Here is a 65,000-nt window from a genome sequence, read left to right on the forward strand (position 1 = left end):
GGTTAACAGAGAGTAAATATTATTTAAGATGGAGGACATGTATGTGAATGAAGCTAAGGAGATGATCAATGGATTCATCGACATGGCATTCCGTAGATTGGAAACAAGTATGTCAGACCGTGAAAAGTCATTTGAGTCATTGAAACAGCTCCACCACTCTCGAGAAAACACTCTACAGAAAGAGGACAGCTACTCATTGGAAAATATACAGTGGTTGAATATTGCAGAATTCTCAATAGAACGGGGGAAAGAAAAAATTGACGAATTTATAAAGGTAAGATGTTAATAGATGTTATTAGATGACTTAATATAAGATATTTCATAAGTTGTCATAACAGATAATTTGATTAATTCTTTTTCAATATTATCTCTTCAGTGTTTCAAGCGCAGTCAATGCCACAGTGCTTGTCAGATGATAAATAAAGGATTATCACTATTTATAAAAGGAGATAAGCAGCGATATCTATAGGGCATAGAAATCAGAAGTTTTCCAATATCTTTTCTATAAGGGCATGGACCTAAATAACCTTTAAGTCCATGTATAAGGGAGACTGCTTACCACCCAACTGGGCCATTCGTTTTTCAACTATTTCATTGTACCCCTATCGTTTTAAGATTCAATGCCCCCGAATAATGCCGACCCTTATTATATTTTCTATTTTAATAATTTAGTCTTATTTTTTCTGGGGGAGGAGCAAGGAAGGAAGGGTGCTGAAGTCTAATTTGGTTCGTTCAAGGACATAGCTTTTACTTTTTTCCTACCAAATTCATTCCTTTCTTCAGACATGGCAGTATGAGAACTCGTGGCTGTACTGTGTCGATTTCCTCAGCGAAGAAGACACCGATTTCGACAAGCGTTACATGTATAGAGTCAAGTGGAGCATTCCTACTCGCCGAAAGCCCATCCCTAGAGCTACAGCTTCCGTCTATTTCACTTATGTAGTCTCCAAAATCAGACCTGCTGTAAGTGTCAGACAGGTTTGATAACATCTATTTGACTCTTTTTTACTACTCACATATTTATACCCGTTTTAAGGGAATGGGTGGGGGGGGGGGGTGATTTGAAAGCAACAGAAAATAATATAATTTTGTTAAAATAAAGTAATGAAACGTTGTTTCATGTTCATATGATAGTTTCAAGTATGACCACTTTAAACTCTTGATTCAGAAATGTTCTTTTCGGGGCATTCCATCATCATTTTCTGTATATCTCAGAATTTGTCATGATGCATGTGGCATTAAACCATTTAAGACGATTTTTAAAAGGGTATGTAAATGTAAGTGAAATGAAAGACAAGGATCACAGAAGTCTGTATTGTACTAGAAATCTGTAGAAAAGGCCAGAAGGCAAGATCGCTGTGGAACTACAGTATGTTGAATTGTTTTGCTCTGTTTTTTTTTTACTATTTTCTTCTCATTCTCACTTTTTCACTATTTTTCACATTCATATAACAGAGCTATCCTGTTGAAGTATTCTACGTCTTTGAGACAAACCGACTCATTCACAAGTAAGTTAGTTTGTTAGTTATGAAAATCTGAAAAAGTGTGTATGAAACAGTGAGTACCAGACAAAGCAGAAAGAAAACAAAAATGCAAGAAAAAATATAAGAGTTGAAATATTGATTATAATAATAATAATGATAAGAGTGCATGCCCAGGTTTCAAAGAGCTTTACATTATATCATTACCATAAAGCTTACATAAAACTTCACACACACTTACACTTACACACACACACACACACACAAACACAAATATGCTCATGCGCATTTGTTTACACAAATACGGCCACAGAGAGAGAGAGAGAGAGAGAGAGAGAGAGAGAGAGAGAGAGAGAGAGAGAGAGAGGGAGAGAGAGAAAGAGAGAGAGATGCACACAAATAGGAGATTAAGATGAACAACAGATAATTACATTAACCCAGTTAATAGCGAATAACTATTCATAACCGGTCCGTACCAAAGAGGACAGTTTTGAGGCATTCCATGAATGTATCAAATCTGTCAGATAATCTTTCAGAATCAGGGAGGGAATTCCAGGTAGAAGGACCACACTTGAAGAAGTCTATGTCACTTCCGGATTTGGATTTTGAACCGGGTGTGTGTTTGTGGGGGGGGGGGGGGGCAGAAATAAGGTTAGTATCAGTGAGTAATCTCTGTGGATTTTGGAGTGTAATTAAATCTTGGGCATAAATGATAACGGAATCGTCGACACCTGCTTTGTAACTCAAAACTCTTTTACTCAATCCTCATTTAGTGTTAGTATAATTAGCATCTTTGTGGCGCTATCCAAATCAGTAGATCCTTAATCTTTCAGCATTGCTCTGCACTCATTGCACACTGTTTAATTGGGCATCAAGAAGACAAACAAAATAATACAATAGGAGAAACGAGATAAAATACAAGGCGAAACAACAGATTTTAAACCGTTAGTTAAAGATAGGAATTGTTTAATTTAAAAAATGTTTCTCAATTCAAAATTCATGTACGCACCATGTTGTTGATATGTTTCTCTTTTGACAACGATGAGTCACCGATATTGTAAACGCCATTTACCTGTCCTCGTGTACATGTTATAAGATGTGAACTCCAAATTCCATTTCTGTAGCGTACAAACGGGCTGTAAAAATTATTTCTTACCCTTTGCATAGTATAGCCTTGTCTCTTGCAAAATACATACCATTAAATGTTACTAGGGCCAGCTACCCAGTCACCTATGGATTTCCAATGGGTTTGGATGATTTTATGCCTGCTTAAACAACCTAAATATGTCCCGTTAAAACATCTAATGTATGGAATTTGCACCCTGCATCTGTTCATTTCTCAAGCAGTGCTGTGATTTTCAAGAAATGTCTGAGGTCATTTTTTTTTCTTCTCAAAGTACTTCTAGTCTTTCTAGTTTAATATTACTATTTCATTGCATTTGTTTTTCTTGTACCTGTTTGGGGATTGTACTTTTTGGAAAGTGTGTAAGCGATGTAAAGCGCTTAGAACATAATGATGCTTAGAGTGATGTCTACGTTTGCATATCGACGTAGAGGTTTCGTCAGGAGGCGCTTTATTATTATTATTATTATTATTATTATTATTATTATTATTATTATTATTATTATTATTATTATTATTATTATTATTATTACTATTATTATTATTATTATTATTATATTATTATTATTATTACTATTACTACTACTACTACTACTACTACTACTACTACTACTACTACTACTACTACTACTACTACTACTACTACTACATACTACTACTACTACTACTACTACTACTACTACTACTACTATCATCATCATCATCATCATCATCGTCATCATCATGCATCATCATAACCATTATTATTATTATTATTATTATTATTATTATTATTATTATTATTATTATTATTATTATTGTTGTTGTTATTATTATTAATTGTACATTTGTAACATATTTCAGGCCTGGACAGTCACGCTTTAGAGAGAAATGGCTGAAGGACATTATTGAGAACAAAGTAAAGCTCATCAACAGAGTGTCTTTTTAGGGTCTAACTTGCCTGTTTCCGGTCCACAATAATTTACATATCACTTCTTATGGCTACTTGGTCTCCCTAAATAAATTTAAAGAATAACTTCCATAGTGGGCAGGGAGGTACATACTGTGTCTTCTATCCCCCTATATCTGTTTTCCAAATTGCTTTCTGTCTTTGTCTTGGAATGAGATTACTTGGTTTTGTCCTGGCCCTGGCCAGATAACCTAGTGGGAGGGAAACAGTCTAATGTATAGTTAGAGTTTTGGGAGATGATATTGTTTGTCTTGTAAATCATCTCTCTGTTATTCACTGTTTTATGTTTTGTTTACATATATTATATAGTTTGTAAACATTTGAGTGTATTCATCTTAGTGGGGACCTGTGTTGTGTCTGGATGAGACTTTTAGGTGACCTCAAACTAAGTACTTTGATAGTATGCTCTTAGAATCTACATCTGTTTCCTGTTTGAACCAATTCTCCTTTGTCTTACCTTTTATTGGGTGTACTTTAATTGTAATTCTAGCACTTTTTTACTATCCCATCTTCTTCCTTTTTTACTGGCGCTGATATGACCTTAATGTGTTGCAAGCACCGTAAAACCATAAAAAACATAAACAAACATTAAAAAACAATTATTTTTGGCTCCTTTATTTTATTTTTAGCTAATTTTATTTATGTCATAAGAATTGAGTGCAGTTTCTACTAAACTAAGGGATTGAATTTGACATCACAATCAGAATAAATGTGATACGAGACCTGCCCTTTCCGATTTTATTATATATCTTCATATTCCATCAAGATGAAAGAATATGCAGGGGGATTTATAAACGTTTACCAAAGTTCTGTTTTGATTATCTATTTTTTTTTTTTTATAGAAAGAAACGCGGTTTTTCTCTATTTGATATCTTAGTTTATATTTTACTTAAACAAAAGTATTGTATTCCATTTATTGTGCTGTACTTTTTAAGTATACATTGTCAGATATCGCTTGGTATTAAGATTTTGTTTTTGATTACTACGTATGTGAAAATTAAACTGATGTGTGCTATGATGTGTGACAAGTTGCAAAGTTCTCCCTTGATTTCTTCATATTCAGATTAACTACTTCTGTAATCCCACCTCCAATTGTTTTGGTCATGTTAAGAAGATGTACATAATACACAATTGTGCATGTATAATGAATAAAATCAGTGAATTGAATACGACAACCCTATCTTATGATATCTAAAACATTTGGATTTTACACTCCAGCACGGTTTCCTCGAACACACGGTTTCCTCGAACTCATTCGAATGACCCGAATTTTTCCCTTATTATTCTTTGTTATCATTATTCCATTCCTTCCTCGAACTAATTTTTACACCGAACACAGTTTCCTCGGACTAATTTCCCCCCCCCCCCCCCCCTTCCCCCCGCCCCCCACCTACCCCTCTCCATCAAGTTGTTTTGGCAAGGCACGGTTTCCTCGAACTTTTTTGCATGTCCCGAGGAGTTCAAGGAAGCCGTGCTAGAGTGTATTATTATTTCAATACCCCCCCTCTCTCTCTCTCTCTCTCTCTCTCTCTCTCTCTCTCTCTCTCTCTCTCTCTCTCTCTCTCTCTCTCTTGTCGCTTTATATTTATTTAAAATCTCATCCGTCCGGGTTATTGAGATGCGGCATTGGTTTTTTAGCACAATCCCTCAAGTGACCACTAAATCATCAGGTTGACTTTCATTTTTCATGATAATGCCCAATCTTTCTATGAATAGCACATAACGATTTGGACATTAAATAACATCTGAACCGGAGATTAGAAAGTAGGTATCTTGACGATATACGCTCAGGAACATGGGCATTCCTCGTTTTTATTATTTTTATTTTATTTTTATTTTTTTTTCAAAGATGAAATTTGCATTGGGAGGTCCCTCCAGAGTGAAGCAGCGTTATCATAAAATAAATTGTACAGCGGCTTGATCATAATGTAATCTGTGGATAATGGTCATAACAATGAAACATTTATTCATCCCCAACGAGAAATTTGTCTTTAAGGCCTATTCCATGAGATACTGGAATAACCCAGGCGTCTGCCGCAGTGTAGCGTCGCAAAATAAGCGAGGGCGATGTGACTTGCTCACAGCGCAGCCGATATTCGAACTCGGTACCTTTCCGGTACGAGACAAGAACCATACCGCTGAGCCACTACTACTACTACTACTACTACTACTACTACTACTACTACTACTACTACTACTACTACTACTACTTCTGCTGCTGCTGTGTCTACTACTACTACTACTACTACTACTACTACTACTACTACTACTACTACTACTACTACTACGACTACTACTACTACTACTACTACTACTACTACTACTACTACTACTACTACTACTACTACTACTACTACTACTACTACTACTACTACGAGGACGACGACGACAACAACTACTACTATAGTAAGCTCCGCGGGAGCCTAGAGCATCTCCAGAGGACAACAGCATATCTGGTGGATAGTAGAATTACCATCTGAGCGAAGAAGAAGAAGAAGAAGAGGAAGATGATGATGATGATGATAGTAGTAGTAGTAGTAGTAGTAGTAGTAGTAGTAGTAGTAGTAGTAGATTTGTGCGGCTATATGGTCTAGTGTATGACACACACATTCGGATCGGAATGTCCCGGTTCGAGTTTGGAGCATCGTACATTTGAGTAATTGGAAAAGGCTCTTTACTCACATTCTCTCATCGTGCTTAGGTGTGAAATGAGTACATGGTCGTTAACAGCGTTGTCTGTCAGAAAACGTTGTAATATCGCCTTACAGGCATCATGTCTAGTCCTACAAGATGCGAAAAATAATCCAAAGGCATTCTTCTCCTACGCCAAGAGTAAGATGAAAGTGCAAGAAGTCCTAGCCGACTTCAAGGACAGTGATGGTAAACTTGTGTCAGCCGACAAAGATAAGGCAAACCTCCTCAATACATTTTTCTGTAGTGTATTCACAAACGAGAGAGTGGGGGATATTCCTGATTGTGAAAAACCTGAAGTTGACTCTTCTCTTAGTGACACAATATTCACTTGTAAAGATGTGTGGAATAAGCTTAAAAACTTAGGCTCAACGAAATCCTCTGGCCCTGATGGGATACACCCATGTGTACTAAAAGAACAGACAGAACAGCTAGCAGAACCTTTAGCAGAGTTGTTAAACAAGTCACTTAGTGAAGGGAAGCTGCCCAGCATCTGGAAGGATGCAAATGTAACTCCACTTTAAAGGGCGAGAAGAGCAAAGCAAGTAACTATCGTCTGTTGTCATATACATGTGTGATTTGCAAAATAATGGAATCCTTGATTAGGGAAAAATTAGTCAAACACTTAATGGAACAAAAGTTGCTGTCTGAGTATCAACACGGTTTTATATCAAAACGCTCATGTACCACTAATTTGTTAGCTGCTCTCGACTCTTGGACTAGGTATTTGGACATCGGGATACCTGTTGATACTGTGTACCTTGATTTCGCCAAAGCATTTGACAGTGTTCCACATCAACGCCTTATTAAGAAACTTGGATCATATGGCATCAGTTCATGTTTGCTGACTTGGATCTCAGATTTCCTGATTGGGAGAAGACAGCGTGTTAGGGTGAACCTTGATTTCGCCAAAGCATTTGACAGTGTTCCACATCAACGCCTTATTAAGAAACTTGGATCATATGGCATAAGTTCATGTTTGCTGGCTTGGATCCTGATTGGGAGAAGACAGCGTGTTAGGTTGAACGGTAGTTTTTCGGACTGGGCACCAGTAACGAGTGGTGTTCCTCAGGGAAGCTGCCTTGGTCCAGTTTTGTTTGTAATATTTATTAACGATCTTCCAGACGTTGTGGACTCTTTGTGCCAAATGTGTGCAGATGACACGAAGGTGTTCTCTAGAGTAGATAAGGAAGAATTCATAACTCAGCTCCAAAGTGATCTTGACAGCTTGGTACAGTGGGCTGATACATGGCAGTTTAGGTTTAATGCAGACACGTGCCATGTCTTGCACTTGGTATATAGAAACCCATCAGTAAATAATGAGAAAACACGACTCTAGCGAGACTGTCATACTTCAGCCTACTGAAGAGGAAAAAGATTTAGATGTGTTAGTAGATCAGGAACTGAAGTTCTCTAAGCACACAGAAACCCAAGTAAATAAAGCAAACAGAATCGTTGGCCTCATTAGGAGGTCGTTCACTCATCTTGATAGAGATAACATGAGACAATTGTTCACTGCACTTGTACGACCCCACTTGGAATTTGGCAATGTAGCATGGGCACCATGACTGCAGAAAGACAAAGACCTAATAGAAAGTGTTCTAAGACGCGCAACCGGGGTTATTCCTGGATTCAAAGATCTAGAATACACAGAAAGACTGAAAAAGATACGAATACCGAGCATGCAGTATATGAGAGACAGAGGAGACCTTATCGAAGTGTTCAAGGACACGCATAGTCTATACTCTGTAAGCATGAGCCTTCTCAAACTTGATTCCACCAGCACCACCAGACGACACAGTTTCAAACTCTCCAAGGAAATGTGTTCTCTAAACCTTAGGCAGAACTTTTTCTCAGTTCGGGTAGTCGACAAATGGAACCGCCTGCCTCCAACAGTCGTCGACGCCCCTTCATTGCAGGCATTCAAGTGCTATCTTGATGCTCATCGTGAATCAGAAAAATACTGTTTGTAAAGTTAAATTCAGACACCTCCTTCCTTTATATCAAAACGCTCATGTACCACTAATAATTTGTTAGCTGCTCTCGACTCTTGGACTAGGTATTTGGACATCGGGATACCTGTTGATACTGTGTACCTTGATTTCGCCAAAGCATTTGACAGTGTTCCACATCAACGCCTTATTAAGAAACTTGGATCATATGACATCAGTTCATGTTTGCTGGCTTGGATCTCAGATTTCCTGATTGGGAGAAGACAGCGTGTTAGGGTGAACCTTGATTTCCAGTTTTGAGAGACGTGAATTAAATACGTTCACGAATGCACAAGAGCAGATAAAAGGCTTAAAAGCCTACATAAATCTGGACTTATATCATATCATATCATACATGTTAGTGTTGCTGTTGGCAGGGACCCCTTATAAAGCGCTTTGAGCACCTTTAGTGGATATTGCTCTATATAAAAGCTCAAGTTTTTCCGTTTTTAGTAGTAGTAGTAGTAGTAGTAGTAGTAGTAGTAGTAGTAGTAGTAGTAGTAGTAGTGACAGAATATAACCACATTTTCATGTCATGCAGTACAAGTCACATGTAAAACGTACTAATGTGTGGCATAATCTGTGGATTGTAATTAATTTAGATTCATTGATTTTTTTTTTTTTTAAAGAAAAAAGTCACGACTTAGGTTTTGCGAATTTTTGTTTAACAAAACCGATGAGTTTATAAGAGGGGTGGGGGTTAAAATTAAAACGAATCTAATGATTTTTTAACATCAATAATAATAAATTTTCCAAAAATTTTCTAGTGCGTTTGCAAAATTTTCACTGGCATAACATGGTTGCCAATTTGGCAGATTTTCTGCCAAATGTCCTTTTTTTGGCCGAATTTGAAGCCGTCTGGCAGAGAAAAATCGGTTTGGCAGTTTGGCAGATATTTGGCAGATTTTATTTTTCGAGGCCTAGGGATGAATATATAGGTCTACTCCACGTTTTCCATGACAATTTTTATGTATTAGTGATTTTTTTAAACTTGGGAAATGAAAAAAAAAAATTATGACATCGGCCTTGAGAATTTTTTGTTTAACAAAACAGATGAGTTTTCAGTACGGTTTGGCAGATTTTTGTGGTATTTGGCAGATTTTTTAAATCCAGTTGGCAGAATGCCTGAAATTAATCTGGCAACCCTGTGGCACCATTGGTTGGGGAAAACGAAAGTACGGGGCAGAACTGAGGACCGAGGATGTTTACGACATACCTAACTATCTCGATAGATAGAGATACAAAGTAGAAAGAAAAAAAAGGTCAAAATCATCCACGACGCAACTAGATAGTAGATAATTGACTTACTTATGTATGCTCGTTTAATGAATGCACGAGTTCAGTAAGTAAAAGCTCATCATAAAATTCTAATTGGAAAGTATAATTATAATTTGACTGCAGACCTAGGCTAGAGAGACGAGCCTTCTTCTGGCTTCTGGCTGGGAACCAAGTTCTTGAAAAGACCCAATTCGCCTTGAATAATATCTTAGAAATATTGATGAAATTATTTATATTTATTAATTTAAGTTCTAGCCACACGTCTAGTTGCATTCTCATTCATCACTAATAATATTTATTAACTAGAAATAATTAATAGATGGCTGTCAGTATTATTCTATTATTATCCCCAGACACCCCTGTCTGGGGATAATGACAATTCGTTATCCCCAGACACATATTTGAAACTCCGCTCTTTTAAACAATTATCCACATTCCAGAATATGGAATATTTCCGAATGCACAGAGAAATAAGGAAAGTTAATAAAATATCTATAAAAACATAAAATTAACCAACATTAAATCAGTTGTTACAATATGCGTTGACTTCGAAGTGGGTGTCATGGCCGAATGGTTTAGTCGTCTGCCCTGGAAGTTTTACCAGAATTTACGTTGCGGGTTCAAATCCTGGTTCCGCCACTTTTTAAAAAAAAAATTCTGTCTTCTTTTTATAGAACGTTGCAAGGGATACCTAAATGTCCCATCCATCCTCCCCCCACTTCTTTTTTTTAAAATCTCTCTCTCTCTCTCTCCCTCTCTCTCTCTCTCTCTCTCTCTCTCTCTCTCTCTCTCTCTGTCTCTCTCTCTCTCTCTCTCTCTCTTGGTTCCTTTCTAGTTTCTAGCAAATTGTCATATTCGTCCCCACTTCGATCTCAAAAAGTGTCTAAAAAGAGTAAATAATTAAAAAGCAAACAAACAAAAATATTCAGAGAGCGACCAAATGGTCATATAGAGGAGAAAAAAACAAACAATATAATTTTTTCAAAAATAAAAACAATTTTAAGAAATTCATGCTCAGAAACGGAACAAAAGGCCAAACAAAAAGGAGAAAAGAATAGACTCGCACAAAAAAAAAGGGGTTGGGGGGGGGGGGGGGATGGATGGGACATTTATCCCTTGCAACGTTCTGTAAAAAAGGACGGAATTAAAAAAAAAAACAGTGGCGGAACCAGGATTCGAACCCACACCGTCGATTCAGGTAAAACTTCCAGGGCAGACGACTAAACCATTCGGCCATGACACCCACTTCGAAGTCAACGCATATTGTAGTAACAACTGATTTAATGTTGGTTAATTTTATGTTTTTATATATATTTTATTAACTTTCCTTATTTCTATGTGCATTCGGAAACATTCCATATTTTGGAATGTGGATGATTGTTTAAAAGAGCGGAGTTTCAAATATGTGTCTGGGGATAACGAATTTTCATTATCCCCAGACAGGTGTCTGGGGATAATCACAGCGTTAATAGATAATATTCTAATTTCTATTCAAATTTTCAGTTTCATATCATTTCCATCTGCTTCTTTGTCTTTGCCATTACCAAGACATTTTGAGCCAACTCGTAACCAGTAACCACTTCTCTTCTTCAACAACAACGGCAGCGAAGGACCAAAACAACAATAGTAGGTAATGGTCATCAATTATTTTTTTTTTAGTTTTCTTTTGCCAGTGTTTGGGTGCTCTGTCTTTTATTCCCAACTTTCTGTTAGACTTCTATCTTGAGTTTGCGTTATCCTGTCTTTCAACCTCATTTCCCGTCTTGAGACTTTGGCTTTGCTATTTAGGTTCTGTTTTCTCTTTGATAGTGCAGTGCGAAGTGCAAAAGTGAACGCGCCATGGAGTATTGGCGATAGCACAGCTTTTTGATAAAATCTGTCTTTTTTTAACAATGTGCCTAAAAAAACGCTAGCTTGATGATTCCTGAGAATTCCCTGTCCAATTTGTTTGAGCATTGACTTTTGCATCGACATCGCATCCGTAACCCATCAGTTACTGGAGGCTAGCTGACCATTCGGAGAAATAGAGTTCAAGTTTATTGTCCTGAGCGTTCGGAGAAATAGAGCCGGCCAATAGCAAAGGCTATCGTTATTCTCAGACGCAGAATACTTAGACGCATCTGTGGATAATCTCAGGCTATTCTAGGTATACTTTGATTTAAAAAAAAAAAATAGGCTGTCATTATTCTCAGACATGTCTGCCAATAAAGAAAACTGGTCTGGCAATAATAAAAATAAATAAATAATAATAATAAAAACTGGACTTTTGGTTATTGGCAGACCCTGTCTGGCAATAACCAAAAGCCTGACCTTTTCGTTATTGGCAGACACATTTATCAAGTTGGCAGAAAGATTATGCAAAATGCCAAACTAAACGGGAAAAATACCACATATTCTGGTTATTTGTGTCCCAAATCAGTTCATATCAAGTGATATTTAACACAAGATGAAAGTAAATATTGCTCAAATGCAAATTACAGCTTTTTTTAAAAAAAGCAAATGGATCAATGAAATGTAAGTTTTTGGCACTTTCAACTGAAACATCAAACTGGCAATTCACCTTCTTTTTTCAACTAGCAAGAAACTTGTTTATCAGCAAATCGGTTCATAGTCCACCAACTACTAAAAATTTCACTACCTACCTACCTGTTAACTTTATCGATCTTCTTTTGTTTCTATAATTTGTTCATTCTGACCACAATTTTTGGGATATTGATGATAGCCGGGAACTTATTTCATGGACGAATCCCTAGGCCTAAGTGTTGTTCACCCCAAAACCGACCACACCTGTTTTTTTCCTGTTTTCTTCATACAAAACAATACAATTTATTATCACACTTCCACAATACTAGATCCAACAACATATTATTCGAATCAGAGATGAAACTAACTACCAAAACACAGAAGCAAAGATGGTGGAAAATTATCCAGCTCATATATGAATTTTAAGATACACCGATATCGGTGTGGATAGACAGCTCAGTGGTTAGACCACCTTTCATTTTGTTCCTTTTAGCTGCACAGGTTCGAATCCAATCGCTCCCCTACTACTACTACTACTACTACTACTACTACTACTACGAGGGCTCTTTCATAATTAACCGAAAAATGCCTGTAAAATCTGCGTTTTTTATGCTATCAACAAAATTCTTGCACGTGTTCATACCTTGACTCGTCCTTCATTTCTCTACGTAACAGCCAAGTCTGTCGACACACTTCTGCCAACGCCGCACCATGGAATAGATACCCTCTCGGAAGAAATTTCCGTCAAGGTTTTGTAGCCATTTCCGCACATGGTCAACAAGCTCTTCATCGACATCAAAGCGCTTTCCTGCCAGCTCACGTTTCAGTGGCCCAAAGAGGTGATAATCAGATGGTGCGAGGTCTGGACTGTGTGGTGGGTGTGGCAAAATCTCCCATCCATATTTCTCTAGCTAACCTTGCGTCACTCGTGCTGTGTGGGGTGTAGCGTTGTCGTGTTGCAAAATGACCCCGTTGGTCAACTGCCCTGGGCGCTTTCTGCGAATGGCCTCCCTAAGCTTGTCAAGAGTTTGGCAGTACCTTGCAGCATTGATTGTTTCTCCAGGTTGTAAGGTTTCGAACAGAATAACACCACGACTGTCCCAGAAAACAGTTCCCATTATTTTCTTTGCTGACCGCATGACTTTGAATTTCTTCGCGACAGGTGAGGATGGATGTTTCCATGTCATCGAATCTTGCTTTGTTTCTGGGGTGCAATGGTGCAACCAAGTCTCATCACCGGTGACTATGCTGTCAAGAAAAGTCACATCGTACCCTGCCGGCGTTGGCAGTATGCCCGTGAACCCTGCGTGAGCTCTTGCTTCTTCTCAAAAGTTCCCTGCAGATGTCCAATCTTTGTTCTTTATGATTGTCTGTCAATTGCTTAGGAACCCATCTTGCGCTGACTTTTCTGTAGCCAAGTTCATCAAATACAATTCTATGGGCAGAAGTTTCCGAAATTTCAAGACTTCTTGCGATTTCATGAAGTTTCAACCTCCTGTCTTGACGAATAAGCTCATCAACTCGCTTCACATTGTCTTCTGACGTCGCAGTTATCGCACGCCCTCTCCCTTCCCTGTCTGTCAAGTCTGACGTCGCAGTTATCGAACGCCCTCTCCCTTCCCTGTCTGTCAAGTCGGAATGGCCGGCTTCAAACAAATTACACGAGTGATAGACTTGTGTACGGCTTATAACATGCTCACCATATACCCTCTGAAGTTTTTATGAATTTCGGTAGGATTCAGACTTTTGGCGTTCAAAAAACGTATGACAGCTCTGATTTCCTCCTTTGACCAAGTTTCAAGGTGGGCCGCCATCTTTAAAATCGTCTAGAAATTCATTGTGCAAAATGATGCACTTCATAATTTCTGGGAATATCCGTAAGGAAATAAGGAATATCATGTCGTTTACAGAATTAAAAAATCTCCACTGGTTGCTGAGCAATGGGCATTTTTCGGTTATTTCTGAAAGAGCCCTCGTACTACTACTACTACTACTACTACTACTACTACTACTACTACTACTACTACTACTACTACTACTACTACTACTACTACTACAACTACTACTACTTCTCTTAGTATTACTACTACTACTATTTATTCTAATACTGCTACTTCTTCCAATATTACAATTCTATTATGTCTTTTATTTTCCATTATATTCTAGTAGATTCCTGTTCCTTCACATGCTGACCTCTCTTATCCTCCCGATCACACCCTTGGGACACCCTACCCACTACCCACGCCACGCTAACGTTTCATTCATACTCCAACCATCATTGAGTACAGACAATACAAGTTGTTTTGCATTTTATTTTATTTGTTTTCCACATTAATTTGTGTATTGTTGTGCTGACAAAGGGTTTGTACCCGAAATGTCACGAAGTCTCTCCATTTTCACTCTTTCGTTAGTATTTTCACGATCACCGGCTTCAGGCAGCCCTACCGCTTATTACTAACACAGTTGAGTTACAACCACTTCATCATCATCACTATCATCACTACAACTACAACCACCACATCATCATCCCGACCACCGCAACCACTACAACTAGCACCACCACATAATCATCCCTCACATCACTACTACTACAACCACCACATCATCATCCGCATCCCTACCACCACTACTACAACCACTACATCATCATCCCTACCACCACCACCACCTCATCCCTATGACCACCATTACTAAAACAACTGCCACACTTCATCATCCCAGCCACTGCAATACTACAACTACCACCACATATTATCATCCCTACCACCACTACTACTACAGTTACGACCACTTCATCATCATCACTACCACCACTACAACTACAACCACCACTCCATCCCTATGACCACCACTACTAAAACATCTACCACCACATCATTATCCCAACCATCACAACTACAACTACCCCCACCAACATCATCCCTACCACCACTACTACTACAGTTACGACCACTACATCATCATCCCTACCATCACGATTATTACAACCACCACCACATCATCATCCATACAATCACCACTACTAAAACAACAACCACAGAATCTTACCCATCATGAATTTTACAACTACCACCACACCATCAACTCTACCACAAGTGCAACTATAATCACCACCACATCATACCAACAAATCATATGAGTACGTATTTTTAAAAAGTGAAAATTGGGGGTGGGTGGTGGCTGTTGACATTGTATGAACACATGGTACAATTCTATAAGTAGATAAGATATTGAACGTTGTACATACTCTTCCAACTTTTGACATTCATCTAAGTGGTGTAAGAAATCACTGCAAGATACATTTTGGATTGCTTCTCAGTAAATTTTATTGAAATTCAAATTTATAGGTTATAGTTGCATGGATGGGTCATAATCTACGCGTTGAAAAGTTTCCTCTTTTGTGACAAGTCATTCTCATCCCTGCATTACATTTTGTATGCATACCTTATATAATCATAATACTGTGAGCAAACATAGTTCTGCAAAAATTGATCACTTTAACTGTTGATAGTTCTGTTCTTACAATACACAAATCAATTATATGCAGGGCTGAGAATCTTCCGCCTAAATGATGGTTTATCTCCGCCCATCAACATCACTATTCCGCCTTTTAAAAAGACTCACCACAACCACTACATCAACATCCCTATCACCACTACTTTTACAACCACCACCTGTATTACAACCACCACCACATCATCATCCCTACCACCACCACCACTACTACTACAACTACCATCACATCATCATCCCACTACATCAACATCCCTATCACCACTACTTTTACAACCACCACCTGTATTACAACAACCATCACATCATCATTCCTATCACCATTACTACTACAACCACCACCACATCATCATCCCTACCACCACCACCACCACAGCATCATCCCGACCACCACTACTACTACCTACAACCACCACATCATCATCCCTACCACCACCACCACTACAGCCACAACCACTACTACTACAACTACCATCACATCATCACCCCTACTACCACTACTACAACAACCACCACTACATCATCATTCCTACTACCAATACAACTACATCCTCCACCACCACATCATCCCAACATTCACTACCACAACCACCCCACATCATCCCTATCACAACTATTACAACCACCACCACACCATCATTCACAACACCTCTACAGCTACAACCACCATATCATCATCCTTATCACGACCCTTCTACAACCACCATCACATCATCATCCCTACCGCCATCTTTTCTTACTACTACTACAATATGTTGCAATACTTTCAACTTTTGAAATTCCTCCAAGTGGTGTCAGAAATTATTGCGAGACACATTTTTGATTGCATCTCAGTAAATTTTTAATGAAATTCAAATTTATACGTTATCGTCGCATAGATAGGTCTTGAACTCCATTTTTGTGACCAATCATTCTCACCCCTGAACCATCATGACATCATCACCATCTCTACCACAACTACCACCACTATGACAGCAACTATCACATCATCATCAGTAACACCATCTCCACAACCATATCATCACTGCCTTCATTGTAATCAGTACCACCTCTAGTGCAAGCACCACTATCACATCATCTTCCTGGTGGGATCTTTTGACTTGCATGGATCAGAGTTGCTTTCTTCACTACATTCACTTTGAGCTCTCTCTCTCTCTCTCTCTCTCTCTCTCTCTCTCTCTCTCTCTCTCTCTCTCTCTCTCTCTATCTCTCTCTCTCTCTCTCACACACACACACACACACAAACAAATCAATAAAGTTCACTCAGTTCTTAAGTCTCGTTAATTTTTCACTTTCATCTTTCTGTACTCATCACTACATTCACTTTGAGCTCTCTCTCTCTCTCTCTCTCTCTCTCTCTCTCTCTCTCTCTCTCTCTCTCTCTCTCTCTCTCTCTCTCTCTCTCTCTCTCTCTCTCTCTCTCTCTCTCTCTCTCTCTCTCTCTCTCTCTCTCTCTCTCTCTCACACACACACACATCAGTAAAGTGCACCCAGTACTTTAGCCTCGATAAGTTTTCACTTTTCATCTTCATGTACTTAACAATGATACACACACACACACACACACATACATACACACACAAATCAGTAAAGTGCACCCATTTCTTTAGCCTCAATAAGTTTTCACTTTTCATCTTCATGTACTTAACAATGATACACACACACACACACACACAAATCAGTAAAGTGCACCCAGTTCTTTAGCCTCGATAAGTTTTCACTTTTCATCTTCATGTACTTAACAATGATACACACACACACACACACACATACACACACACACACACAAATCAGTAAAGTGCACCCAGTTCTTTAGCCTCGATAAGTTTTCACTTTTCATCTTCATGTACTTAACAATGATACATACACACACACACACACACACACACACAGAGATGTTTCAATTAAAACATTAATATCCTGGCCAACATGAAACATACGTTAACTTAATATTTACGATTAACAAATAAAGCACATACACACCTAATAAAAAAGTTCACTCAGTACTTTAACCTCGGTTAGTTTTTCACTTTAATCTTTCTTTACCTATCACTATATTCACTTTGAGCAGTCTCTCTCTCTCACTCTCTCTCTCTCTCTCTCTCTCTCTCTCTCTCTCTCTCTCTCTCTCTCTCTCTCTCTCTCTCTCTCTCTCTCTCTCTCTCTCTTCCCCTCTCTCTCTCTGTCTCTCTGTCTGTCTCTCTCTCTCACTCACACACACACATACACACACACACACACCTGGGTGGGGTTCCTGACCTCCCATAGTGGGCAAGGGGGTACATACTATGTCTTCTATCCCCTTATATCTGTTTTCCAACATGCTTTCTGTCTTTGCCTTGGAATGAGATTACTTGGTTTTGTCCTGGCCCTGGCCAGAGTCCTAACTGGAAGGGAATCAGTCAAATGCACAGTTATTGTTTTGGGAGATGATATTTTTTTCCTTGTAAATCATCTCTCTGTTATGTATTATTATATATGTTATTTTGAATGTATAATGTAAGCATTTGAGTGTATTCCTATTTGTGCCTGGATGAGACTTATAGGTGATCTCAAACTTATTACATTGGTGGTATGCGGGTGGTTGGATGGGAGCATCACCCTTGAATCATATACCTATGATGTTCGCATGGGTGTACGATCCAATAGTGATGTCGTTTCTTCTTCTCTTTACTAGCCTATCCTGCTTCTTTGGTTTGTGATTGTATTTTTGACAGGGGATATTTTTTTTCCTGTAAATCCTCGGCCTGTTTGTTCTTGGTTATTTATAATTTAGCTTATATCTTTAGGTTATGATTTTGATTGACATTTGTACTATTTTTGTTAGATTGCTTGTTTTTTTTGTTTCAGCGGTCTCTCATATAACCTCAATTGTGTTGGAAGAGACCTAAAGCAACAAACAAACAAACAAAAAACATTGGTGGTATGCTCTTGGAATCTGCATCTGATCCCTTTTTGTTCCCTTCCCCTATGTCTTACTTTTTCTTGGGTGCTTTAATTGTAATTCTAGAACTTTTTACTATCCCATTTTCATCCTTTTTACTGGCGCTGATATGACCTAAATGTGTTGCAAGCGCCGTAAACCCTTAAAAACAAACAAACAAAACACACACACACAAACACACACTATCTTTCCTTCTGTCAGACAAACCTAAATCTATAAAGTGGATCATATCCTTTTCACATCAGCAATCATTCTCTCCTTTCACCTTCAAGTACACACCTTATCACCACCACCACCACCACCACTATCATCATCATCATCATCATCATCATCATCATTGCCACTACTACTACAACCACCACCATCGCCACACCATCATTTCATGAAGCACCACCATTACTACAACCACCTCCACCACATCATCATCATCACCATCATTGCCACTTCCACTACATCATCACAACACTATCACCATTAAAACAACAATCACTACCACATCCTTACCACCACTACTACAACCTCCTCCAACACAACAATATCACAACCACCACTTCTGCAACCACCACAACCACATACATAATCATTACTGCCACCACTACAACAGCCGCCATCATATCATTATTACCACCACACCTACCATTCATTTAAATATTTTATTCGTCATAAATTGGTTTTGGAACTTTACTTGGATTTGAAACAAGGGGTATTAGGATGATTATAGATCTCAATAGATTATATTTTGTTTGCAGAAATTCCTGTTTAAGCATTGAAATTGTTCGGAATTGTTTCTGAAATTTACGTGAGCCAAATTTTAAGTTGGCGTCTCTGGTCAACTTGAAACAAGGGATGTGGGCATTAGTGAATCTTTGAATACGGGAGATGTATGTGGCGACTACCACTACTACTACAACCATCATCACATCATCATCCTTACCACAACTACTACAACCACTACCACATCATTATCCCTACCACTACCATTACTACAACCACCATGTTATAATTACACTTTCAGTTTTTGAAATTCCTCCGAGTGATGTCAGAAATTGCTGGGAGACACATTTTGGATTGCATCACAATAACTTTTAATGAAATTTAAATTTATAGGTTATTTTTGCATGGATGGTTCTTGATCTAGCGCTGAAAAATTTCCTCCTTTATAGTGACCAGTCATTCTCACCCCTGTATATGCCTGGCTCTAAAGGCATCTCCCAAATGCACCAGATAACCTCACAAGTTAGGGAGGGAAATCCAAGTAGATGGACCAGACTTGGAGAATGCACTGCCCGCATGAATTCAGTTTTGTTTGGAGTTTTGAATCAGCAAATATGAAAACTGGTCTGTGTGTTGGGCGGGGGGTTATTGGAAATCTTGAATATGAATGGGTATGGAATGTTGGCAATAGATTTGCAATACAAAACAGATCTCTTGTAGCTTATCTTAGCCCTCACAGGCAACCAATGCAAATTTTAGTATCACACTGTTAGAGTAGAGTATTAACTTACAAGGATTAATCTTGCAGTGTAATTCTGCATTACCTTCAGTCTCAGTCATCATCTCTACGCCGATGATACCCGGTTATACACTCCCATTTCATCAAACAAAATCGCGACTCACAGTATGTCTAGATAATGTTTAAGCATAAATGACAAATAACAAGCTGAGCTGATTGTATTCAACAAGACAGGAAAGGATATACTCATTAACCAACTGTCCCTCGGAGAATCTGTTATTAAAAATTTCAATGTCATTCGAAACTTTGGTTTCCATTTTGACACTCACCTGGACATGCGCGCACACATAACAAAGTGCTGACAGGCGGTTCATAGTGCTCTCTGAGTGATATGCAGAATACGAAATGTTATTGATGAAGAAACATGCAGAACAATCATCCATGCCCTTGTTTCCAGCTGCTTGGATGATTGTAAAGTCTCTCCTGTACGGCCTACCAAAAACATCACTGAACAGACTACAGTTGATGCAAAAACAAAGCTGCTCATATAGTTACAAGGACAAAGCCTTGGGACCATATGACACCGGTCATTAAGTCACTACGCTGGCTTCCAATAGAGAACAGAATAATATCGACGGTGACATTCTATAACTGTGTAACTGGTTTTGGCACTTTTTTTCAGGAGAAGGAAAAAACATCTTTGTACACGATCTTGATACAAAGTAATACTTTGTGATGTCATAATAGTAATAATAGATGCGACATTATACAAATGTAGTCTTTTTCCCCAAAAATATATGAATTTTAAGCAACCATTGCACTTATGCGATTATCTGATTATCGCACAAAATTATGCGAACATTTACACTGTAAGAGTGAAGTACGATTAGAGAACGGCAATATTCTGCCACACAGGGAAGTTACACGATTATAGCATTCACATACACGATTACAAGTGTTAAATTATTTATTTCCAAACACGTTACACGATTAGAGAGGAGAAGATGCTACATCAGTTTGTTAGGCAGTTTGCAACCTTTCAAAGACAAATTCTAAACAGACAGCTGCCCATTTTCACCTTAGTCTTGTAATTGGGGTTAACTTTCTTGCTCCAGAAAAAAAAAAACACTTATGGTCTCCACGTGGACTTGTACCACTTACTGCGCATTCCAAGTGGAAACCATTGTCCACAAGATGCTGGTACCACAGATGATCAAGTGTTTAACTCTTTCAAAGCTCAGTTTATTTCTCAGTGAACTGGTGTAACCACATCAAATTACTTAAGCAGATGAATAAGATTTCATTTAACTGATATAGGTCACTAAAATCTGATTAGTTGCCATGGGAAGATGCATAAATCGAGAGCGTACAGCATTTTTCGTTTCAGAAAAACAAAACCTGACTTTAAAATGCTTAAAAAACTTAACCATCCAACTTGTGGCCTTTACCATGAGATGGGTTGTACATGTAATTCTGCACCGTAATCTGGTGAGCAATGTTTTATGGACAACTTAAACCTGTAACTTATAAGTTAAAAAAACACCCAACCTCAAATGAAAAAAGAATATTTCAGTTTTCTATTGGTTAAACATGTAGCATTTAATTTTTTTAAAAAGACAGCATAAAAAATTAATTGAATCGTATTGTGCATTTACTTTTAGTCAAAAAGGCAAAGAATAAGAAGACAATAATAAAAAACAAAAACAAAAATTGAAAATTTGCAATTAAAAATATAATAATAAGATTATCTGTTATCAGGAACCGTTTTAAAACGCCCCATAATTTGTTCAATTTATGAGATTTATTAAACTATGAGCTAGTTCTTACAAGAGTACCTTTGATTTCAAAGGCAAAAATAATATTTGGCAAGGCACCACTCTTTCCAAAAGGTATATCTAAACTCTGTAAATAAGGATCAAAAGCAAACCAATAAAAAAAAAATTTAAAATCATAAAAGAAAAAACAAACAAATAATCACAAAACAAAAATAAAAAACGAACTAAATTTGTGATAAAGACCTGTTTCCATAACAATTTCGATAATCTGAACCCAATTTTTATAAAGGAAACCTGATGAGTTCTGGAGTCGAGCTTTTAAAAAACCACAATCGACTTTAAAAAACACAAGTTTTTTTCCAGTATCTAGTTTGATTAAAAACACTGTTATAGGTCATAATCTGCTATACGTTTAACATCATCTGCATTAAAAAAAAAATACGAATTATTTCTTTTTCTTCAGTCATTTTCTCAACAAATCAAGACCATCAAATGCAAAAATAACTTAAATCAAACATTTGGAAGTGCATCATAGAAGGCATGATAATCGGCTCTTATTACCGCTTTAGCTCTTGCAGATGTTGGTATTTGGAAGCAGCAATTGAAATTTGGTTGGCATGAAGTGGAACAGGTTCCTTATCAACATTTGTCGACTCCCCACATTTAATTGAGATTGGGATCTGCAAAGTTGAGTTTGTAAGATATACCTCCGGTTGACTCATAGTACAGGGCTTTCAAATTGACAAGAGCTGGGTCCCTGCTATGTTTAGTTCAATAATACAGTGCCGAAACTTTCAACGAAGGGCACAAGAGAACACGTTGGAGGTCCATTGTTAAAACTTTCAGGGAGCCATTTGATTCTTTGGCAAGGAGCACATCTGCTTCCATTTCCTTGTGTCTTTGTCTAGAATATGTAATCTGTGTTTCTCCTCAGAACGGTTCCCAGCAGAGTATTCAGTGCACTCATCACACTGATCTTTGCGTGGTTTGAATATTGCGTAATTTTGCTTTTGAACATCATCTTTGAATGTTGTCTTCCCTGCAGATATCAGTTGGTGAGTTGTGCAATATTCTTGGTATGTTCGGAAAAGGCATTCCATTGTTCCAAAAGTGGATTCCAAGTACAATTTGCTCGTATCATGCCTGCAGTAGTGAGATGGTACCACTGGGAGGGAATGCAGGAAAAGGAGTACATTTTTCTTTTTTAATGTGGTTTTTGATCCGGCCGGATTGTAAATTTTCAGCAGCATTCGGTTCTTGAATTTCAGCGTATGTTCTCACAAAATAATCAGACAAGCCCGTTGTAGCCAGCCCGTTGTAGCCAAAAACATCTTCTTGCAGACTCTCGTTCTTTGTCCATCTATCTTCTTCAACATATACACAAGGGTATCGGATCTTCTGCTTGAGCCCTCAGTAGTTTTTTTAGTTACTTCTTTTTTTTTGAGTCATGACACAGACAAAATGCTTTTTGTCTGCCCAGTCCAGTTTCCAAACATGCTCAAATGTTTTCTGACGGTCTTCATCACTGACTGTACTGCATTTGGTGAAGGATGTCTTGCAAGTACAATGATCACTAAGCATTTTAGCAGGCTTTTTCTCCATGGTGAATCCTGTCTTAAAAGTATAATTTCCCGTATACTCCTCACCCTTAGCTCTTTTTTCCTTGTAAATCTCATTTTCCTATGCTTTGTTGGCCTTTCTTTTGGGTTTTGTGCCATGCTCTTTGTGAATCTCTTTCATGATCGCTTCAACATCCTCTTCACCTCCTGAATTAGTCTTTCCTACTTCCACAGCTGCTTCTGTTGATTGACTCTGTTCATTGTGGGCCTCAATACCTTCTGATTCATCTACTGCAGACAGCGTGCTATGACTGAATTCATGGGAACTTATAGCATCGTTGTGACTTTCAACAGTATTGTCTTCATCTGCTGTTTCCAAAATCACATTCAGTTGGTTTCCTTTTTTTTCCCTGTGAATTACTAGCCTCTTCGAGTATATCACAAAATCTTTCAAAAATTTTCTTGGCATGCCTGTTCTGCTGTATCTATAGTAACAACATCGGTTGTCTTGGTAGGTTGACATCTTGTCGACATCTTGTTCAGGAAAGTGTACGTTAGTCATTGTGTTGCCTCTCTGTAAGATATTTTGTTTTTCAGAAATGTTTAATTGCACATATTCTGACAAACTAGTATTTATGTTGAAGTCATTTGTTTCAACATTCGACAACAGCAGTAACTCTGTCATGGAAATGTCCAACTCAGTTGTCTCAATATCAATATTTCTTTTTCCATCTTCTTTCATGATAGTACATTCTTTTTCATCTTTATTATTTTTAGTTTCATCACACTGAACATCACTCTCATTCTCATCCTGCTCATATTGATCCAAACAAACTGATTGGTCACAATTAAATTTTTGTTTTAAAGCCATCCCTTAAAGTAACGAACCTCTGCTATAAGGATTAGCCCTAACCAATTTTGACTTGTTCGCTCCACACTGTTTTTCGTACGTGTCTTGAGAAGGCGTTTTTGTTCGACGTAAATGGGGTAAGCTCTCTGAGGCAAAAACAAAATGCTCATGTTATTATACACATATTTTATTGAATCATGTAACTTAAATCATATGTGAATGTTAACACATGTAAAAGTACTATTCATTATGTCATCATTTCATCAACATCATTATCCTCATATTTCTGTTTGGCATCAAGTATTAGACAGATTTTGGCATTAACAAGTTCTTGACAAATATTTACCTTCAATATTATTGCGAGAAAAAGACATTGGGTGGACGGGTTCTTGTTGTTCTTGCCGCTGATGCTTTTGGTCTTGGTCATCCATTACTGTGTTGTTAGATAATGAATTTGATTGAATAGATCATTAAATTACAGTCAATTATAAACGCGTCACAGTGACAAGCTATGTATCAATAATGACGAGTTGGTCTGCTAAGCTACAGCATTGGTTATTTTAAGGTTGTTCAAGTTGAAAATGATCACTCTGTAAGGGTATTAGGTAACGGTTAACAATTCTCATTATCATCTATCTTCAAAATATTTTTAAACAACAAAACAAAACAATCCATGAAGAAAACACAGCAAAACTATAACCATTATCGCTACCAAAACCGATTGCATATAATAATGAACTATAACATTAAAATCATTTTCTAACCGTGTAACTGCATCTAAAACGAGGAGCAATTGGGCCCTCAAATGCATTATAAGTGTTTGTGTGAGTTACAGTTAGAGAAATATTGTTTAGCTTATCTGAATGGAAATATCCGTGTAACTTACCAATAACATTGGAAATCTATTATTATATATAATACTTATTACAATGCATCTATGAATAATTTACATTTAATCATATAATATGCTCCTTATTCTTTCAAATGGCTGAAAAAAATCTCACCTTTATGTTATTAATGAAGTTGTAGAGTTTAAAAAACCCGATTCTTCTGATTGTCATTAACTTACACGGATAGATTGATGAAATCGGTCACACATCCGTCTCGTGTTATTAGAGCATGTGGTGATTTCTGCTATTTATAGTGCATCTAGGTGCGCCGAATTAATTGGGGATACCCGAAAAGTCCTTGGGACTATTATTAGCTAAAGATAAAAGATTCAAATTTTTTCCAGTTACACGGTTATATAACATCACCGTCGATATACAAAATCACATATTTTGCTTACCATACATCACCTGAATACCTTGAATGCCTTGTGAGGGAATATAGACCAACTCGATCTCTGCAATTCGCCAGTTCTTTGCTAATGGAGAAAAACATCCCAAGAACACAGTTTGCTGAGCGTGGTTTTGCATTTTCAGCTCCAATCATATGGAATTCTTACCACCTAAAACGGCATTTAAAAACAAATCTTTTTCATTCTGCTTTTCGTGATTCTATGTGAACTTCGAACAAGTTGTGTGTGTGACTGTTGTGGTGATATCGTAGTTGAATGAATGAACTTGTGTGATACCAAAAAAACTATTGTAAAGCACTCTGAGCACTATTTGTGGATACTGGCGCTATATCAAATAATTATAATAATAATAATAATAATTATGATAATAACAGTCTACTTGGACTTTCGGTTGACCAGTAAGGAGTTAATAACTTTTACAGTAATTTAATTGGGATAATTTAAGTATGACACAACAGGTTTTAAAAAGTCAAAAGAGAGGAGTTGTTTCATGCTGGCGATTCTTCTTAATTTGAAATTCATGGAGCATACCATGTGATTTTGCTTTTCTGTTGATAGCATGCTACCTTTTTAACTCTCAAGCTTATTTGTAACATTTCATAATATGTGGTTCTTCTATGATGACAGAGTACAAAATCAACAGATTTAAGCTTCGTGCTATCTTTTCAGTTTTATTATCAATAAGTCTGAATCAACAAAGATTTTCAATTTTGTTTACTAACAATATGGAATAACTTTATTGATTTAAATTTAATCTTTGCAAAGCTGTTTATCGTCAGTGTCAGACTGGCCAACCAGTATGATTTCTTATATTTTCATACACTTTGAGATCCAAAATATGATAATATGGGAATGTTGACCACACTCTATTCAAAATGTCAGGATTTGTATCCAAAAAAAAAAAAAGAAAAGGGGGGGGGGTGTAATAAAAGTGGAAGAGTTAATGTTATGTGTATCAAATATTCTCCAGCTTGATATGAACCTGAGTAGCCAGACAGATCTGAATTTGAATCTTCCTTTAATATCCACCTTCACTCATGAAGATTCGCCATGAAAAATGTTGAAAATTCAGCAGTGATCTACATACCTGCTAATTATAATAATAATAATAATAATAATAATAATAATAATAATAATAATAATAATAATAATAATAATAATAATGATAGTAATAATAATAATAACTACTGCAATGATAATGATAATAATAATTCATGATAGATAGTGGTAGTATTGAGCACTTCTGTTAATCAGATACACACACACACACACACACACACACACATATCAGATCGAATATGTGATGAAAGTGCACTTTTGTTTGTATTATATATATATTTATTATATATAAACAAATAAAAAACTCTCGTACCTACAAGTACCCACCAACATTCATATATATATATATATATATATATATATATATATATATATATATATATATATATATATATATATATATATATATATATATATATATATATATATATATATATATATATATATATATATATATATATAATATATATACAGTAAAATTACTTTAAACCGAAAGAAGCTAAACCGAAAAATACCTTAAACCGCAAAGAATCTAATAAATTGTACCAGTTTCTTCATTATCTTTGTACTAATTCTTACGATGAACCGAAATACTCCTAAGAAGGACTTTCTTTAAACCGAAACAACTTGAGAGCACCTTCCCTTTTTCTCTCTCTATTTTTCTTCAAAAATTCGGGAAGGTGGCCACACGTAATAATGCCCGGCGATATTAAAACAAAGAGCGTAAGTATATGATGTAGGGTGGGGGTGGGGGGGTAGGCAAACACTTCAATCACTGCACTTGGGTTTGGCCAGCACCACGATCGCAGACTGGAAAAGGAAGACAACGGGTGATTGGCAGGCGAAAAATGAGGAAAGAGGGGGAGTCAGGGTGTAGAATCACGCAAGCGAGTTGTTCTCGCTAGTGTGTTGATGCTTTGGAACTGACTGGATTTTCAACACGACAATGAGGAGGGGGGTGGTACACAACTTACCATTGACATGCCATTTCATTTCCACTTTGATTGAATGTGTGAGAGAGAAAGAGAGAGAGTGAGAGGGAGGGGGTTGTATTACATTGTAATTAGGCCTTTGAACCTAATGGCTTTTCAACAAAAGAGGGGTATGTAGTAAAAAGCTTAGCATTGACACACCTTTCCATTTCACTTCACCTCTGAGTAGCTGCGCATCATTCATTATCAATTATCGCACAAGAACTTTCAATCTTGTTTTAGCTTTACATTTTTACTAAAAGATGTCTAAAAGAAAGCACTGTGCTTACACGTTGGAGTTTAAAATCAAAATACTAGGTGAAGTCGATGAAAAAAAAGTTGATCAAGACGGAGATATGTAGAAAACCCAACTCTTTCAACACTTTTGAATTGAAAACGAAAACCCCCAAAAGTATTTTTAAAACACACCCCAAAAAAAATATATAAAAATAAAATTAAATTAAAAAATAATAAAATAATAATTTTTAAAATGGTTACGAAGACGGCATTTATTCAACAACTACATTTAAGGGGAAACCCATGATACGCTTAAATGAGCTAATTTCTTAAATGGTTACTACCCTTGAAAAACATCGCAAAACGGGAACTTGCTTTAAACCGAAATGGTTTAGAAGGTCCCCAAAATTTCGGATTAAAGTAATTCTACTGTATATATATATATATATATATATATATATAATATATATATATAATATATATATATATATATATATATATATATATATATATATATATACATATATATATATATATTCACTCACATATTTTTAGCCGAAACAATCGTTTCCATGTCCTCCATTTCATCAGTCGGCATCCATAGAATGATTTTTCTTTCGAGAGTTCAATGTTGTTTATTTATTTACGTCCTTACTTCTGCTGTGTCAATTATGAGGCGGTGAATAGTGTTGTTATGTAGTGATATGTTGTAGTGTATTCTCATTGTGTGTGTGTGTGTGTGTGTGTGTGTGTGTGTGTGTGTGTGTGTGTGTGTGTGTGATGTGGAATGTAGTTGCGTGAAAAAAAGAAGTAGGGGGTGGGAGGGGAATGTTTGTAGTGGTATATATTGCGCAATGTTTACTAAATATGATCAAAACACTTTGCAGGGAGTCCCAAGCCAATAGCAGCACTTAAAATGTAGGGCAAAACATAATGCCTTTAAGGAGCCATTACAATTTTTTTTAAATACAAAGACATCACTGGTTCTGATCAAGTAATCTTTTTACATCTGACTATTTTGAGCAAATGTGAGAAAAGACTCTTATCCAAGAACTCAACCACAAGCCGCATGAAAAAGCAATAGATAGGAAAGCATTCTCAATTACCAACAATAAAAAACATATTTTATACCATGAATTTAGTCTTTTACCATCTGGGAGAAGGTTTTGTCAGATTAAATGTAGAACTAACAAGTATAAATCAACGTTCGTTCCATCAGTAATAAAAATGTTGAATATTTCATATGGTACAGCAAAACCAAGGATTGATTCGTTGACTGATTAACTGATTAATTTATTTAATGTTAGATTAAGTGACCAATTGATAATGGTGATCATTTTTGGTGTCGAATTGCCACAATTGTAACAAATTGAAAACGAAATTAATATGTTTATGTTGTGTATATCGCACATCATGTGAAAGGGAGAGAGAGAGATAGAGAGAAAATAAATAGGAGTGAAATATCTGTTCAATGTTTTAGTTATCATTTAACATTATAACAAGTGTAACTAAATGACAAATTGCCATATTTATGGACAATAAAGATCTATTATTATTATTATTATTATTATTATTATTATTATTATTATTATTATTATTATTATTATTATTATTATAACCAAGACATAACACCAGATTGAGGAAATGTAGTACTTCAGAGCCGTGAGGCCCATGGAGCAGGAGTTTATCCGGACTTCTATAGTGTGAAAGGGACAATAGCAATTGCTTGCTACCCTTTGGATAGGATGCTAGTCAGATCTAACAACCCAGCTACCCAATCCCTGTTGGGTGGACAGGGGATCAGAAAAAATCTTGACTGCATCGGGATCGATATCAATCCCTTTGCATGTAAAGTGAGTACTCTACCAACTGAGCTATCAGAGATTGAGGAAAGGTGCATATTTTATATTTTTAAAACTTTTTTATATTTCATAATTTCTCTGCTTGTTTCAGATTTCGATATCCATGATGAAATGGCAGTGAATAATGACAACCATCAAGATATCACTTATGGCCCAATTGACAAGGTCCAGCTGGAGTCTGATATTGATTCAAGAGACAAACCACACAAATGTCCGACTTGTAACAAAGGATTTTATTTTAAATCACTTCTCCAAAGACATATGAAGTGTCACCTTGGGGGAAGTCCATTTGTTTGTTCAATTTGTGGTATGAGATTTGCAGAAGGTTCCAACCTGAAATCACACATGAAATCACATCCAGAATCAATGACACCAAATGATTCATTGTATGAAACCCCTGGTCAAACGCATTTGAAAAGGACTTTGAAAGAGATGACTACTTATGAATGTTGGACATGTCAAAAGGCATTTGATCGAAAATCAAATTTAGAGAGACATATGAGAATCCACACTGGGGAAAAGCCATATTCCTGTAAAACATGTGGAAATACCTTCAGGAATAGTTCTAATCTTCTATCCCACATCAAGTTAATTCATCCCGAAGAGTATATCAATCACAAATGCTCACAATGTACTAAGGTATTCTTTGATATTGCTCTTCTTACAAAGCATATGCAAATCCATACAGGAGAAATGCCTGTATATAAATGCTCAATTTGTGGCAAGAGTTGCCAATCTAATGGTTCTTTACAACTCCACATGAGAAGCCACACCGGGGAGAAACCATATTCATGTGCTCTCTGTGGAAAGGCATTCATTCAAAGCTCATACTTACGTATACATATGCATATCCACACAGGAGAAAAACCATTTGTATGTCCAACATGTGGAAAAGGGTACTACACAAATTCAGCACTTCAACAACATATAAGAACTCATACTGGAGAGAAACCCTATAAGTGCTCTATATGTGGAAAAGATTTCATTGTGAGCTCAGCCTTGAAAAGACATATGGAAGGACACACTAATGAAAAACCCTATGAATGCTTAACTTGCGGGAAAACATTTTCTAAACAATCTCAGTATCGGTATCATCTTACAACACATTCAGAAAAGAAGCCTGTCAAATCTCAGTTTTTATGCTCAGCTTGTGGAAAATCATTTACTCGTAAAGCAGGCCTGAAATTACATATTTCAAGACATTCTGGGGGCAAAGTATATCCCTGTTCTAATTGTGAATATAAATTTCATAGAAAAAATCAACTGGAAAATCATATGCAAAGCCATACGGAAAAAAAAACCATATGATTGTTCTATCCGCCCAGAGCTATTGCCTTCAAACACACATCCTAACTCATATGAGAATCCAACCACATAGATGATCTGTATGCTGAAAGGAATTTTACCAAACAACAGGCTTTTAAAAAATGATAAAAACAAACAAAATCACTCAAAATTAAAACAGAATATCAAAACAGATTTTGAAAGCGTTTGAAAGTCTCAGTAAGTTGGGACCTGGGCTTTCTTTTTTTTCTTTTTTAAAGGTGTAAAACACTTACCTTAGGAACTACAACGATGTTACATAATTACATTAGTCACTCCCTGATAAAATGCATTAAAAAAAAAATTGGGTTGATAGCTGAAATCTGTTAGGAGGTGTGAACTCTAGGGGGGGGGGGGGGGGGGGGGGGGGGGGGGGGGGGGGGGGGGGGGGGGGGGGGGGGGGGGGGGGGGGGGGGGGGGGGGGGGGCGAGGGAAACATAATTTTATTTTGGATCCTTTCTAGTATGACTTAGATGCATAGCTACCAATCATCCCCTATGCTGCGGTAGTGTCCGCAAAAACTAACCATCTCCTCTCCATGAGGGTCTTTAAAATCTCATTTTCACAGTTGGCAATATTTGCATTTTGCAAAATTAAATTTGTCAAGGATATATTTAACGAAAAACTTATGCCTACCAAAAAAAAACCCCAAAAAAACATTGCAAGATAAATTCAATAGAACCATTTTCTTTCTCCTTCTTCTTATCCTGCCTTTTATATTATATTTTTGTCTAGGAAACACTTTTGGTTCAAAAGAAATAAGTAATTGTATACCATTTTAATTGTGTTTATGTTGTCTATGCAGACCTGCCACTTCACGAAAAAGGAAATCAGTATGACATTGAAAAAAAATCAGTATCTGGGGAAAAAAATCAGTATGAGACGTAAAATTATCCAATGGTTGGGCTACTCACCTAATTCTGCAACAGTTGTGATGACATGATGTGCTAGACATAGATCGTCTACATATGTTGGTCCTTGAGATGTGAATTAATCCTTTTCCGTTATCAGAATATCAAATAAAATGTAACTGTTTGTTCCCTCTCTCTCTCTACCACCAAATAATATTGCAAGTAGTTCATTCCTTCACATGTCTCTTTCTCCCACCACCATAAAATAATATTGCGACAATAGTTCAATAGAAATACTAAAACAAATTCACTGATAAAGTTATAAAAAGATGTGTCTATTTACAATCAACTACATGAACACTCCACCATACCTCCCTGCTATAAACTTTGATTGTTTTAAAAGCTATATCTTTTTGATCAGCTGATCAGAAGGACAGAATGAATAGCAACACTCTGCTCTCGACAACATTTTTGTTTTAACTTGCAGAATATCTGTCAGAAGATCCCGAGACATGCTGGCTCTCTGTTCTGTCTTATTTTTCCTGACAAGAGAAAAAATCCGTTCTGAATCTGCATTACTGTGAGGCAGAACACACAAACCTTTCATGAAGTGAGCTAGGGCTTCATATCTATGGTCACCATCTACCTCCATTTTTCCTATCCGAGACCACAGCACATCCACCCTCATCTTTAAGTCCAGTCCCACCAAACCATCCACCTGGAATTTCCCAAACTCCTTCTCTAACCTCTCCATATCACCACCCAACACCAAACACGGAAATCTTGTTGCCCAGTACCTGATGGACTCCATTTTCTTTTTCAGCCTCATACAGGGGTCCAAAACTTCAGCATGGTTCAGGGCTTCATGCTGCATTGGAAGACTTGAAAAAAACATACTAAAGAGCAGTGGAGTAAAAGTTCCTCGTGTCCTCAAAAAATGTTGTCACTTCCTTGTCTGACATGAGTTTTAGATCAAGATAATTTCTTGTACCATCACCAATCATCATGTCCTCTCTATCCTTTTGCCTGCTCCTCCTGCTGTGCTCAATGGAATAGATGTCCTCCGCTTTTGCTATAGCCTCAGGCTTTATGAAGGCAATGAGGATATCCGTGGCAACATTGTGAAGGCGTTTCTGTAAGATGTGAACTGTCGGCTCCTCACGTTGAAGCAGCAAGTTAGCATTTACAAACATAGGGAGGGAATATTTGAGAAAATTTAGATAGGCTTTTGAAGTGCTGTTTGAAAAAAAAAAACAAGAATTCTTTTCAGCCGGTCTGTTGACTTGCTCCCCAAAACGTCCTTCTCATTTAAAAAAAATGCAAACATAGCATCCCACTGCTCCAGAAGTCGCTCCACGCATTGAAGAAGAGAAAGCCATCTGGTTGGGCCATGTTTAAGGATTTTACGGAGAGCCGTGTCAGTTATTCTCTGAAATTCCTGCAGAGTTTTCATCCTCTTCGTGCTGTTCTCCAGATAATGAAAAACATCAATCAAAGTCTCCTCCACATTTGAATTTAACTTACTGGCACCTTTCTTAGCAGCAATGTGCAGGAGATGACAGGGACAGCCTTGGATATGAACATTTTTATTTTGTTTTAAAACAAATGCCATAACCCCCTTCTCTTTGCCTAACATGACATTGGCATTGTCACTGCCGAAACTTATACAATTATCCCAAGACAATCCAGCTGCCTTCAATTCAGTATCCAAGGCCATGAAAATATTTTCCCCAGTAGAACCACCATTTGGGGTAGCCACAGACAATACATCCATGACAACTTTTTCTGCAGACTCGTCGAAATATCGCACGAGTAAGGGGTAAAGTTGTTCACTCCCCTTATCATTACTGCCGTCGGTGGAGAGAGAGAAAGGTTGACGGTCTAATTTAGTAACTAAAGTCTTCTTATAATCACTTGATATTTCTGACACTAATTGTCTAGCTTTAGTGCGTCCACATCTGAACTTTTTAGCGATGTCGCTATCAGGGAACATGTTCCTAAACAACTCTCCAGCATGGTCCGCTGTGGCGAGAGGCAAGTTGTGCTCCACTAAGAAATTCGCGAACATTAACTCTGCCTTCCTTACTTTGTCCTCCTCGTTTGATTTTTGTTACCAAACATCGACGTAATAGATCGGGTCGAAGCACTGGATTTGGCACACGTCACATGTTTAGGAGTCTTAATGTGTCTCTCCAGGTCTGATCTAGCGCCACAAGCAATCTTAATATCGGCATCACAGAAAGTGCAAAAAGCGTACTCCTCACCTTTTTTAGACGCTGTTATAAAACTCTATGTTTTGGAATATTCTTCACGAAATTTCTGAACGACTCTACGCACTTTGGACGGAGGAGCTGCCATCTTTTCTTTCTACTACGATCTATCTAGTCCTAGTCTAGTTAAGTCGATCTAATTTTGAAATGCACAATACTAGACTAATACAAGCACACGATAAAATAAGTGTCTCAGAATCCAGATAATAAGAATAAATTAAAATAAAGCACTAAAATAAAACAGCTCCAGAATTCAAACAAGTAAGGTGATGGAATGACGATTGACCACGCTAGATTAATTACAATAGATATGAGGCAATATGTAGGCAAAATTAATTACAAAATCCAATTCAAGAGAAAAATATATAACGCAGCGCACAGTAGATATTTTGAGCTAGAAATGATTACATTTTTCATCTTTCGCATTAATTTAACTTGATGCGACGCTTTTGACGCGTCTGGTAAAATTATTTAAATTAATTAGCATAGAGGTCGAAGCATAAGAAACAATATTTATTAAGAAAACATAAGGCTTTAATAGCCTCCTTACCTTTTCGGTCGATCCCAAGTGTCACAATTTGACACTTGTCACTCAAACTAACCAAAGCGTCACAACCTCCCCCCCCCCCCCCCCCCCCCCCCTTATTTTTCCCCAACACCCAAAATGGCACGCACAACGCCAATCTGGCAATCGGACTACTAACTTATTTAAAGATGGTGGCACTTGGTAACGAGTCAGAAGCCAGGGACCGCGGTGGTTTACCAGTACAGCTCGCTGTCGCTTCACAAAGGAAATGAAAACTAAATAACGCCCCGTGTGTGTTTTCTATCTGTGTGAGGGCATCACAAAGAGGCTCGCTACGTCATGTGATCTATCAAGGTATCGCGGGACGGGTCAAAGTTCACGAGACTTGAAAATTTTAACGTGCAACGTAAAGCACAAAGTAAACGTAAAAGAGAGGGGTGGAGGGCTGCGGGCCCTTGGTCACTTGGTGAAATCGGTACGATCGGCATGCAGATCGGGAAATCGGTACGATCGGCAAGTAAATCGGGAAATCGGTAAATACGAAAAAAAGGTCTTGCAAATCGGTATGATACCGATTAATCGGTATGAACGGCAGGTCTGTCTATGGATATTTCCAACTACTTATAGGTTTTCGGAAGAAGTATTAGTAATGATAATAATAGTAGTAGTAGTGGTGGTAATGATTATCATTTGGGAAGTATGAAACTGTCTAGCTTGGTGTAATTGAGAGTTTCTTTTGTCTCTTCTATTTATAACTTGATGATTTCTCAAAACAAACTTTTTTTAACAAACCCCACCTTTTAGCCAAATCTCCAATGAATTTTATTCTAAAATCCTTTTCAACTGGTTAGCAGCTATGTGGATGATTAAGGCAATGTCTCCTCCCCAGCCAAGAGACACTTTCCTTCCTTGTCCATTTTATAGTCAATAATCTATATAACTGTATTTATGAAAAGGTTGAAAATATTTGAGTTATCAATGAGTTTATCTTGTCTAGTAATTCACTGGACTTAAGGATACAGTGCAGACATGACTTGCTGATCAACAATGATTGATCTGCCAAGGATTTAAATGGCAAATCGGTCGCTATGAATATAACTTTGTGATTTACCCTTTCTAGATATGTGATTTTAGTTTGATCATTGGAAATTGTACCAAATTTTGATTCAGGTGGTCGCCATTGCAAGACAATTTGATTATAGTTTTATTGTTTTCTTATGGACTTGGCATAAAGATATTTTTAATGGTAAAAGTTATAGAGTGGTGGCTTATTCAGAGAAGTAGTATTCTATTACAAGGTGGATTATGTGTTGGTTACCAGGGAATGAGGTTTTGGCCAAAGGTTGTTTTGGTAAATGTTAAGCACAAAAAGATATTCATATAAATTATTTCGTGGGGGAAACGCAAAGTACTGTGGGAGGATTAAGTTTTCATTAATTATTTTTCTTCATTTAGTTATGAAGAATAATACAAAAAACGAGGGTCTAGCACCAAAAGAACAACATGAATAGTTTTTTTCAAAGTGTCAAAACACTGTGGACAAAGTACCAGCTTTATCAAAATTCAAAAGTAGCCTCTGGCTTCGACTCAAAACACAGTAAATATGTTGATTGAATCCACTTCTGTATCATAATCATATTTATATTTTTAAGATTTGATTTTCCTTTTACCATGCTCTTTTAGCTTTATACACTTAGAAAATTTTACTCCATAATATATTGATGAATGCATCGTTCAAAAACATTTTTTTTAAAAATTGAATTTGAAGTTATAAATTTTGTGTCCAGAGTGCCCATATTTTTGTCAGTTTCATTAATTTCTTGCACAAAAAGAAAGGCCATAGAATATATTATTGTTTGATTGTTATTATTTACACTGAAATTTCTATATAACAGCTTTGGGACCAGTAAAAAAGTTGTTATATAAGGTTGTCGTTGTAGTGGAGCAACCAATGACTATTGCGATCTTCTTCCAACAACAACAGTTCCAACAGAAACACGTAATGGTGAAAATGATGCCGTTTCTCGTATGAAAATGACAGACATTGCTTGCTTGGAAACTCATGGCTCCCACCTTGCCTAATAGTCGAGGCTGTTCAGTAGGTAAGGCAAAGCAATGTAAAAAAGTTTTTCTTATGAACTTAGGTCACACTGTGAGTTACACAAGTGTTAACTATTCAGTCAACTGACATAGGACTCAATCTCATGCCAAAGGTATTATAGTCAGCACTTTTTAACTTTTACTGGCCCCGAAACGACTTAATAGTGTCACAAACGCTGTAAAACTGTAAAATAATTTTTGAAACTTTTGTATATATATACATATATATACATATACATATATATATATATATATATATATATATATATATATATATATATATATATATATATATATATATATATATATATATATATATTATTTGAGGTTATAATTCTTTTACAAAGTGAGGCAATTATTGTTAATACAGAGTGTTTCTATTTTAGCCAATGATTCAGTAAATCACAGATAACATTTTTAATGACTTAATTTTTTGAAAGTCTGATATGAGTAAAAAAAATCTTTACGTTTGTCAACATATTGAATAATTTTCTTCCATCTTCAATCCTATAAACTGTTCATATGATAAAACAATGAAAATATTCCACATCGTTTTAGATGGTAAAAACGTGATATTTATAATTCTTTAATGAGACAAAGCATAGGAAAATCTTTCATTGTCAACCGGACATGCGGTTGTGATTTTTATCAATTTTGGCACCTAATACATTACCAAAAAATGAATTATTTTTATTTTTAATTATTTAAAAGATTATACTTTCAAATTTTATCAGTTATAACGCGAAACAAATTGGTTGAAATAATTTAATTTGATGGCATTTCCAATTACAATTTCTAGACCATCAAAAATAGTCTTCGATTATCAAAATTCATCCCTTATTAACAATAGTTTAACAATTTTAGACTTTTTTGACCAAAAATGCACGGCTGCACTGTTTGGCCCCCAAATTGTTGTTGTTGTTGTTGTTATTATTATTATTATTATTATTATTATTATTATTATTATTATTGTAGAAACATAAAGAAATTTTGTAGTCTCCCTGATTGGGTAAAACGTTGGGGGGGGGGGGGGGGGGTTTAAAATTGTTGTGTCCTATAAAAAAAAACAGACCATTTAAACTATAAAAATAACAAAGTGGTCCTCCGACTCCGAGCCAAACAGCCCAATTTCTTGTAGTTGTAGACCTTGAAACCTTGTCTTTCCAGTATAATGGTGAACATTAGTAAAGTTTGTGCTGTGTTTGTTTGTTTACTAAATGTGTAAAAGATTGAATGATTTTCAATAAAATGTCAAACCCAATATTTATGTGTCAATGAACTTTGTTTAAAAAATGTTTGGTGTTGGAATTAAAAACGCCAAGACTCTCTCCTTTCCAAAACTATTTTCTGCGGATTGTAGTTCTATATAAATGCTTTATTTATAGTAATTACGCAAATTCTATTTTTAGTAGTAGTACCCGAGAAAAAAGGAGAGCTAACGCTAGCTTTAGCTCTCCTATTTAAGGATACGACGATTGGGCTTCGGCCTATTGATAGTCGTAGTACATAATTTTGGATTAGCCATAAATAAAACTTTGTGTGTTCTGAATTGAGGTACATTTTAGCCTTTTTTGTGCTGATGAAACAAGAGACATAAAATGCACTCTGCTACACACGTTGACAAAACAACACTTGGTTGCTTTCTTGGCTTCCAAGAAAACAGCGGACCAACAGTTGAAATTGGGACACAGTAGTCCCTTAAAGGCTCCATACACGCACGGTTTTGATAGGCGTCCGAACCACGATCAGGCAAACCGGGGTGAAAACGCAATGTGTGTGGCCAAATACCTGGCCGATAAACCCAGGTACGGTCGATCGCCCGCAAAGCCGGCTTTGCTTAATATTTTTCGAGGCGATCGGCGATCGGGGGCGTGGCAGTAAAAAAAATTGGACAATTTTTTTCGGATTTTCGCTGTTTTGACGTCAGATTCGTGATCAGCGTCGAATTTACAATAGGTTTGATACCAAGTACTATGTTTTTACTCCAAAAATTGATGAAATTAGAAATAAATTTTAATTAATATTGAGGCTATGTGGCCGACAGAAAAGTGCCCCTCCCTGTTTTGTGATGGATGAAGTGGTATGACTCTCGCTTTCGGATCGGAAGGTTCAGGTTTCGAGACCCGCTCCGAGTGGCGCAGAGTTGAGTCCTTGGAAAAGGCTCTTTACTCACATTCTCTCACCGTACTCAGGTGTAAAATGAGAACATGGCCGTTCGTTGTCTTTGTTGGGAAAAAATGTCACATCGCCTGACAGGCGTCATGTCTCGTCTTTCAAGTCTAATATTGCTGTTGCCTTGGGACCCCTTGTAAAGCGCTTTGAGCACGTGGATATTGCGCCAAATAAATGCTGTGTTATTATTTTTTTTTAATAATATTTTTATAAATGTTGCGCCAGGAAGAGGTAGATGGCAAAAGTTTCGTTCTTGTTCATCGTAAAACTTATAAAGGATTTCATACAAAATAAAAAATCGGAGTGCTTATTCGTCCTTCAGGTCGTATTCTTATAAAAAATAGTTTTCATAATTTTCAATGTAATGATATAATAATATGCCAGTTCTTTTTTTTTTTTTTTCCTCCTCACCCGTTGACGCGACATGACGGTCGACCTTGACACAGACATTTGGGATTGGCAGACGCCAAAAAGCCTTGACTGCGTGATGACAGGGGTGGGCATTGTAACCTTGAATTATGATCTACAAACAACGCCCCCCCCCCCCCCCCCCCCACCAAAAAAAAAAAAAAAGAGAAAAGAGCTGTGTGCGTGTGTGTGGTGGTGGTGGTGGTGGTGGGGGGGGGGGGGGGGTTGCGAATGCGAGTAGTCCCGAGGAGTACCCGTTTAACCTGCCACGGGAACACTGTCGATTTGTTTTATAAATAATAATAATAATAATAATGACGATAAATAACAAATCTTTATTGTCCACAAAATGGAAAAATTTCCGTGGTCTACGTTGCTTTTAAACTTAAATCGGATTGCAAATGTATTGATGTTATGCGTATTGGAAAAATGCTCACGACATCTCCATCGGGGTATAACATTAACACACAAAACTGCAAACGCGAACGTTCATTGTCTGATTGATATAACTTAGTGATAAGTTAATTATAAAATGCTGTCTAAAAGCAATAACAACAGGTTGACTAACGTCAAATTCATTCCTTCTATTGATGCTCTGTGTTAAATTAAAATACTCACAAAGTCCGCCAGCCAGAAATATCACTCCAGCCCAAAGATCTACATGGAACCTTGAACGTTATAGTCTGATATATTTTAATGAGAACTAATCATAAAAATGGGTGTCTAAAACAATAACAATGAGATGAGTGACGTCAATTTGGTTCCTTCTATAAATATCCAAGAACTTTACTCACTCCATCCGCTCTCTCCTCCTTCAATACATATGAATCTATTCTCTCATCATTTTTTTGTGCGGCTATGCATGTGATCTTGTGAAATGACACTCGCCTTTGGATCGGACGGTACTGGATTCGAGTCCCGCTCTGAGTGGCGCATAATTGAGTCCTTGGAAAAGGCTCTTTACTCGCATTCTCTCACCTTGTTCACTGTTAAAATGAGTACCTCGCTGTTTACAGCGTCGTCTCTGTCGGGAAACAATTGCAATATCGCTTAACAGTCATGTCTCGTCTAGCATGTTTTTATGTTGGCCAAAGACCCTTATAAAGTGATTTGAGCACCTTTATTGAATATAGCGGTATATATAGCGCAAGTAAATTTTTCTCTCTTTCTCTTCTCTCCTCTCCTCTCTCCTCTCTCTCTCTCTCTCTCTCTCTCTCTCTCTCTCTCTCTCTCTCTCTCTCTCTCTCTCTCTCGACATGTTAGATTATTATAGCTATTGCTACATATGATGCGAATATCTTGGACGGTTATTGATGCTATGAGTTTAGGTAAAATGCTCACAACATCCACCAGTCGGAAATAACGTACCGTCATACAAAACTACGATTAACCTTGAACGTTAAAAGTCTGATTGATATAATTTAGTGAGAACTAATTACCAAAATAACTGCCTTAATACAATAACAAAGAGTGGAATGATGTCAATTTCGTTCCTTCAACAGTCTAATTGATATAATTTAGTGAGAAGTAATCACTATTGTGCGCAAGACGAAAGATAGAATAACAGACAGTAACTGGGATCGGTTCTGTCGGCCACATAGCCTCACTATTAATTAAAATTTATTTCTAATTTCACCAATTTTTGGAGTAAACACACAGTTCTTAGTATCAAACCTATTGTAAATTTGACGCTGATCACGAATCCGACGTGAAAACAGCGAAAATCCGAAAAAAATTGTCCACTTTTTTATACTGCCACGCCCCCGATCGCCGATCGCTCAAAAAAATATCTGCCCGTATGTGGGCAAAAATCATCTGCGATAAACGCAGGGATCAGGTCACAGCGATAGGTCATCCGTCCCGCTTCCAGCGGATGTCGGCGTCTATGGAGGGCTTTAAAGGCTCCATACACGCACGGTTTTGATAGGCGTCCGAACCACGATCAGGCAAACCGGGGTGAAAACGCAATGTGTGTGGCCAAATACCTGCCCGATAAACCTAGGTACGGTCCATCGCTCGCAAAGCCCGCTTTGCTTAATATTTTTCGAGGCGATCGGCGATCGGGGGCGTGGCAGTATAAAAATTGGACAATTTTTTTTCGGATTTTCGTTGTTTTGACGTCAGATTCGTGATCAGCGTCGAATTTACAATAGGTTTGATACCAAGAACTATGTTTTTACTCCAAAAATTGATGAAATTAGAAAAAAAATTTAATTAATATTGAGGTTATGTGGCCGACAGAACAGTGCTCCTCCCTGTTTTGTGGTATGACTCGCTTCCAGATCGGAAGGTTCAGGTTTCGAGACCCGCTCTGCGTTGCGCAGAGTTGAGTCCTTGGAAAATGCTCTTTACTCACATTTTCTCACCGTACTCAGGTGTAAAATGAGTACATGGCCGTTCGTTGAATTTGTTAGGAAAAAATGTCACATCGCCTGACAGACGTCATGTCTCGTCTTTCAAGTTTAATATTGCTGTTGCCTTGGGACCCCTTGTAAAGCGCTTTGAGCACGTGGATATTGCGCCAAATAAATGCTGTGTTATTATTTTTTTTATAATATTTTTATAAATGTTGCGCCAGGAAGAGGTAGATGGCAAAAGTTTCGTTCTTGATCATCGTAAAATTTATAAAGGATTTCATACAAAATAAAAAATAGTTTTCATAATTTTCAATGTAATGATATAATAATATGCCAGTTCTTTTTTTTTCTTTCCTCCTCACCCGTTGACGCGACATGACGGTCGACCTTGACACAGACATTTGGGATTGGCAGATGCCAAAAAGTCTTGACTACGTGATGACAGGGGTGGGCATTGTAACCCTGAATTATACTCTACAAACAACGCCCCCCCCCCCCCCCCCCCCCCCCACCCAAAATAAAAAGAGCTGTGTGCGTGTGTGTGGTGGCGGTAGTCCCGAGGAGTACCCGTTTCACCTGCCACGGGAACACTGTCGATTTGTTTTATAAATAATAATAATAATAATAATAATGACGATAAATAACAAATCTTTATTGTCCACAAAATGGAAAAATTTCCGTGGTCTACGTTGCTTTTAAACTTAAATCGGATTGCAAATGTATTGATGTTATGCGTATTGGAAAAATACTCACGACATCTCCATCGGGGTATAACATTAACACACAAAACTGCAAACGCGAACGTTCATTGTCTGATTGATATAACTTAGTGATAAGTTAATTATAAAATGCTGTCTAAAAGCAATAACAACGGGTTGACTAACGTCAAATTCATTCCTTCTATTGATGCTCTGTGTTAAATTAAAATACTCACAAAGTCCGCCAGCCAGAAATATCACTCCAGCCCAAAGATCTGCATGGAACCTTGAACGTTATAGTCTGATATATTTTAATGAGAACTAATCATAAAAATGGGTGTCTAAAAACAATAACAATGAGATGAGTGACGTCAATTTGGTTCCTTCTATAAATATCCAAGCACTTTACTCACTCCATCCGCTCTCTCCTCCTTCAATACATATGAATCTATTCTCTCATCACTTTTTTGTGCGGCTATGCATGTGATCTTGTGAAATGACACTCGCCTTTGGATCGGACGGTACTGGATTCGAGTCCCGCTCTGAGTGGCGCATAATTGAGTCCTTGGAAAAGGCTCTTTACTCGCATTCTCTCACCTTGTTCACTGTTAAAATGAGTACCTCGCTGTTTACAGCGTCGTCTCTGTCGGGAAACAATTGCAATATCGCTTAACAGTCATGTCTCGTCTAACATGTTTTTATGTTGGCCAAAGACCCTTATAAAGTGATTTGAGCACCTTTATTGAATATAGCGGTATATATAGCGCAAGTAAATTTTTCTCTCTTTCTCTTTCTCTCTCTCTCCCCTCTCTCTCTCTCTCTCTCTCTCTCTCTCTCTCTCTCTCTCTCTCTCTCTCTCTCTCTCTCTCTCTCTCGACATGTTAGATTATTATAGCTATTGCAACATATGATGCGAATATCTTGGACGGTTATTGATGCTATGAGTTTAGGTAAAATGATCACAACATCCACCAGTCGGAAATAACGTACCGTCATACAAAACTACGAGTAACCTTGAACGTTAAAAGTCTGATTGATATAATTTAGTGAGAACTAATTACCAAAATGACTGCCTTAATACAATAACATAGAGTGGAATGATATCAATTTCGTTCCTTCAACAGTCAAATTGATATAATTTAGTGAGAAGTAATCACTATTGTGCGCAAGACGAAGATAGAATAACAGACAGTAACTGGGATCGGTTCTGTCGGCCACATAGCCTCACTATTAATTAAAATTTATTTCTAATTTCACCAATTTTTGGAGTAAACACACAGTTCTTAGTATCAAACCTATTGTAAATTTGACGCTGATCACGAATCCGACGTGAAAACAGCGAAAATCCGAAAAAAATTGTCCACTTTTTTATACTGCCACGCCCCGATCGCCGATCGCTCAAAAAAATATCTGCCCGTATGTGGGCAAAAATCATCTGCGATAAACGCAGGGATCGGGTCACAGCGATAGGTCATCCGTCCCGCTTCCAGCGGATGTCGGCGTCTATAGAGGGCTTTAAAGGCTCCATACACGCACGGTTTTGATAGGCGTCCGAACCACGATCAGGCAAACCGGGGTGAAAACGCAATGTGTGTGGCCAAATACCTGCCCGATAAACCTAGGTACGGTCCATCGCTCGCAAAGCCCGCTTTGCTTAATATTTTTCGAGGCGATCGGGGGCGTGGCAGTATAAAAAATTGGACAATTTTTTTTCGGATTTTCGTTGTTTTGACGTCAGATTCGTGATCAGCGTCGAATTTACAATAGGTTTGATACCAAGAACTATGTTTTTACTCCAAAAATTGATGAAATTAGAAAAAAAATTTAATTAATATTGAGGTTATGTGGCCGACAGAACAGTGCTCCTCCCTGTTTTGTGGTATGACTCGCTTCCAGATCGGAAGGTTCAGGTTTCGAGACCCGCTCTGCGTTGCGCAGAGTTGAGTCCTTGGAAAATGCTCTTTACTCACATTTTCTCACCGTACTCAGGTGTAAAATGAGTACATGGCCGTTCGTTGAATTTGTTAGGAAAAAATGTCACATCGCCTGACAGACGTCATGTCTCGTCTTTCAAGTTTAATATTGCTGTTGCCTTGGGACCCCTTGTAAAGCGCTTTGAGCACGTGGATATTGCGCCAAATAAATGCTGTGTTATTATTTTTTTTTAATAATATTTTTATAAATGTTGCGCCAGGAAGAGGTAGATGGCAAAAGTTTCGTTCTTGATCATCGTAAAATTTATAAAGGATTTCATACAAAATAAAAAATAGTTTTCATAATTTTCAATGTAATGATATAATAATATGCCAGTTCTTTTTTTTTCTTTCCTCCTCACCCGTTGACGCGACATGACGGTCGACCTTGACACAGACATTTGGGATTGGCAGATGCCAAAAAGTCTTGACTACGTGATGACAGGGGTGGGCATTGTAACCCTGAATTATACTCTACAAACAACGCCCCCCCCCCCACCAAAAAAAAAAGAGCTGTGTGCGTGTGTGTGGTGGCGGTAGTCCCGAGGAGTACCCGTTTCACCTGCCACGGGAACACTGTCGATTTGTTTTATAAATAATAATAATAATAATAATAATAATGACGATAAATAACAAATCTTTATTGTCCACAAAATGGAAAAATTTCCGTGGTCTACGTTGCTTTTAAACTTAAATCGGATTGCAAATGTATTGATGTTATGCGTATTGGAAAAATACTCACGACATCTCCATCGGGGTATAACATTAACACACAAAACTGCAAACGCGAACGTTCATTGTCTGATTGATATAACTTAGTGATAAGTTAATTATAAAATGCTGTCTAAAAGCAATAACAACGGGTTGACTAACGTCAAATTCATTCCTTCTATTGATGCTCTGTGTTAAATTAAAATACTCACAAAGTCCGCCAGCCAGAAATATCACTCCAGCCCAAAGATCTGCATGGAACCTTGAACGTTATAGTCTGATATATTTTAATGAGAACTAATCATAAAAATGGGTGTCTAAAAACAATAACAATGAGATGAGTGACGTCAATTTGGTTCCTTCTATAAATATCCAAGAACTTTACTCACTCCATCCGCTCTCTCCTCCTTCAATACATATGAATCTATTCTCTCATCACTTTTTTGTGCGGCTATGCATGTGATCTTGTGAAATGACACTCGCCTTTGGATCGGACGGTACTGGATTCGAGTCCCGCTCTGAGTGGCGCATAATTGAGTCCTTGGAAAAGGCTCTTTACTCGCATTCTCTCACCTTGTTCACTGTTAAAATGAGTACCTCGCTGTTTACAGCGTCGTCTCTGTCGGGAAACAATTGCAATATCGCTTAACAGTCATGTCTCGTCTAACATGTTTTTATGTTGGCCAAAGACCCTTATAAAGTGATTTGAGCACCTTTATTGAATATAGCGGTATATATAGCGCAAGTAAATTTTACTCTCTTTCTCTTTCTCTCTCTCTCCCCTCTCTCTCTCTCTCTCTCTCTCTCTCTCTCTCTCTCTCTCTCTCGACATGTTAGATTATTATAGCTATTGCTACATATGATGCGAATATCTTGGACGGTTATTGATGCTATGAGTTTAGGTAAAATGATCACAACATCCACCAGTCGGAAATAACGTACCGTCATACAAAACTACGAGTAACCTTGAACGTTAAAAGTCTGATTGATATAATTTAGTGAGAACTAATTACCAAAATGACTGCCTTAATACAATAACATAGAGTGGAATGATATCAATTTCGTTCCTTCAACAGTCAAATTGATATAATTTAGTGAGAAGTAATCACTATTGTGCGCAAGACGAAAGATAGAATAACAGACAGTAACTGGGATCGGTTCTGTCGGCCACATAGCCTCACTATTAATTAAAATTTATTTCTAATTTCACCAATTTTTGGAGTAAACACACAGTTCTTAGTATCAAACCTATTGTAAATTTGACGCTGATCACGAATCCGACGTGAAAACAGCGAAAATCCGAAAAAAATTGTCCACTTTTTTATACTGCCACGCCCCCGATCGCCGATCGCTCAAAAAAATATCTGCCCGTATGTGGGCAAAAATCATCTGCGATAAACGCAGGGATCGGGTCACAGCGATAGGTCATCCGTCCCGCTTCCAGCGGATGTCGGCGTCTATAGAGGGCTTTAAAGGCTCCATACACGCACGGTTTTGATAGGCGTCCGAACCACGATCAGGCAAACCGGGGTGAAAACGCAATGTGTGTGGCCAAATACCTGCCCGATAAACCTAGGTACGGTCCATCGCTCGCAAAGCCCGCTTTGCTTAATATTTTTCGAGGCGATCGGCGATCGGGGGCGTGGCAGTATAAAAAATTGGACAATTTTTTTTCGGATTTTCGTTGTTTTGACGTCAGATTCGTGATCAGCGTCGAATTTACAATAGGTTTGATACCAAGAACTATGTTTTTACTCCAAAAATTGATGAAATTAGAAAAAAAATTTAATTAATATTGAGGTTATGTGGCCGACAGAACAGTGCTCCTCCCTGTTTTGTGGTATGACTCGCTTCCAGATCGGAAGGTTCAGGTTTCGAGACCCGCTCTGCGTTGCGCAGAGTTGAGTCCTTGGAAAATGCTCTTTACTCACATTTTCTCACCGTACTCAGGTGTAAAATGAGTACATGGCCGTTCGTTGAATTTGTTAGGAAAAAATGTCACATCGCCTGACAGACGTCATGTCTCGTCTTTCAAGTTTAATATTGCTGTTGCCTTGGGACCCCTTGTAAAGCGCTTTGAGCACGTGGATATTGCGCCAAATAAATGCTGTGTTATTATTTTTTTTTAATAATATTTTTATAAATGTTGCGCCAGGAAGAGGTAGATGGCAAAAGTTTCGTTCTTGATCATCGTAAAATTTATAAAGGATTTCATACAAAATAAAAAATAGTTTTCATAATTTTCAATGTAATGATATAATAATATGCCAGTTCTTTTTTTTTCTTTCCTCCTCACCCGTTGACGCGACATGACGGTCGACCTTGACACAGACATTTGGGATTGGCAGATGCCAAAAAGTCTTGACTACGTGATGACAGGGGTGGGCATTGTAACCCTGAATTATACTCTACAAACAACGCCCCCCCCCCCACCCAAAAAAAAGAGCTGTGTGCGTGTGTGTGGTGGCGGTAGTCCCGAGGAGTACCCGTTTCACCTGCCACGGGAACACTGTCGATTTGTTTTATAAATAATAATAATAATAATAATAATAATGACGATAAATAACAAATCTTTATTGTCCACAAAATGGAAAAATTTCCGTGGTCTACGTTGCTTTTAAACTTAAATCGGATTGCAAATGTATTGATGTTATGCGTATTGGAAAAATACTCACGACATCTCCATCGGGGTATAACATTAACACACAAAACTGCAAACGCGAACGTTCATTGTCTGATTGATATAACTTAGTGATAAGTTAATTATAAAATGCTGTCTAAAAGCAATAACAACGGGTTGACTAACGTCAAATTCATTCCTTCTATTGATGCTCTGTGTTAAATTAAAATACTCACAAAGTCCGCCAGCCAGAAATATCACTCCAGCCCAAAGATCTGCATGGAACCTTGAACGTTATAGTCTGATATATTTTAATGAGAACTAATCATAAAAATGGGTGTCTAAAAACAATAACAATGAGATGAGTGACGTCAATTTGGTTCCTTCTATAAATATCCAAGAACTTTACTCACTCCATCCGCTCTCTCCTCCTTCAATACATATGAATCTATTCTCTCATCACTTTTTTGTGCGGCTATGCATGTGATCTTGTGAAATGACACTCGCCTTTGGATCGGACGGTACTGGATTCGAGTCCCGCTCTGAGTGGCGCATAATTGAGTCCTTGGAAAAGGCTCTTTACTCGCATTCTCTCACCTTGTTCACTGTTAAAATGAGTACCTCGCTGTTTACAGCGTCGTCTCTGTCGGGAAACAATTGCAATATCGCTTAACAGTCATGTCTCGTCTAACATGTTTTTATGTTGGCCAAAGACCCTTATAAAGTGATTTGAGCACCTTTATTGAATATAGCGGTATATATAGCGCAAGTAAATTTTACTCTCTTTCTCTTTCTCTCTCTCTCCCCTCTCTCTTCTCTCTCTCTCTCTCTCTCTCTCTCTCTCTCTCTCTCTCTCTCTCTCTCTCTCTCTCTCTCTCTCTCTCTCGACATGTTATATTATTATAGTTATTGCTACATATGATGCGAATATCTTGGACGGTTATTGATGCTATGAGTTTAGGTAAAATGATCACAACATCCACCAGTCGGAAATAACGTACCGTCATACAAAACTACGAGTAACCTTGAACGTTAAAAGTCTGATTGATATAATTTAGTGAGAACTAATTACCAAAATGACTGCCTTAATACAATAACATAGAGTGGAATGATATCAATTTCGTTCCTTCAACAGTCTAATTGATATAATTTAGTGAGAAGTAATCACTATTGTGCGCAAGACGAAAGATAGAATAACAGACAGTAACTGGGATCGGTTCTGTCGGCCACATAGCCTCACTATTAATTAAAATTTATTTCTAATTTCACCAATTTTTGGAGTAAACACACAGTTCTTAGTATCAAACCTATTGTAAATTTGACGCTGATCACGAATCCGACGTGAAAACAGCGAAAATCCGAAAAAAATTGTCCACTTTTTTATACTGCCACGCCCCGATCGCCGATCGGCTCAAAAAAATATCTCCCCGTATGTGGGCAAAAATCATCTGCGATAAACGCAGGGATCGGGTCACAGCGATAGGTCATCCGTCCCGCTTCCAGCGGATGTCGGCGTCTATGGGGGGCTTTACACTTTACACCTTTTTTAACTTGAGTTTTTCAACTCTGCATCACAAAAACATTAAATGGTCCAGATTTCCCGAACCATTGTCCTGTGGCATTTCGCAGCGCAATGCATGTATTGGGATAATTTGTTAACAGTATATGAAATATCTGACAGTTATGACATTCATCGAGTCACCAACAATTGGCTTATTGATTTTCAAAAGTCCATCAATCTACCGTTCACATATATTGTCATGGTTACATAGTTTTATCTTACAGGGAGTGTATGATGGTTTGCATTCTTGCTTTCCGAAACTGACTTGTATGACTGGGTAGGGTCTTCTGACCTCCCATGGTTGGCATTAGTGCCGCGCTGAAGACCGGTCTGGACCGCGGTCCGACGGTCTTTTAGCTGTGAACCGAAGACCGGTCCCAGAGGGGAAGACCGGCGGCGGTCCTCACTTCTTATCACCTTTCAACTAGTGCGGGGCGGTCCTTGCAAGGACCACGGTCCTACGGTCTCGCGCCATAGCCTACTACTTCCCCAGCGATTCGTTGCTTCGGTTGCCTATCTTCCACCAATCACCACCCATCCCACTTAATTAATCGCACCCACCCCCCTTTGCCATACACTAAACGACACAGACGACCATACAGGCAGACGACCACCAACCTCCACTCCGCAAACCGCCCTTTCGTGTGTGAGATGGGGGGAACAGGAGGCGCACGCCTTGGACGATTCCATTATACGGGGTAAATTTCAAAATTTACTACACCATAATGATCGCAATGACAATGATCTATGGTGAAGGCATGACCCCTCTTCTCTAATGGGTTATTATTGTTTGAAATGTATGTGACTACAAAAGATGTGTGTGTGTTTGTGTGTGTGTGTGTGTGTGTGTGTGTGTGTGTGTGTCGAACCTAGCAAGTAGCAAATCCGATTTTTTGTTTCTTTTGTCCATCTCTTGTCACCACTCCTTTCTATCGCAGTGTTGTCATTTAAAATAATACAATAATATTAAAATTTCGTTTGGTGTTTTTACTAATCAAATAATATGAGTTTCATTAGTTTCTTCCTTCCAAAAAACCCAGTTATAACGTCTGAATTTTAAAAAGTCCAATAGAATATTTGGGGACCCCGATAGCTCAGTTGATAGAGCACTCTCTTTATACGCAAAGGGCCAGAGATCGATCCCGGGTGCAGTCGATTTTTTTCTGAATCCCTGTCTACTCAGCAATGAATGGGTAGCTGAGTTTGTTAGATCTGGCGAAAAGTCACCATCGACCCCTCTTATCACCTCATCCACCCCCTCTTATTATAACTTCACGTCTCTCTCTTACTCTTCAATGCTCGCTGCCCTCTAATGTGTGTGTGTGTGTGTGTGGGGGGGGGGTAGGAGTTGCGTGTGGGTATCAACGCCACGAACAACTCGATCAACGCCTTGGGCGATGCCATTATCTCCATTAATGGGGATAAATTTCAAATTTTATTAAATTATCGAAGTAACAATGAAGTACGGTGAGCAAATAAAGAAGGCATCACCCCTCTTCTCTAATTAGGTTAGAGGTTCAAGAATGAACGATCCCACGGTCTCAAAGGTCAAACCGGTTCGAATTTCCAATAGTGCGGGGCGGTCCTTGGCAAGCTTAAGGACCACGGTCCTACGGTCCTTGGGAAATGAAGACCGCAAGGACCGGTCCTAGGACCGGTCCTTTTCGACATTGAACATTCCTGAGAGACTGTTGGAAATTCGAACCGGTTTGACCTTTGAGACCGTGGGATCGTTCATTCTTGAACCGTTAAAGACCGCTACACGATGAAAACCGTGGTCTACAGGAGTAAAACACACGGAGTAGTCACACTCATTTCAAATTGTAACCTAATTAGAGAAGAGGGGTGATGCCTTCTTTATTTGCTCACCGTACTTCATTGTTACTTCGATAATTTAATAAAATTTGAAATTTATCCCCATTAACGGAGATAATGGCATCGCCCAAGGCGTTGATCGAGTTGTTCGTGGCGTTGATACACACACGCAACTCCTACCCCCCCCCCCCCCACACACACACACATTAGAGGGCAGCGAGCATTGAGAGTAAGAGAGAGACGTGAAGTTATAATAAGAGGGGGTGGATGAGGTGATAAGAGGGGTCGATGGTGACTTTTCGCCAGATCTAACAAACTCAGCTACCCATTCATTGCTGAGTAGACAGGGATTCAGAAAAAAATCGACTGCACCCGGGATCGATCTCTGGCCCTTTGCGTATAAAGAGAGTGCTCTATCAACTGAGCTATCGGGGTCCCCAAATATTCTATTGGACTTTTTTAAAATTCAGACGTTATAACTGGGTTTTTTGGAAGGAAGAAACTAATGAAACTCATATTATTTGATTAGTAAAAACACCAAACGAAATTTTAATATTATTGTATTATTTTAAATGACAACACTGCGATAGAAAGGAGTGGTGACAAGAGATGGACAAAAGAAAACAAAAAATCGGATTTGCTACTTGCTAGGTTCGACACACACACACACAAACACACACATCTTTTGTAGTCGCATACATTTCAAACAATAATAACCCATTAGAGAAGAGGGGTCATGCCTTCACCATAGATCATTGTCATTGCGATCATTATGGTGTAGTAAATTTTGAAATTTACCCCGTATAATGGAATCGTCCAAGGCGTGCGCCTCCTGTTCCCCCCATCTCACACACGAAAGGGCGGTTTGCGGAGTGGAGGTTGGTGGTCGTCTGCCTGTATGGTCGTCTGTGTCGTTTATGTATGGCAAAGGGGTTGGGTGCGATTAATTAAGTAGGATGGGTGGTGATTGGTGGAAGATAGGCAACCGAAGCAACGAATCGCTGGGGAAGTAGTAGGCTATGGCGCGAGACCGTAGGACCGTGGTCCTTGCAAGGACCGCCCCGCACTAGTTGAAAGGTGATAAGAAGTGAGGACCGCCGCCGGTCTTCCCCTCTGGGACCGGTCTTCGGTTCACAGCTAAAAGACCGTCGGACCGCGGTCCAGACCGGTCTTCAGCGCGGCACTAATTTCCAACAGTCTCTCAGGAATGTTCAATGTCGAAAAGGACCGGTCCTTGCGGTCTTCATTTCCCAAGGACCGTAGGACCGTGGTCCTTAAGCTTGCCAAGGACCGCCCCGCACTAGTTGGCATGAGGTCACTTCTATCCCCCTACATAATATGTATTTTGAGTTGCTTAGTGTCTTTGACTTGGAATGGGATTACTTCGTTTTGTCCTTGACTGAGAAGGGAAACAGTCAAATGCATGGTGTAAATTTTTGAGGTGATATTTTTTATTCCTTGTAATTCATATCTCTGTTATGTACTCTCATTTTTTAATGCATAATTATTTACATTTGAGTGTACTCCCTTTAGTAAATGGGGTCCTGTATTTGTGACGGTACGAGACTTTTAGGTGGTCTCAAGCTAATTACACTCATAGCATACTCTTGGAATATTCATCTGTTCCATATTTGAACCATTTTCCTTTATCTTACCTTTTCTCGCGTGCCTTCAATTGTTAATCTAGAATTGTTTACCATCCCATTTTCAACCTTTTTTTATTATGCTGAAATGACCTAAACGTGTCGCAAGCGCCGTAAAGCCCTTGAAACAAAACTAATCTGGTATGATCTCTTTGCTTTGTTTTCAATAAAAAATTATGACCTCTTGTGTTGTCTCAAAATGCACTCCTAAAAATAGGACACTTGTCCCATAACCTTCAATTGAATTTTTTCTCTTCACATGGAATTGATCCTGTTGTATTTCGAGATAATACTGTTATAGAAGGAAACAAAAATAACTAATCATGGACTTTCGGATCCATGCTGAACAACATCGACCAATCAAAATTGAAAAAATGAGGTTGTTGAAATTGTGGATAATTATAAGTATCTAGTAGTGATAGACAATGCCCTAGACTGGAAAATTCGATCACTTTTTTTTTTTTTGTTTAGCAATAAAGAGACATTAAGAGACAAATCAAATTTGAAATAAAATATATTGATAAATTGATGAAATCAAAAATTCAATGAACAAGACAAAAGCTGAAAAGTCACCCCAAAATGAAAACCGAAAAAAATAAAGGTTATTTCGGCTGCTTCATCATTAAAACACACTCACATACACCGACACGAATTATAAAAAAATAACTTTATTTATCGATAAATTATACGTTAACTGACGCAATTTTCAAAGTTATATGCGTTGGATATTGTTTAATTAACCCGGGACTCGTACAATGTGATTAAAGTAAAAACAGATTTCCATTACATTAGCCAGACATGTACAGGAATAATAGGTCACGTGACCATTAAGCACGAAAGGTCAATTATCCCCACCCCACCACCACATTTTTGTGCACCTTTCTGTCAGTAATCCAGGAGTGTTTTAAGTACAGTACTTGCTGGATTCTTCTAGCAAACTAAATTTCAGCAAGCTCTACAATACGCACGCTGGAGCTGAATGACAGATTTTTTTTCTATATAAATATAATATTTCGATATGACGTGAGCATCGGATTTCTAGTTCTAGCACGCTTTTTAGCTTCTCCCGAGAGCGTGTTAGGATCCAGCGAGTGCTGTACTGACCTTTGAACCTCACCGTCCTTTTCGCGTTGTGCGCAAGTGGGGTTTAACTTCTAATTCTTAACTCAACGTAAGTGTCATAACCGCCATGATTCCCATACAACAACAAAAACAGACTATTTTGATATTTTAACACTCTTCGAGTTATCATTTTCAATGTTTGGACATATGGATTACAATTATTAAAAGTTGTGCTAAGAAATCAAATCAAATTTACTCATCCCATAATGTACCTTAAATCTTTTTCAACATAAAAAAGAAGAAGTTAAAACCCAATATATGACAATTATCGTGTTTATTAATCAAAAAAATAACGGGATAAAAAGATGGCTATCAATTACAAAAACGGTTGCTCGTGGAATCTAAGCAAAACATCCAAATGGTCGCAAGCCCTGCATTCTCTCCTGATCAGCTGCTCTGCCCGAAAGAAAAAAGATACAAACATTTCCGTGAATAAAAATCAGTGTATAAAATAATGAGTGTTTCAATTGTGAATTAAAGTATGCCTGAGATGATGATGATGCTGATGATGATACATCGTTTTCAGCGCCCATGTTAAATATTTACACATTGATAGTGATATATACGGTATACGACAACATGTACTCATTTACAGGTCTGATAACCCAAGTTGCTATGTCTCATTGTGTTAATGGACTGGAAATACTCTCAAGCCAACACAAAATGCTGTCCATTACAAACCTATTATTGCGTTCGGTTAACAGATCTGCAAATGTGTACATACGAATAACTTGCAAATCCTTTTTTACAAGGGTGTAGACTGAAAAGGTATCAAAACAATGCTTCATTTTTGTCCTTCCCGTATATCATTTTAAAGTACCGTACAGTATAGTCACCTTTCCCATCCACACAGAACCGCGGACGCACCAGTTATTGCATTCGTGCACCGTCGCAAACCTGCCCGGGAGCTTCGTCACACCACACCAGTCAACTAGATGCTCTGCGATTTCGGGTTCTTTCCCACATCGGGTAGCTACATGTTGGACAGGTGGAAAGTCCCCACTAAGGAAGCGATTTTGCCATGAGGCTGGTTCTCGACCAAAGCCGATTCGCTACCACCCAGTGTCTCCTCTTACTGGTGGAGAAGCCTGGCAACTTCTCACCCCGCCCCCTCGAGGGATTGAATTCGTCCAAACCGACGTTGGCGGATTCGATTAGAAAGAGAGGAGAAAGAGCAAAAGTCTAATTTTTAAAATTAGAATTCGATAAATTAGTATTTGGCAAAATTCTGTGGCGTTCGTTATAGTGATAAACGTGAGTCATTGCACGTTCTTGGACTCGAGACACAGTCTAAATCAAGTCTGAGAGTGTGAGTAGGTGATTAGACACACACCTCCAACTCCAACACACATTTTCTTCGGCCAATCAAAGATGGATTTTAAATTCGAGGACCCCAGAGATGTCGTTGTCAAAACAGTTTTCTAACCCAAACAGGGTGCATGTCTCTTCCTATGTGTTAATCATACGTTGTCACATAAACAGGAGATTTAAAAATATATTGAACACTTAATAATATAAAGAGGGCGAACCTTTTGTCATCCGAGAACTATGAATAGGTTCTCACCTAACTGTTACACAGGTTACAAGCCTTTCTACAATGGGTTCTCGTATAATATGAGTTGCAGTATCCCGTTCTTGCCCAATAGCTGCAATACTGGTGCCTGTTTTGGCAATCTGATTACGAAATGAAATATAAATAATATATGTAAAGTGGCAAAATTATGGATGAATAGATAGATAGAAAAATATATATAGATAGATAGAAAATAATAAAAAACAAAGACCATGAAATATTAGGGCTCAACTTTTGATAAAATGAGCTATTCATAATATAATCCAAGTATAATTTTGGTTCAAGCATTAATTATTTTCAGGAAGATAGGTAGATAGATAAATTAATAGTAATAGATAGATATGGATGAATTTATACATATATATATATATATATATATATATATATATATATATATATATATATATATCTATATATATATATATATATATATATATATATATATATATATATATATATATATAAATTGATAGATAGATAGAAAATAATAAAAACAAACACCATGGGATTTTTAGTGCTCAACATTTTGATAAAATGAGCTATTCATAATATAATCCAAGTGTAATTTTGTTTCAACCAATCACTATTTTCAGGAAAATAGGTAGTTAATAAATAAATTAATAGATAGATTGATAGATAGATATATATGGATGGATATATAGATAGATATATAATAGTAATAGATATTGATGATAGAGAGATAGATAGATATAAAATAATAAAAACAAACACCATGAAATATTAGTATTAGTGCTCAACATTTTGATAAAATGGGCTATTCATAATTTAATCCAAGCATAATTTTGTTTCAAGCATTCACTATCAGAAAGATAGATAGATTAATGGATAGACAGATATGGTTGGATTTATAAATATAAATATATATATATATATATATATATATATATATATATATATATATGTTATATATATATATGTATATATATATATATATAAATATATATATATATATATATATATATATATATATATATATATAGAGAGAGAGAGAGAGAGAGAGAGAGAGAGAGAGAGAGATAAGTAGATAGATAGACGGATATAGAAATTGATAGACAGAGAAACCAACAGTTAGAAAGCTAGATTCAGGGTGAATTTCAAATTCAGATGTCCTGCTCTTTTTGTCCAAACTTTAATCGATCAGTCCAGAATGGTAGTCTCTATGCATATTGTGCTGTCATAAGATGTACAGTTTTAACATATTATGTGCACGTAAAAGTACACGTAGGATTTTTTTTTTTCTCCATGGCGTTCGTAATTAGTGACGTAGTGCACGAAAAGTTTCTTTACAATTTTCTAATTTTTTTTTTTTTTGCCCCCACAGATGACAACATTATTTGTGGCTCAGCGGTACTGTCTTTGCTTCGTACCGGAAAGGTACCGAGTTCGAATACCCGCTGCGCTGTGTGGCCTTGAGCAAAGCCACCTCGCCCTAGCTCAGTTTGCGGCGCTGCACTGCGGCTGACGCCTGGGTTATTCCAGCCTTCCCTTGGAATAGACCTGATAGACAAATTTCCCCTAATGGGAATTTTATTTAATTATTTATTTTAAATATGAAATAAGTGCACGTTTAATTACTTTCAGCATGTATGTTGTATTTATGATCAATGATTTTGATGATTATTAGAGTGAATAAGACTCCAAAAAAATAAAAATAAAAAGACAACGACTCACTTCCACCTCCCGTGCCACCGCCGCCGCTACAGGCTCTGCAGGCACGAGTACAATGTTGCCTCATCCAGTCACGGTTTCGGGAGCATTCGCCAATCCTGGCCCAGTTGTTGCAGTCGTAGTCACCCCAGCTGTTAACACATGGCCCTGAGAATAATGATAATGAAGATGATGATGACGATAATGATGATGATGACGACGATAATGATGTTGACGATGATGATGATGATAGCTTTCAAATTAGCCATTCGTGTATTATAATACGAGATATAATGTTTAAAGACGCACATTGCGAAAGGTAATAATTTTTGTTGCCTTACGTGTGGTAGTGGTAGTCGTCGTTGTTCTTGTAGTTGGAGGAGATGTGGTAACGGATGGTCCTGTTACTGTTGCACCTGTGCTCGTTGTTGCTGCAACATGAATAGGGGAATGTTGATGATGATGATGACGACGACGACGATGATGATAATAATAATAATAAGGAAAAATCTTGGTCTCCCTAGCCTAAATGGACTTGCTTGACTCACAATTCCACACGAGTAGATGGTGGCGGTAAAGTAACATATTTATTTACCAAATATTTTTCTTGGTGCTCAATATCTGATACAAAGTAATCGTTTCGCGTCGGAAAAAAATAACTCTGAAGTTCCTTTCTCTATATACAATAAAATTGATACCACGAATGACACAATCGGCTCATGAAAGTCATTTTCCACACCAAAGTCGTAATTTTGTCCGATTTTTACCAAACAAAGCGCAATGTCAACGATTTACGCCCGCGAACAAAAAAAGGATCAAATGGCAATTTCTGCAACATATTTTATTTTTGACGCAAATTGATCAAAATCAAAGCACAATTATTCCTAACCGTTTTCATCTAACGTGAAAAGACAGGCTCCATCTTCGTTCTGAATTGTTGTGAGAACGGGAAAGAGAAATTGATCACGCGATCAAAAATTCTCGTTCGTCTCACCCTACGAGTGAAAATCTTTAAGTATTGTCAAAGACGGCCAATTTTGTCGGGTCTTAAGGGTGACGGTCTTAATCAAGGTCTATTGTATTTTTTAATAAGTAATTATTTATTACATTTAAGTTTAAGTGCTTTGTCTGCTTCGCTTCAAAAGGATATTTTGCAATTTTTCCTGAAATTCATGAAATTTGTCACTCACATAAACTTCCTACAAGAATTATTTATCTCCATTGTTACCAAACATAGGAATGATGGGTTACATTTCCAAATTGTACACCTTTACTCTAATTCTTACTCTTTTTTAAAAGCAACCTTACACCTTTTCTTGGATTGAAGTTGGCAGCTTTGCGTATGACACACCTGAGCTTCCACAGCGGACTTTGGCATGGAAGCATATAAACTCGCCACCACCAAAATACCTTTAAGTCTGCCATTATCAGTTTTAGTTTTAGAAAAAAAAAAAAACAATATGTGCACTATATTTTGGGATTATAAGGGAATCCTGTTAGTAAATTTTATGCCCCGAGGCATGACAATAAATCCTGTGAAATTCTAAATAATAATAATAATAATAATAATAATAATAATAATAATAATAATAATAATAATAATAATAATAATAATAATAATAATAATAATAATAATAATAATAATAATAATAATAATAATAATAATAATAATAATAATAATAATAATTGAGGCGAGCAATTCAAATCATGAGATGTGGGATGCTCAGTTCTGGTATTCTTCGGCAATCGTTAGACACGGCTACCTTAACAGGAAGAAACCTGATTGCATCTTTTAACTGTCGAAAGAGTGAAAATGGAGAGGCTTCGTATGGGAACAAAACAGACAATGGACGTTTCGGGTACAAACCCTTCGTCAGCACAACAATTGGTTGCAGTATACTGCATTTTCATACAACCATTTTCACGATCACCGGCTTCAGGCAGCCCCTACCGTTTTCATCTTTTAACTGGAAACATTTTGAAAGATTTTGACCCCCCCCCCCCCCCCCATATATACACATGATTCAACGCTATGTGATTTTTATCTTTTCATACACCTGAAACGATTTTGGCAGGCTAACGACATCGAGCTCCAAGAAGCAATGCACAATAGATGTACCTACATCAGTAAAATCAGTTGCGACAAATTTCAGCGAGGAGGGTATACAATAGCTGGTATTGTGCAATAATTACCTCAATCTTGAAAGCGATTACAGGGAGGAATAACCAGAGGTTAGTCACGACCAGAGAGTTCTACTATAAAAGTGTTAAGGTTGACTTCTGTGGTCACAGCTAACAATGCAATGTGTTTACAATTGACATGAAGATGTTTACTATGAGTTTGATTTCTTTTTTTTTAAATTGGTGCTGGTCTAACGGGAGACGTATGCAAAGTATTTTGAAATGTATTGAGTACCATTTGAATTTTTTTTAAAAACAAAAACAAGTGCTTACGTCTTGTAGGTGTGGTAATTCCTGTTGCAGGTGAGATAGTGGTAGAAGAGGGAGGTGGTGACGGCATGTAAGTTGTTGTGGAACCAGATGGCGGCGGTGAGGGCATGTAGGTGGTGGTCGTCGGGGGTTGTGTGGTGGTTGTTGTCGTTGTAGTTGTCGTAGTCGTCGTCGTAGGAGGTCCTGAGGAATAAAATGACGCTAATGTATCAGACTACATGATAAGACCTGGTACCACTGAGGTTGGTTGGGTTTCTTCTCTCGCAAAAAAAAAAAAAGATATTAAAAATTAACCTTCATTTGACACTGGTAAAAATAAATGAAAATTATGAAGGTATTCTGAAGAACATAATTTTATTGTGTGTGACTGTGCATGTGTGTGTAGGTGAGTGTGTGTGTGTGTGTGTGTGTGTGTGTGTGTGTGTCTATTTAAACGACAAAAACAACTTTAATTGAGATAAATGGGGGGGAAAAAGACTATGGGAGGAGGAGGATGGATACTAGTGAGAATTGAAGCCGGACCATGGGATTTGGGCACCAGAGGAGAATGAACCTATAGGAGGTGGGAACTAATGGGGATTGAACCTGGGACTACGAGAGGAAGATACCAGTGGAGAGTGAACCAGGGACTCAGGGAAGTGTACACCAGTGAGGAGTGAGCCTGGGACTATGGGAATAGGATATCAGTGAGAAATGAACCTGGGACTATGGGAGATGGATACTAGTGGGAATTGAAGCACGACGATGGAATTTGAGCACCAGAGGAGAATGAACCTAAGACTATAGGGTTGGGCACCAATGGGAATTGAACATGGGACTACGAGAGATAGACGAGGACGAAGACATTAGAGTAGGTCCATTTTTATTTTTGAAAATATCAAATTGATAAATTAGAGAACAAGCACTGGTGTAAGATAAAGATATTAAAAGTGTGCATGAAACCGTGTCAAACAAAACTAAAAAGATAATATAAGGAAAAAAATCATACCAAAAAAAAAAATCACTCTTCCTTGACTGAGGATCGAACCTCAGACATCCTGATTACCGGTCAGACGTGCTACCATTGCACTACGGAGGTTACCCGATAGCTGAGTTACAGCATGTAATACTCACACCTTGTAAAGAATAGAGGCAATAAAATCCGCCCAACTATCGAGTGACCTGTGTTGTAATGGTAGCAAGTCTGACCTATAATCAGGAGGTCTGAGGATCGATCCCCAGTCAGTTTTTGAATGTTGTTTTAAATTGTATTCTTCTTTCTTGCTTTATCTGGCACTAATTCATACACACTTTTTTTAGATCTTCTTTATCTTGCACCAGCCCTGCTCTCTATTGAATGCCATCGTCATATTGTGTTCAGTGTTTGTATTCTGTGATGCAAGCGTAAAACGCGTACTCTTGTAAAGAATATTATAGATATTAAAATCGTCATAACTATCCGGTAACCTCTGTGGTGTAATGGCTGCAAAACTGACCGGTAATTAGCAAGTTTCAGGTTCGATCCCCAGTATTTTTCTTATTGTTTTGTCTGTCACTATTTCATACACACTTTTTCAGATCTTTATCTAGCAACAACAGCGGCATGGTCGGTAAGCCACACCATTCTCCCTTTTACGATAAATACCGGCAATGCCATGAGCATGAATATATTATTATAGTTTACCTGTCGGGCAAGAGTTACAAGACTTTTGACAATTCACCCTCATAAATCCGGGGTTTGCATCACACTCCCCTCTGGCCGCCCAACTGTCACACTGATGACCAGGCCATGTGTTGGTACATCCTGCAATTTTTTAAAATGGTAACAATATTAAATAACACATATTCTTTTGCTCTCTAATCTCATAGTTATTTAAAGGGGACAGCTTAAACAATATGCATTTTATTGGAATGACCACTTTCAGTCACATGCCTTCAATCCGCTTCATTTCGTCAACACTTTTTTTTAACTTTCGTATTTCTTTCATGATCTTAAGGGTTGTGAGGGAGAAAAATGTCATTGTGCCTTCTCGATTAATGTACGTAGCATTTCGCCAAAAAGAACAACTCTGAGCCCTATCTTATTGTTTTGCAACTATTTGCTTGCCAAATTTTACTTTGCTCTAAACATGCACTTTGGAATATATTGAATGATCGTAAATTCGTAATTTAAGGCTTCTCTCATTGTTCTGCAACATATTCTTTTATGAATAGGACTCTTATGTTCAGTTTGCAATACCTTTTTTATTAACGGTACGAAAGACATAGGAAGTAATGTAATTTTTGATCCTACCTGCCATCCGAGCATTAAAGGAATAAAAGAAAAATTTTCCCGATATAAAGTATGTTAATTTAGAGAAGTAAAATCCGAAACGATTGGGAAAATAATTAGTAATATGGACGAAAGAAAGGCAACTAGAGAAGACAATAATAACAATTAAATGCGAGCGTGCTGGTCATGGACTTGTTTTCATGAACACGGACTAGCGCATAGGATATATATTTCAGACAGGCAGTGGAGCTATCATGTAGGCGTAGATATCTCAATTTATTCAAAGAATTTCCTCGTTTTTTCAGATTGGACTGTTTCATACCAGACGCTGCAATTTCAAGACTCGTTAATATTTTGCTAAAGAATTATTGCAAAATTTTTATGTCCATGAATGTGAATATTAATTCTCGAATTTCAGAGACACTTTCAAATAATTTTGTTCTTATATCCTCAGAATTGCCAATATTACTTACAGGGCCATGTATGTATTTATCTGCATTTATTTTTTTATTTAAAAAAAAAAACTTAATGCGGCCACATTTTGAATGTGACGGTCACAAGCCCGTTAAACGCAGAGTGAGGTACACATTGTATCATGAAATGGAATCATCTGGATTATTCTTCCAATGGATTAAGATTATGGTGTATTTCTTATTTGGCCTAAATATTTCTGAGGATCAATTTTTGGTTGTGATATTCATGACATGTAAGTAGACACCCTTATATTTGGATATTTTTCACTTTCTCTTTCTTACTTGACTACTTGCCAAGTTATATTCCAACAATGAGAATAATAGCATTTCTGTCCCTCACTACTATTACTCTTAAGTTAATAGACTTTGATTAAAAGTACATGTCAATGCTAATGGAGAATATGGACTAACAAATAATAACAATTAAATATGAAATAGATATAGTCTTCTTAGTAATAAGTAGTAATCGTGTCATGATAATCATCCTGATTATTATTATTATTATTATTATCATTATTATTATTATTATTATTATTATTATTATTATTATTATTATTATTATTATTATTATTATTATTATTATTATTATTATTATTATTATTATTATCTTATTATCATTTTAATTATTATCATCATCATAATTATAATAATAATAATAATAGATCTTTATTGTCCATAAATATGGCAATTTGTCATAGAAATAGAAGTATTCAGATTTTATGGGGTTCCTTCTTGATATTTCGTACTGTTTGCAATATAATAACTATCAATTTGCATTGCCCTTAATTAACCCATGTGTGATTTAAGCAATTATAATCAAGGTTAGTTATCATCATTTAAACTAGAATCGTGAAAAATATAATTTCTCAATAAAAATAGTTGTAGAGAGGCACTTTTAAAAAGCGTTTTAAACGTTTCGTCATTCGTACAGATTCAATGAGGGCCAGTTTTAGGCCCCCAATAGAATCGAGTCTCTTCCGGGTTATGTGACCTATTGTCTGTTCATTTGGATCAATATCCATTCTTCTGCTACTGATAGCAGTCTCTACTGATTCTTTCCAAATCCGTTTCGTTTATGTGATAATATTTTGTTGATTTCTATTGATTTGAAAATGCTTTTCATGATTTCATCATCCTCAAAAGACTTAAAGAATGTTACAACTAAATTTGGAATAAATTAGAGTTAATTCGGTTCTATGAAGCAGATAGAATACATTGAAAGCTAATCGTGCATTGTAAAAACTTGCTACTTGTCACAGGAGTAGTATTTGGTACTGAAGTTGTTCTTCCACCGCCACCACCACCAGTGCCACAATCAACTCCTTGAGGACAAACACATTGACAGTTTTTATCCAAAAATCCGGGATCCTTGCACGATTGGTCAGCTGAACAGTGCTCTGAAGGTAAACAGAAATTACATTGCAAACTTTGGCCAATATAGAAAACAAAATATTTCTAACCAACTGCTATAAAATCCATCAAATGGCAACCTGATTCATAAACATACTTTTGCCGTCAAATCTTTTTGGATATAATATGATAATTAAGTCTCTCAAGTCGCTCCTTATTTGGAAAGAGTTTGTGAGTTGATCGAAGAAATTATCATGATGATAATAAGCCAAAACAAGGCTAAGTTGTATTGGGTTGTATGTAAAGTCTATCTCGATTAAATACAAATCGTCAAACGACTTTGAAAGCAATAAAGAATTGGACAACCTGAAACGATTTCAGCTATTGAAGATTCAATACAAAACAAGTTAGGTACTCCTGGTCGCTTTTTAAAAGCATTCTATTTGTAAATAGTTGAAAGTTGGTACAGTTCTAATTGTTAGTTTTCAATAGAGTCAAATTTATCATAATTGAGATATCTTTTTTATCAAAATTAAATCATTTTATTATATGCAGTAAAATTACTTTAAACCGAAAGACGATAAACCGAAAAATACCTTAAACCGCAAAGGATTTAATAAATTGTACTAGTTTCTTCATTATCTTTGTACTAATTCTTACGATGAACCAAAATACTTCTAAGAAGGACTTTCTTTAAACCGAAACAACTTGAGAACACCTTCCCCTTTTCTCTCTCTATTTTTCTTCAAAAATTCAGGAAGGTGGCCCCACATAATAATGCCCGGCGATATTAAAACAAAGAGCGTAAGTATAAGATAAGGGTGAGGGGTGGGGGGTAGGCAAACAGTTCAATAACTGCACTTTGGTTTGGCCAGCACCACGATTGCAGACTGGAAAAGGAAGACAACGGGTGACTGGCAGGCGAAAAATGAGGAAAGAGAGGGAGTTGGGGTGTAGAATCACGCAAGCGAGATGTTCTCGCTCGTGTGTTGATGCTTTGGAAATGACAGGATTTTCAACACGGCAATAAGGAGGGGGGTGGTAGACAATTTACCATTGACATGCCATTTCATTTCCACTTTGATTGAATGTGTGTGTATGTGTGTGTGTGTGTGTGTGAGAGAGAGAGAGAGAGAGAGAGAGAGAGAGAGAGAGAGAGGTTCTATGTAATTAGGCCTTTGAACCTAATGGCTTTTCAACAAAAGAGAGGTGTGTAGTAGACAGCTTAGCATTGACACGCCTTATCATTTCCATTTCACTTCACCTCTGAGTAGCCGCGCATCATTCATTATCAATTATCGCACAAGAACTTTCGATCTTATTTTAGCTTTACATTTTACTAAAAGATGTCTAAAAGAAAGCACTGTGCTTACACGTTGGAGTTTAAAATCAAAATACTATGTGAAGTCGATGAAAAAAAAAGTTGATCAAGGCGGAGATATGTAAAATACACGGTAGCCCGAATTCAGCTCTTTCAACAATTTTGAATTGAAAACGAAAACCCCCAAAGATATTTTTAAAACAC

General features: G+C 37.4%; 5 protein-coding genes across 14 annotated transcripts in view; 2 read left to right on the top strand and 3 right to left on the bottom strand.

The window, feature by feature from the left end:
• Positions 1–4,720, top strand: part of LOC144980957 (A-kinase anchor protein 14-like) — a 14,341-nt gene extending 9,621 nt beyond the window's left edge. For both annotated transcript variants that reach the window (XM_078928960.1, XM_078928961.1), the window contains exons 2-5: positions 2–274; positions 784–963; positions 1,456–1,508; positions 3,448–4,720. In XM_078928960.1, coding sequence (XP_078785086.1) covers positions 29–274; positions 784–963; positions 1,456–1,508; positions 3,448–3,532 — 564 coding nt within the window. In that variant the 5' untranslated portion in view covers positions 2–28 and the 3' untranslated portion in view covers positions 3,533–4,720. The remainder of the gene's footprint in view (position 1; positions 275–783; positions 964–1,455; positions 1,509–3,447) is intronic.
• Positions 4,721–9,415: 4,695 nt separating this feature from the next.
• Positions 9,416–31,246, top strand: LOC144980962 (uncharacterized). Of its 2 annotated transcripts, none has more exons than XM_078928977.1 (3): positions 9,416–9,577; positions 11,017–11,143; positions 29,651–31,246. In XM_078928977.1, exon 3 carries the CDS (start codon positions 29,671–29,673, stop codon positions 30,865–30,867), a length of 1,197 nt encoding a protein of 398 aa, XP_078785103.1. In that variant the 5' UTR covers positions 9,416–9,577; positions 11,017–11,143; positions 29,651–29,670; the 3' UTR covers positions 30,868–31,246. The 2 variants fall into 2 exon arrangements, with proteins under 2 accessions (XP_078785103.1, XP_078785102.1); XM_078928976.1 differs by having other exon boundaries at positions 11,017–11,139.
• Positions 31,247–32,136: 890 nt separating this feature from the next.
• On the bottom strand, positions 32,137–33,007 carry LOC144980635 (uncharacterized). Its single transcript, XM_078928316.1, has one exon. The coding sequence runs from the start codon at positions 32,626–32,628 to the stop codon at positions 32,137–32,139; it is 492 nt and encodes a 163-aa protein (XP_078784442.1). The 5' UTR covers positions 32,629–33,007.
• LOC144980637 (zinc finger BED domain-containing protein 5-like) lies at positions 32,630–33,801 on the bottom strand. Its single transcript, XM_078928317.1, has 2 exons — positions 33,059–33,801; positions 32,630–32,969 (listed from the first exon to the last, which is right to left on the bottom strand). Exons 1-2 carry the CDS (start codon positions 33,799–33,801, stop codon positions 32,630–32,632), a joined length of 1,083 nt encoding a protein of 360 aa, XP_078784443.1.
• A 20,165-nt stretch (positions 33,802–53,966) lies between these two features.
• Positions 53,967–65,000, bottom strand: part of LOC144980958 (blastula protease 10-like) — a 38,293-nt gene continuing 27,259 nt past the window's right edge. Inside the window, exons 9-15 of one of the 8 annotated variants that reach the window (XM_078928969.1) lie at positions 63,376–63,522; positions 61,065–61,184; positions 59,405–59,584; positions 57,292–57,381; positions 56,975–57,118; positions 55,274–55,383; positions 53,967–54,100 (exon numbers count right to left, since the gene is read on the bottom strand). In XM_078928969.1, coding sequence (XP_078785095.1) covers positions 55,274–55,383; positions 56,975–57,118; positions 57,292–57,381; positions 59,405–59,584; positions 61,065–61,184; positions 63,376–63,522 — 791 coding nt within the window. In that variant the 3' untranslated portion in view covers positions 53,967–54,100. Of the gene's footprint in view, positions 54,106–55,238; positions 55,384–56,974; positions 57,119–57,291; positions 57,382–59,404; positions 59,585–61,064; positions 61,185–63,372; positions 63,523–65,000 lie in introns of all 8 variants that reach the window. The other 7 variants (XM_078928970.1, XM_078928967.1, XM_078928964.1 and 4 more) reach the window with 7 other exon arrangements.

Source organism: Berghia stephanieae, chromosome 10 (genome assembly GCF_034508935.2).
Source record: "Berghia stephanieae isolate SIO BIC M18660-M18661 chromosome 10, UCSD_Bste_1.3, whole genome shotgun sequence".
NCBI lineage: Eukaryota > Metazoa > Mollusca > Gastropoda > Nudibranchia > Aeolidiidae > Berghia > Berghia stephanieae.

Coding starts and splice junctions, on each gene's coding strand:
- LOC144980962 (XM_078928976.1), top strand. Junction 11,140..29,650: donor GAAGGACCAAAACAACAATA/GTAGGTAATGGT, acceptor TGCTTGTTTCAG/ATTTCGATATCCATGATGAA.
- LOC144980635 (XM_078928316.1), bottom strand. CDS start 32,628: ATGTTTTTTTCAAGTCTTCCAATGCAGCATGAAGCCCTGAACCATGCT.
- LOC144980637 (XM_078928317.1), bottom strand. CDS start 33,801: ATGTTCGCGAATTTCTTAGTGGAGCACAACTTGCCTCTCGCCACAGCG. Junction 32,970..33,058: donor CTGGAGCAGTGGGATGCTAT/GTTTGCATTTTT, acceptor TTTTTCAAACAG/CACTTCAAAAGCCTATCTAA.